The sequence below is a fragment of the Tachyglossus aculeatus genome, chromosome 5 (assembly GCF_015852505.1).
Source record: "Tachyglossus aculeatus isolate mTacAcu1 chromosome 5, mTacAcu1.pri, whole genome shotgun sequence".
Taxonomy (NCBI): domain Eukaryota; kingdom Metazoa; phylum Chordata; class Mammalia; order Monotremata; family Tachyglossidae; genus Tachyglossus; species Tachyglossus aculeatus.
This window is the reverse complement of record NC_052070.1, coordinates 89958439-90026727: the sequence shown is the minus strand read 5'-3', so window position 1 is coordinate 90026727 and position 68289 is coordinate 89958439. Positions and strand designations below refer to the sequence as shown.

The window sequence follows — 68289 nt, the reverse complement described above, 5'->3', positions numbered from 1 at the left end:
TAAGAACCCATCTTCCAAGAAATTTAATCAGATAGTTAATACATTGCTTTTGCAGGCCACTTTTGTTGTTCACTTTTCTTACAGCTGAGCTCAGTTGGGAGGCTTATTCAGTCAGATCCCAAGGTAAGACCACATGAGACTCAGGCCGTTTCTCATTTTTAGATTTGAGAATCATCTTGTCCGGAGCCCTTGACTCTTCTCGTAGTATTAGGCAGTCGCCTGCCCCAGCAGGAACACAACCGGAAAGTAACAGAGAGTGGCCCCGTGCAAAGTATTGCCAGTATAATCAATTTCTTCTCATGGGTTTTTGATCCTGAAGTCTTTGGGCCAAGACGCGTCTATCATTCTAGAAGGGAGACACCCATTGTCTAGTTGCTTTTTTCCTAACGTAGTTGTGTGGGTATATGAAAGAGCAGTCTACCATAGTCACTCGTATACAGTTCCTTCAGGCATAATTTTCACCCCCTCCCCACCAATTTTTGAGGAGGAATTAAAATACTTATTTTTGTAAGCAGTAATAGCACCCTGCACCCCGATTGGAGGAAATGTAGGATCCAAACGTTGGTGTCGCGGCCTTGTGCCGTGGGATTTTCTTGGTAAAATGTGCCTGCCAGCATAGGATGAAAATGCCCTAAAGGAGAACAAACTCCAGGTTTGGAAGGGAGGAAACAAAATGCACTAACACCTCAGATATGGGCTCATGGTAACGTCCCAACTACAGGGTAGGAGGAGGAGAAGGGTTGTGGGGAGTCACTGTAATTCACTGAATGCCTGTCATAAGCAGCACTTGGCAGAGTGCAATGAAAGTAAGAGATCCAGGTTCCAGAGCCCTCTTCCATTTCTCTTCCATTTCCCTTTTTTCTTTCCCTCCCGTTCCCATTTTTGCTAAACCTACTCCCTTGTGTAATAACCCCTTCCTGGTCTCCAGGCTACAACAATTATGCACAAAAGAAAAAAAGTGGAGCAATTATTTGTGCAAACACTGACAAACTAAAATTTCTACTGCATACTGTCTACCAAGCTTTTCTAATTTAAAAAGGAATAATACGAGTTTTCAGCTTTATTTTGTTCATTGGGATTACCGTACATAGAAGTAATGTTCGGTTCAATTATTGCCTCAAGAATGGGAGGTGTTTTATTTTGTCAGTTATTGTTCTTTCCCAAGTGCTTAGTATAACGTTTTGCACTTGCTAAGGCTTAAAAATCGTTGATTAATTGATTGAAATAGGTCTGGTTAAGGTCACAAATTACTCTTATGTCACTTTATTTTTTTAAAAAAAACAACAAAACCTTGGTTAGCTCTCTTAATGGATTCCATGAAAATGCTGTTGAAGAAACATTGCTAAGTGAAAAATAGTTTCATCTAGGAAATAATATAAGGTGTATTAATGCTTTCTCAAGGTCAGCATTCCTAATTTAGGTGCCACACTTAAGTTCTTTTGATGTTTGCCCATGGCAGCTTTTGATTGCAGCACACCACTTGCTTCTTAGCAGAGTGCTACTGGGTTGGATTCTTTGATTTCTTTCATTCATTCATTCAGTCATATTTATTGAGCGCTTACCCTGTGCAGAGCACTGTACTAAGTGCTTGGAAAGTACAATTCAGCAATAGAGACAATCCCTGCCCACATCGATTTCGTGAAGTACCGTGCAATACCGTATCTGAAGGGTAACTAACTTCAGTACAACATGGGAAGCAGTGTGGCCTAGTGGAAAATGCATAAACCTGGGAGTCAGAGGACCCGGCTTCTAATCCTGGCTCCACTACTTACCTGCTGTGTGATTTGGGCAAGGCACTTCACTTTCTGTGCCTCAGTTCACTCATCTGCAGAAAGGGGGTTCAGTATCTGTTCTCCCTCCTATTTAGACTGGGGGACCCGATGATTGTATATCAACCCTCTTACTATGGTAAGCACTTAACAAATGCCACTATTATTATTATTTTAATAACATTCAGCAGCTGTATGTCACCCATGCCATTATTTTGCAAAGGTTTTTTTTAATCACTAGTATTTGATCACGTGCTCTGTGCACAGTACTGTACTTAGTATTTTGGAGAGTACAATAAAGGTAGTAGACATGATCCCTGCCTTCAGAGAGTTTACAAACTGTCAGGGGAATCTGACAATAAAATAAATTACAGGTAGGGAGAAACAATAGAGTATGAAGATATGTACTTACGTGCTACAGTGGGGAAGCGGTGTGAGTAACCGTATGCTTGGATAATGTGGAAGTTCTGAAGGTGGCGTGGGGGAGTCGTGTGATGAGAAATTAATCAGGGAAGGCCTCCTGGAGATGTGATTTCTGAAGGGCCTTGAAGATGGGGAGAAGAACTCAAGCCAATAGATTTTTTTGATTCATTCCTACACTTAGATACAAAATTTCATACTCTGCCAGTTTATTGACATCTGTCCGTGTAATCTCTTTTTCTGTCTACTAGTTTTATTGTGGCTCCTCGAGGGATAAGATTGTTTTCTTCCTCTTTTATGCTCCCCCAAGCACTTAGTATAAAGCTCTGCCCCCAGTTAGCTTTTGAAAATACTCCTGATAGATTGGCAGAAGCTGCTGTTCTTTTCACTTCTATATCTACTCTTTTTACTTTTTCAGCTCACACTGCTGTTCCTAATTTCACAATTAATCAATGAATCCATCATGGGGATTTATGAAGCACATACACCTTGTTCCTATCTCTCTCCCTTCCGTTCCCTTGCTCATGCTGTTCCCCTGGCCTGGAACGCCCTCATCCTCCCCCCCCCCCCCCCCCCCCGTTTAAAAAAAATCCCCCCCACCGCAGACCTTCCCACCTTCTAAGCCCTCCTAAAATTGCATCTACTCCAGGAAGACTTCCCAGATTCATTCTCAGTACCCCAAGTTGTCTTTAGCACATATGTATGTATTCCCATTCTCAGCACTTATGCATATGTGTGTACCATACATTGTTATTTACACTTAATTATAATATTTATAATTGCCTTACTACATATTATTATTAGTGTTATCATACCTGCTTCCATTATATTGTAAGCTCCTTTCAGTCAGTCAGTCATATTTATTGAGGTCTCACTGTGTGCTGGGCACTGAACTAAGCGTTTGAGATAGTACAACACCATATAACATATTCTCTGCCCAAAACAAGTTTACAGTCCAGAGGTGGAGACAATCAATCAATCAATCAATCGTATTTATTGAGCGCTTACTGTGTGCAGAGCACTGTACTAAGCACTTGGGAAGTACAAGTTGGTGACATATAGAGACAGTCCCTGCCCAACAGTGGGCTCACAGTCTAGAGGGGGGAGACAGAGAACAAAACCAAACATATTAACAAAATAAAATAAATAGAATAGATATGTACAAGTAAAATAAATAGAGTAAAAATATGTACAAACATATATACATATATACAGGTGCTGTGGGGAAGGGAAGGAGGTAAGACGGGGGATGGAGAGGGGAACGAGGGGGAGAGGAAGGAGGGGGCTCAGTCTGGGAAGGCCTCCTGGAGGAGGTGAGCTCTCAGTAGGGCCTTGAAGGGAGGAAGAGAGCTAGCTTGGCGAATGGACAGAGGGAGGGCATTCCAGGCCAGGGGGATGACGTGGGTCAGGGGTCGACGGCGGGACAGGCGAGAACGAGGCACGGTGAGGAGATTAGCGGCAGAGGAGCAGAGGGTGTGGGCTGGGCTGTAGAAGGAGAGAAGGGAGGTGAGGTAGGAGGGGGTGAAGTGATGGAGAGCCTTGAAGCCGAGGGTGAAGAGTTTCTGCCTGATGCGCAGATTGATTGGTAACCACTGGAAATTTTTGAGGAGGGGAGTTACATGCCCAGAGCCTTTCTAGACAAAGACAATCCAGGCAGCAGCGTGAAGTATGGATTGAAGTGGGGAGAGACACGAGGATGGGAGATCAGAGAGAAGGCTGATGCAGTAGTCCAGACGGGATAGGATGAGAGCTTGAACGAGCAGGGTAGCGGTTTGGATGGAGAGGAAAGGGCGGATCTTGGCAATGATGCGGAGCTGAGACAGGCAGGTTTTGGTGACGGCTTGGGTGTGAGGGGTGAATGAGAGAGCGGAGTCGAGGATGACACCAAGGTTACGTGCTTGTGAGACGGGAAGGATGGTAGTGCCGTCAACAGTGATGGGAAAGTCAGGGAGAGGGCAGGGTTTGGGAGGGAAGACAAATAAATTATGTATTTATTGAATTATATTTACTGAGCACTTACTGTGTGCAGAGTGCTGTACTAAGAGCTTGGAAAGCACATGTACATAAGTTCTGTGGGGTGGTGGGGGTGTGAAAATGGGGAGCAAATCAGGGCAACGCAGAGAGGATTTAGGGAAGGTCTCTTGCAGGAGATGTGCGTTCAGTAAGGCTTTGAAGGTGTGCGGAGTGATCCTCTGTTGGGTATTCATTCATTCATTCAATCGTATTTATTGAGCACTTACTGTGTGCAGAACACTGTACTAAGCACTTGGGAAGTACAAGTTGGCAACATATAGAGACGGTCCCTACCCAACAGTGGGCTCACAGTCTAGAAGGAGACAGAGAACAAAACATATTAACAAAATAAAATAAACAGAATAAATATGTACAAGTAAAATAAATAGAGTAATAAATATGTACAAACATATATACATATATACAGGTGCTGTGGGGAAGGGAAGGAGGTAAGGCCGGGGGGATGGAGAGGAATAGGAGGGGGTATGAAAAGGGAGGGTGTTCCAGGCCAGTGGCAGGATGTGGGCGAGAGATTGGGAGCGAAATAGATAAGATCGAGGTACAGTGAGTAGGTTGGTATTAGAGGAGCGAAGTATGAGGACTGGGTTATAGTAGAAGAGGAGTGAGGTGTGGTAGGAGGGAGCAAAGCGATTGAGAACTTTAAAGCCAATGGTAAGAAGTTTCTGTTTGATGTGGAGGTGGATGGGGACCCACTAGAGGTTCTTGAGGAATGGGGAAACACGGACTGAACGTTTTTGTAGGAAAATGATCCTGGCAGCAGGGAGGGGCAGGGGGCAAGGGAGGTCAGCAAGGAGGCTGATACAATAATTAAGGCTGGATAGCATAGATAAGTGCTTGGATTAATGTGGTAGTTTAGATGAGGAAAGGGTGGATTTTAGCGGTGTTGTGAAGGTTGAACCAGCAGTATTTAAGGACAGATTGAATATGTGGGTTGAATGAGAGAGATGAATCAAGGATAACACCAAGGTTACAGGCTTGTGAGACAGGAAGGATGGTGATGTTGTCTATGGTGATTGGGAAAGTCAAAGGGGAGGGCAGGGTTTGTGTGGGAAGATGAGGAGTTCTGTTTGGACATGTTAAAGTTGAGATGACAGGAGGCCATCCAAGTACAGATGTCTTGAAGGAAGGAGGAAATGTGAGACTTCAGAGAGGGAGAGAGATCAGGCCTGGAGATGTAGATTTGTTAGTCATCTGTGTAGAGGTGGTAGCTGAGGACATGGGAGCAAGTGAATTCTCCAAGGGAGTGGGTGTAGATGGAGAAAAGAAAGGGACCCAGAACTGAACTTTCAGGGATGCCCACAGTCATCATCATCAATCGTATTTATTGAGCGCTTACTATGTGCAGAGCACTGTACTAAGCGCTTGGGAAGTACAAATTCAGGGGGTGGGAGGCGGAGGAGGAGTCCATGAAAGAGACTGAGAATGAGCGGCCAGAGAGATAGGAGGAGAATCAGGAGAGGACAGTGTCAATGAAGTCAAGATTGGATAATGTTACCAGGAGAAGCGGGTGTTCGGCAGCATCGAAGACATTTGATCGGTTGAGGAGGATTAGGATGCAAAAAGCAGCTTGGTGTAGTGGATAGAGCACAGGCCTGGGAGCTAGAAGGTTATGGGTTCTAATCTCAGCTCCACCACTTGTCTTCTGAGTGGCCTTGGGCAAGTCACTTCACTTCTGTGTGCCTCAGTTACCTCATCTGTAGAATGGGGAAGGAAATGTGGGACAGGGACTGTTCAACCCAATTTGCTTGTATCCACCCCAGTACTTAGTACAGTGCCTGGCACATAGTAAGTTCTTAACAGATGCCACAATTATTATTATTATGGAGTAGAGGCCGATGGATTTGACAAGAAGGGAATCATTTGTGACTTTTGAGAGGGCAGGTTCTGTGGAGTGAAGGGGACAGAAGCCCGTTTGGAGGGAGTCGGGGAGAGAATTGGAGGAGAGGAACTTGACAGTGAGTGTAGTCAACTTGCTCAAGGAGTTTGGAGAGGAATGATAGGAGGGAAGTGGAGAGATAGCTGGAGGGAGCCATTGTGTCTAGGGAGGGTGTTTTTAGAGTAGGGGAGACATGAGCATGTTTGAAAGCCATGGGGAAGAAGCCTTTGGAGAGTGAACAGTTGAAGGAGATGGTGAAGGACGGAAGGGAGGGTACAAGTGTTTTGATAAGGTGTGAAGGGATAGGGTTGGATGCTCAGGTGGAGGGGGGTGGATTTTGAGAGAAGGCAGGAGACCTCTCCTAGTGATACTGCTGGGAAGGATATGAAATTTGAAGAAGGACTGGAGAGGAGCAGAGGAGATTTTAGGGAGAATCACGCCTGATAGCTTCAATTTTTTCAATGAAGTAGGTAGCCAGGTCATAAGGGGCAAGCGATGGGGGAGGTTGGGGGTGGGGGCGTTAAGGAGGGAGTTAAATATCTGGAACAACTTAATGAGTGCAGTGGGCGTGGGTGTTAAGGATGGAGAAATAATTTTGCCGGGCAGAGGAGAGGGCAAAGCTAAAGCACACAAGAGTGAACTTGAAGGAAGGGAGTGCATGTTTTGCTTCTGCTGTACTTTCCCAAGTGTTTAGCACAGTTCTTTAAACTCAGTAAGCACTCAATAAATATCACTCATTGTTTCAGTTGCCAGTTACCAAAATCATCATACTCTAGCAAGTGCCTAATTGTTTCCTGTGCCCACATCCATAAATCGAACTCTACACATTTCATGTTAGGGTTTAATTTTGTGGCGGTAACTTTCTTCTTTTATATTAGGGTAAGTCTTGAGGCCATCATCTGCTGAGGTAAATGTAATGGTACAGTGAAAACATTTTACTAAATCCTTTGTTTTTAACAGCCCTAATTACCTAGTCTTCTTATGTTAAAACAATTTGTAAGTGAAACTTTTGATGCAGGTCACCCAGTAGGATCTAAAGTAGCAGGATAATCTGGTAGAGGCAGAAGATTTGTTTCCCAAGAGACTGAATTTATTTTGACTGGCCTCACCTCAAGGTAGCTACTGCCTGAGGGTGTTGGTGCTCTTGGTTACCTGCCTTATCCAGCAGTCAGTCTGCCTGGATTCTGGGAATTGCCTTGAGGTCTCCAGTGATGACATAGGAGTGGGTGGATAGTCAGTGTCCAGAGAATTATCTGTCCATTAGGTAGATGTGCAGGCTGTTGGGGTTTTTGACCCAGATATGGTGGTATATTTACCATCATCTACCATGTGGGCAGGAAATGTATGTTATATTGTTCTGTTGTGCTCTTCCAAGCACTTAGTACAGTGCTCTGCACACAGTAAGTGCTCAATAAATACTATTGATTAATTGATATGTGGCTCTAAAATCTGTAGAAATGAATTGATTTGTTTCCTAAAGCTTGGCTCTTTTTTTCCCCAATGGAAAAATTATAAAAATGTATCTCTTCTCTGCAGACATTACCATGCATGTGGGCCCAAAGCCCATGCTTTGGTTGGTTCTGTACATTCTGTAGTCTCTCAGAAAAACTTGGGCAGTTTCACCATCATCCGTTGAATTTATTGAGCTCTGATGTGTGCAGAGCTCTGTCCCAGCAGATTGGGAACGTTCTTGAAAAATAAAGGACATGATCTCTGCTTTTGTCACACTTGGCAGTTTACTTTTTAAACTCAAAAATCGGCAAAAACAGATGGGCTTTTGTACACATCCCCCATACTTTTCGTGGAATCAGTAGTTTTATGCTGCTGATTTTGCTAATAACCAGCTTTGTTAATATAGCTAAGGGTATTCAAGATTATACCTTTCACGTACCCTGATGCACTTTGAGGACTCAAAGTTTAAAAACATAATTTTATTTTGAACAGACCCTACTAGTGTGGGATGAATTTTGTTTCCTTACCTAATCTATTCCAGTGAGCATCTAGCCACTTGTACACTTTTGTGAAGGAGCAAGTGACCAAACCTATTAAAAATATGGCCTACTTCAGGGAAAGCTGAAAATTATCCCACAGTGTCCACTCAGATCCATTTCCTAGAAGAAGTTCAATTATTCCTTTTCAAAAAAAGCTCATTTCCACGGTGGGAGGAGGGTGGGGGAATGAAGGATACAATCAGCAAACTAAATCTTTGAGATTCAAGTTCATAGTAGGAAGATTTATCATAAGAAATGACATGCTCCTCTCTTCTTCTATGTGTAAAAAGAATAGTGACACTCTGCTCAAAAAAAGTAGACTTTCCTTGCATATGAGAGCCTTTCAGTGAATTTTATACAGGAGAAATTTTCATATGGTGATTCTTATTTCTTTAAGGTGAAGCCATTTGTTGCTATGTGGTCTGAACACACAGATGTTAACAGGACTCACCAAATTATTTATGCCTTGCCAGCAGAATGATCAATGGGGAACACACCAGGAAAAGTGAAATTCTCCTATAAGGTAACCTATTGGAGATGGATTTAGTTCATCTGTGCAGTAACTGGGGAGGGAGCCATATCGTCAGTTTTCAGCTTTTTAGTGTAAAACTTAGTAAATGAGACTCTTCAGCCCGGTTATAATGTTTTATTTGGTTTTCTTGCATGAAAGAACTCACAAGTCCAATCATAATATGCTTTGTATTCTCTGAAGATAAGAATTGTGAATTCAGTCTGTGAACTGTGCATACTGCTTGCCAAACAATCTATTGCTTCCATTAACACTAATCGGTATGTAGTACTTTTTTTAAAATTTGGATTTGAAAAAGCACTTAGCGTTTAAAAACTACTTGGTTCCACGAGTATGGTTAAATTTGCAGTGTGCTGCCCACCTCTCCTTCCTCCTTTCCGTCCCCCTTCCTCCCCTGAAGTTATCTCTTTTTTAAAATGACCAAGGTTTAATACAGTCACATATCAATTTACTTTGTCAGAATAAATACCCAGAACTTTTTTCTCTAGGAGAAGTGGGTTCATGGTTCCTCTATTAATAAAAGAAGTTGAAAATAACCCAGTAGATGGTCAGTAAATGTCAACAGCACTGCGGGAGCGAACACTAGGAAAATGTAAGTGGAAGAAGGAGGGTCTTTTTTTTAAGTTGCCCTTTATCTTATACAAACAGCTATAGAGACCTTCCCTCTGCTCTCTTCCCTTTTCCACCATGTCCCAACTAAGCTCAGATATGGAAATTGATAATTACGAGGGGTTTGGTGTTTTCGGGGTGGTAACAAGTGTTATAAAAATAGTTTTTTTAAAGGTACTTAAGTGCTCACTATGTGCCAGGCACTCTTCTAAGCCCTGGGGTAGACACAAGATAATCAGGTTACAGATTCATTCAGTCATATTTATTGAGTGCTTACTGTGTGCAGAGCACTGTACTAAGCGCTGAGGTCCAGAGGAGTGAAGTTACTTGCCCAGGGTCTCACAGTAGCACAAGTCGCAGAGCTGGGATTAGAACCCACGTCCTCTGACTCCCAATCCTACACTTTTTCCAATAGGACACGCTGCTTCTCTCTTTTGGCCATATTTTGTTAATCATAGTGTATCCCCTGAAACCAGAATAGATATAGTATTTAAATTAAAATTGTAGACAACCCCACCCTCATGCCAGATTTTTAGCAATGTAAAAAATAATTTTTAATCCGTACATACCTTTCTGAAATATTTTGAAATAATACTATTGAACCATTTTGATCTGTGTGTTACGTCTTTCTTCCATCACCCTTTCCTTAACCAAATCTTTTTCTGTTAAGTTTAAACTTCCAATGCCTTGATGGATTATTGCTTTGTAGTACCTCAATGTGATTTTACCCAATACCACAAAAGGCAGGGATTTTTAAATAGTTCTAAGAATATGAAAGTTGTGAAAAAAATAATGATGAAAGAAAATATGACAAGGGAAGAGGCAGAGGATTATGAAATAGTGACTTGGGTGGCTGAGTTAACCATAACAAACAGTAACAATGAAAGCATGATGATGTCAGTGATTTCCGTTTTCCTGAAAACTATTGGTAGGTTTTCTAAAGAGTTTCTTTGTCATGTTAAGTACCATTTTTAATACCTTAATCTTTGAGTTTTACCATCATCTATGTTGTCCACTCCACTTTTGCCTATTTGTATTCATTTGGAAAGTGGGCTCTATTGTATTATTGGTATTCAGTCAAAATTCTTCACTCAGGAATGGACCCTCAAGTCAGTCCTAGATACATTTCTTGCAAGATCCCCATCTTCTGTGGTAGCATATATTGTTTCAGTATCCCAACCAAAAGTCAAAGCTATTTCAGCATCCAAATATAGTGATATAAAAATGCTTTTATTGACATACCCGCAGTGCCAGGAGAATATAAATCTGATCATGAATTCCCAGACTTCCCACCAACTCTCCTTTAACATACCTGCTTAGTACGGTGCTCTGCACACAGTAAACACTCAATAAATACGACTGATTGCTTTCTCTATTATTCCCCAGCTTGTGCTTCTCTTATTGTGTTGCCTCCATCACTGTGCTCACATCTTTCCCCTGCTTAGAACTCCTCCTGCTTCAAATCTTCTAGACCACAGGCTTCTCTGCCTTCAAAGCTTTCCTGAAAACCCTCTTCTTCCAGGAGGCTCTCTTCAACTAACTTCCACTACCAAGTGATGTCAGCTCGTCTCTAGACTGTAAGCTCATTGTGAGCAGGGAACGTGTCTGTTTATTGTTACATTGTACTCTCCCAAGCGCTTAGTACAGTGCTTTGCACAAAATAAGCACTAAATAAATACAACGATTGAATGAATGAATCCTAGTAGCCACCTTAGCATTAATTCCCTTCTGTAATATTATTCTACTTCTCAGCGCTTAGTACAGTAAGTGCTTAATAAATATGATCAATTGATTCTCATAATTATGACCGACTCTTCCACTCTTTATCAACATGATTATTATCATTGTATTAAAATGCTTACTATGTATCAAGTGCTGTTTTAAGTGCTGTGGTAGACTCCAGTTAATCAGGTTGTACATGGGGCTCATAGTCAAATGTCTTATTAAATGCTGTGGCTGTGAGTTGTTTCCAAAATATTTCTTTTTCTGTTCCTAATTCTTGGCTTGCATCCTTGGTCAACATCGTTTTTTTTGGTTTGAGAAAGGTGTTTCCACGTAGCATCAGCGATAGATCTGTTGAACAGCACTTCCTATACTGTACGAAGTCTTCTGCCTTTTAGGTCCCTGGAGACATTTTCTTTTCAAACCAGAGTGTTGATGGTAATAGTCGTTTATCATGTGAAGTGTCTATATTTCATGAGAGTGCACATTCCCCGCTCTAACCATTAGATTCTGCTTTTAGGAGAACTGGTTCTCTTGTTGATGTGTTATAATTGCTGGACATCTCTTTCTGAATGCTTATAGGTGGCTTATCACTTCTTAGCATTATGAACGCAAATGATGCTGTAGCATTCATGGATGGAAACCCACCGCATTTTCATTTTCTATGCACTTCATTTAAAGGTGAGTCCATATGACCTCATGAATCTCTTGTAACAAGTGGACTCAGCTAGGATGTTACACCATCACTGTCGGAGGAACCCTGAACTACAGGAGGAACTCCAGATCCAGGCCGCCGTGGCTGCTGGGGATGTTCACACGGTGCGCAAGATGCTAGAGCAAGGCTATTCTCCAAATGGCCGAGATGCAAATGGATGGACTCTGCTTCATTTCTCGGCAGCAAGAGGCAAAGAGCGATGTGTCCGTGTATTTCTGGAACATGGCGGTGAGTTTCCCAAAACCTGGAGTTAAGTCTTCGATTTTTAGTTTGAAATGTGGCTTTCAGGACCAGTGTATCAAGTTCCTCTGACTCAGAAATCCAGTAAAAAGTCTGAAAACTCCTGTGCTTCCTCCAATTTTGTGGATGTATTTCATTTATCCTCCATTAGTTCTTTTTGAGGCAACGTGCCTTATAAAGATGTTTGTAATTTGGAGAACGCAGTTTCCCTTGCCTAATTTAGGTACGGCCAGACCTTGGCTCTCCCATAATATCTTTTCAATCAATTACTTTGCTGCTTTTGAAAGATAAGGCCCATAGTTCCCATAATTAATCATTTTCTTTTTGTTTTTTTTATTTTCCCCAGCTATGTTCATTTATGTTTTTCTTCAGTTGATTCACTTTTTGTTTCATCATCTTCTCAAAGACAGACATGTTCTATCTACTGTAAACTGTGCAGTAGAACAGTTTAAGTGTTTTGGTTTAAATTATATGTCGGTTGCATGGAACAGTCAACATACAGCAGCCCGATAATCCAATTTTATTTTTAGGCCACATAAATTACTGTTGGGGACATGTGAAAGTTTGGGGGTTTTTTCTCCTTTTTTTTGTGGAATTTAAGTGTTCTCTTTGTGCCAGGCATTGTACTAAGTGCTGGGGTAGATGCAAGATAACGAAGTTGGACACAGTCCTTGTCCCACATAGGGCTCATGGTCTTAATTCTCATTTTATCGATGAGTTAACTGAGGCCCAGAGAAGTTACTTGATTTGCCTAAGTTCACACCGAAGACAGGTGGCAGAGCTGGAATTAGAACCCAGGTCCTCAAACTCCCAAGCCCATGCTCTGTCCACTGGGCTCTGCTGCTTCTCTGCAGCATGAATGTAAGTGAATGTGAAGCAAGTAGTGGACTTGGGGCTATAGAGGAAATGAGAAAAACCATCCCAGTATTTAATGATCTCCTGAAGCATAAATGAGTTAGTAACATCCCTCTACAAATTAAAATTATAATTTCTAAATGTAAACAGTGTCCATATCCTTAATTCCAATTTCCCCAAATTAAAACTTTATAGCAGCATCAAGCATTTTGATTAATAGCGGGTATGTGCCTGACAGGAAATGATGTCTCACCTAATATATGACTAAATATTAGCTTTCACAAAAGTCATGTAAAAGAGTAACCTGTATTCCAGGCCTGCACATTACACACTCAGTCCTGTATTTCAGGGGTTGCTAACTTTCCTGACAAATTGCTTTCCATCTGCATGCACATGCAGAGTATAAACCCAGCTCTGCCACTTGCCTGCTGTGTGATTTTGGGCAACTCACTTTACTTCTCTGTGCTTCATCTGTAAAATGGGGATTTAATACCTATTCTATCTCCTATTTAAATTGTGAGCCCCATAAGGGACAGGAACTGTGTCTGACCTGTCTATCTCTTAAGTACCCCAGCATCTGATACAATGCTTGGCACAGAGTCAACATTTAGCATATGCTAGAATTATTATTGAGGTGCTTTTTCCCATTTTCTTACATGTTATAAATTAGGCTCCATCCCCAAATCCATGGATAAATAGTATGAAATTCCTTTATGGGCTAGATATTATAATGATAAACATCCCTGAAGTATTATTTAGCGCTTGTCAAAGTAATATAATAATAATGATAACTGTGGTATTTGTTAAGCACTTCATATATGCCAAACACTGTACTGAGCACTGGTAGAGATACAAGATAATAAACTAGAAAATAAATAAAATAGAATAGAAAATAATAAAATAGAAAATAAAATTTTCTGTCGCAAACTCTGAAAAAGAAATCCTTTAAAAAATATTAAAATGCAGAGTGTCTAACAAGAGATTCAGTATTCCACCCCTAAGGTGTGGTACTGATCTAACAGATCATTGTTCTTCTGGCTGGTGTCTAGCAAATCGCTGCTCACCCTATGCTTCCAGATTAAGTGTTGGGTACCACATCCACCCTCCCCTATTCTCAGCCGTTTTTCTCACTCACCATCATGTCCCCTTTGTGCTAGACTATGCTGAGTGGAAAAGGGTTTTTTTGCTTTTTTATTTCACTTTAAAGTCTAATCTTAATGTCAACTGCTGCCACCATTTCCACCTACTAGCCGGGGCCGCAGGGATGTATGCAGCAGTGGATTGGGGATTGGACCAGAATGAAGAAATCCCTGTCCCCTACCTTGCAGCCTTTCCCTCCATTCCATCAATCAGTCAATCGTATTTGAGTGCTTACTGTGTGCAGAGCATGGTACTCAGTGCTTGAGAGAGTACAGGGTAACAGAGTTGGTAGACATGTACCCTGCCCACAATGAGTTTACAGTCCAGAGCGGAGACAGACATTAATATAAAGAAATAAATTATGGATATGTACATAAGTGCTGTGGTGCTGAAGGAGAGGTGAATGAAAGGTGCAAATTCACATGCAAGGGTGATGCAGAAGGGAGTGGGAGAAGAGGAAATGGGGGTTTAGTTGCTCCCATGGCTTCAATGCAGGTGATACCCCAATCTACATCTCCAGCCCTGATCTCTCTCTCTGTGTCTCTGCAGTCTTACATTTCCTCTTGCCTTCAAGACATCTCTACTTGGATGTCTTCCCGTCACCTCAAGCTCAATGTGTCCAAAACTGAACTCCTTATCTTCCTATCCAAACACTGTCCTCCCCCTGACTTTCCCATCACTGTTGATGGCACCACCATCCTTCCTGTCTCATAAGCCTGTAGCTTTGATGTTGTTTTTGACTCATCTCTCTCATTCAACCCACATATTCAATCCATCACTAAATCCTGTCAGTCCCACCTTCACAACATCGCTAAAATCCTCCCTTTCCTCTCTATCCAAACTGCTGCCACATTAATACAATCACTCACCGTATCCCACCTGCATTACTGTATCAGCCTCTTTGCTGACCACCCTGTCTCCTGTCTCTCCCCACTCCAGTCCATACTTCAAATATGTTCTGAACATTTTTGTACAAAAATAATCTGGAAGTGTCACCCCACTCCTCAGAAAACTCCAGTGGTTGCCCATCGATGTTGTGTTGTCTGTCTCCCCCTTCTAGACTCTGAGCCCGTTGTTGGGTAGGGACTGTCTCTATATGTTGCTGACTTGTACTTCCCAAGCACTTAGTACAGTGCTTTGCACACAGTAAGCGCTCAATAAATATGATTGAATGAATTGAATGAATTAATGAAAAAACTCCTCACCATTGGCTTTTAAAGCACTCTATCACCTCACTCCCTTTTACCTCACCTTGCTACTCTCCTACTACAACCCAGCCCACACACTTCACTCCTCTAATGCTAACCTTCTCACTATGCCGAGATCTTGCCTATCTCGCCGCTGACCCCTCACCCACATCCTGCCTCTGGCCTGGAATGCCCTTCCTTCCCAAATCCAACAGACAATTACTCTCCCCCGCTTCAAAACCTTATTGAAGGCGCATCTCTTCCAAGAGATCTTCTCTGACTAAGCTCCCACCTTTCCTCTTCTTTCAGTCCCTTCTGCGTCACCCTGATTAGCTACCTTTATTCATCCCCCATCCCAGCTCCACAGCACGTATGTACATATCTGTAATTCATTTATTTATTTTTCATTCATTCATTCAATCATATTTATTGAGCGCTTCCGTGTGCAGAGTACTGTACTAAGTGCTTGGAAAGTACAGTTCAGCAACAGGACAATCCTTACCCTCTCCCCCGTCTAGACTATAAGCTCATTGTGGGCAGTAATGTGTCTGTGTATTGTTGTTTTGTACTCTCCCAAGTGCGTAGTAAAGTGCTCTGCACAAAGTAGGTGCTCAGTAAATACGATTGAATGAATGAATAATAATAATAATGGTATTTATTAAGTGCTTACTATGTGCAAAGCACTGTTCTAAGCACTGGGGAGGTTACAAGGTGATCAGGTTGTCCCATGGGGGGCTCACATTCTTCATTCCCATTTTACAGATGAGGTAACTGAAGCCCGCAGAAGTTGTGACTTGCCCAAAGTCACACAGCTGACAATTGGCAGAGCCTGGATTTGAACCCGTAACTACTTACTCCAAAGCCTGTGCTCTTTCCATTGAGCCACGCTGCTTTGAGTGAATGAAAGAAAGGCCACTTGGAGGAGGTGTACTTTCAATAATGTTTTGTGGAGGGGGAAAGTGGTCGTCTTTTGGATGTGAAAAGGAAGGGCGTTTCAGGCCAGAGGCAGGACGTGGGCAAGAGGTTGATGGTGAGGTAGACAAGATCGAGGTAAAGTGAGTAGGTTGGCATTAGAAGAGCAAAGCGTGTACATTTGAGTGTCATAAGAAAGCAACAAGTTAAGATAGGAGGGGGCAAGTAAACTGAGTGGTTTAAATCCAATGGTAAGGAGTTTCTCTTTGATGCAGAAGTAGATAGGCAACCCCTGGAGGTTCTTGAGGAGTGGGGAAATCTATACTGAACGGTTTTGTAGAGAAATGATTGGAGTGGATTGGGGAGAGACAGGAGGCAGGGAGGTCAGCAAGGAAATTGATGTAGTAATCAAGGCAGGATAGGATAAGTGCTCTGATTAACATGGTAGCAGTTTGGATGGAAATGTAAGGCAGATTTTAGTGGTACTGCGAGGGTTTAACTGACAGGATTTGGTGACAGACGAGAAAGATGAGTCGAGGACAACACAAAGGTTACGGGCTTGTTAGACGGGGAGGAGGTGGTGCTGTCTGCAGTGATGGGAAAATCACGGGGAGGAAGGGTTTCGGTGGGAAGATGAGTTCTGTTTCGGACATCCTAAGTTTGAGATGTTGGCAGGACATTCAAGTGGAGATATCCTGAAGGTGGGCCTGATCCATCACCGACTCTGTCCACATGGCTATTGGTGAGATGGGGAAACAAGACTGCAGTCTGTCAATCAGTGATATTTATTGAGTGTTCATTGTGAACAGAGCCCTGTGCTGAGCACTTGACTACAAGCCAGTGGATGGTAAGCCATGAGGGTCGGAGATAGGAAAGGTGGTGGTTGCCAGCACTGCCACTGAGATTAGAATGTAAAATTCAGAGAAATTAAAAACTGTACCATACAGCAGAGTGAGGGTGGGCTGGGAAGGGGTGAGAATTGACTTATTGCGTTGCTTGGCCATAACTTTAGGGATGGAGGTCATGTATTCAGCAAATACTCCCCAGTTTTATGTATTGCAACAGGCTCGGCCCTTGAGTATGCCTGTATTTTGAATTTCTGTGATAGAGGTTATATGTGTTAAAACAGTAGAATAAGTAGAGCTTCATAAATGCTGCCATTTGTACTTCAGAAAAACTCAGAGGCATAAAGCTCTATTTACAGTTTTCTCAAAGTGAGATTGTTCTTTGTATTTTTTGGTTGAATTTTAACTTGAAAATGACAAAACCTTTTGTTTTTTCTAAACCACGTTAGGTGCATTTAGACATGAATGGGAAGTCCCTCAAATTTCCACTGTGTTTTTAATCAGGTTAAGATGCTATACCAAGAGTGTCTGAGTGATCAAAAAAAATCATATTCTAAGTTTTTTGGTTTTTTTCTTGGCATCTTCCATGTTTCCATTTTAAAATTTGCTTAAAATCAGTTGAACATTTGCACTTCTTAATGGAATGAATTGTTGTAGGGAGTGTGTTTTGAATCACTGTGGTGTTTAATTTTCATGATGATACTTTTATAACTGCTGCATTTCCTCGTGGAGCTGAAATAGATGCTCCTTTCATTAAGTAAAAAACGTTTAACCACTTGTTGGCAAGTCAATAATTGGTGTTGGGAAAAAATACCTCTTAGCTCATTTGGGTATTGATAATTACATTGTTGTGTGCCGAAGCACTATGCTGTTGGCTGGGGTAGATATGAAATAATCAGATTAGGCACAGTCTCTGTCCTTTATGAAGCTAATGATCTAAGAAGTAGGGAAAGCATTGGATGAGGTTATCGAAACACATAGAGTTGGTGTCCTGTTCAAGATCACAAAGGTAGCCAGTAACAGACTCCCACACTTATGCTCATTCTAGTGGCCCATGCCACCTCCTCCTAATGTAGATAATTGAACTGTGTGGCCTAGTAGGGAGAACAAAGGATTGACCGTCAAGAGACCTATGTCCTAGCCACCCCTCCAATTCCTGCCTCCCATGCAACCTGGGACAAATCACTTAACCTCTCTGCACCTCAGTTTCCTCGTCTGTAATGGGGAAGTAAAATTCCCATCTCAACATCCCTTTCAGTATGTTGGTCCTGGGTGGGACAGAGACTGGGTCCAATCAGATTATCTTGTAGCCGGGCTTAGCCCAGTGTTTGGTACATTGTAAGCTCTTAATAAATACCATCATTATTATGTCTGATTGACAACCTCTTTCTCTCCATGAGGATGGGTAAAGATGATATTTATATTTTCCCTTCTGAAATCCCAGAAGGGATTGAGGCCTTCTCTGATTAATCTCTCATCTTCACATCCAGTTTCCTCCTACACTGCCATTTCAGCACTTGGGCATTCCTTGAGCACTTGGATTCTCACCCCTTTCCCAGTAGCACTTAGGTATATATCTTTAAACCCTGTTCTTTCCCCTGCCTGTAATTTACTTTAGTGTATGTTTCCCCCAGTAGATTGTAATCTCTTAGGGATCATTTCTACTAATGCTGTACTCTCCTAAGTCCTTAGTACAGTGCTTTTCACAGAGTAAGCGCTCACTGAATGCTATTAGGTAAAAAAGTTGGAAATTTAGGCTAATGGAACATATGGGAGTTCCTGATTTTGTAGATTGGCAATCAGTGGTATTCATTGAGTGTTTACTATGTGCAGAGCACTGTACTAAGTGTTGGGAGAGAATGGTGCAATAGAGTCAACAGGCATGTTCCCTTCCCACAATAAGCTTTTCTCGCACAGTATTCTCCTTGGATTTTCTAAATGAAGTTACTTGGCTGTACCAGTTTATTGGTCGGTCAGTTTAGATTATGCCACATTGCCAATGATGAATCCATCAATCATATTTATTGAGCATTTACTGTGTGCAGAGCACTTTGCTAAACACTTGCAAGAGTATCATATAACAAAGTTGGTTGACGTGTTCTTTGCCCATAATGAGTTTACAGTCTACAGGAGGATACAGACATTAATATAAATAAATTACATATATGTGCATAAGTGCTGGGGGAAGTGACATTATATGAAAGATTTTATGGAGAGAATACCGAACGGTGTATTTTGTTTACAGAGAACAGACCAGAAGAAATAAATATTGGGAAAGCAGACAACATTTCAGTTGATCCTAAGGAAGAAATACTTGTCTATCAGGGTGAAAAGACCCTGGAAGCAGGATATTAAGTGGTGTTATGGAATCTCTCTCCTTTGACGTATCTTGGGTGGTTTAGTCATTCATTTCCTAGAAGCAAGGGATTAGACCAGATGGGCTCTTGAGAGCCCTCCCCAATATTAGGAGTCTGTGATTATTCAATCCTCCCACTACAGTACTAACACTTTGGGTGCACAAGTTATTGACCACCAGCTCTACCTTTATTTCTCTTTTTGCTTCCCTTGTCTTTTTCTTTCCTTTTATGCCTCCCCCCTTCTTCTGTTTTTCTTCTGATTTTTACCTTACTTCCCGATCTCTTTCCCTAGCCCCGCAAGTGAACAGCGAATAACTTGATGGTGGTACTTACTAGTAAAGAGCTTTAGGATTCATCGCATGTAAATAGAACTATTTCAGTTTGATACCAGTGGATGACCTTTGTCTCTGTTACCAGCTGCTGGTGTTGGACTGAATAATGGATCACAAGATAACTACTTTCCCAAGTAAAGACATATAATAGAAATGTAGACATATCATTTAGCGTTACAGATGCATCCTAGTTCACGTTCCTCAAAAATGTGGCTGTGTCATGGGGTGCTTTTCCTCAACATGGTGGGGAAGTAAAGGTAAGTAAAAATTACATGGTTAATCCCTTCATGCCCTTCGCCAAGCCCCAGAATCAGCTTCTCCAGGCCTGAACCTTGTGCTGTGATTTTTTTTGTGGGTGTTTCGTAATTTGAACAAAGATGTTGCCCCTCCCTCCCCTTTTGTATCTTTACTCTTACTAATTTATAACCCCTGCACCCAAGCCCCAGCTTCTGATAAGCCAGGCATGGGAAGGAGAAGGGGAGGGTTAACAGCCTGTCCCCGTCCCCCTTCCTGCTGCTGACACTGGAGTGGGCCAGGGAGGTGGAACTAGAAGTGAGGACTGACAGTGGCCACCAGGGTTATTTAATAGTAGTAGTAGTATTTGTTAGGCACTTATTGTGTCCCAACCACTGTTCCAAATGCTGGGAAAGAATGCAAAGTACATCCCTAAAAGAAAAAGTATACTGGAGCTCAGTCAGGAGCCGGGGTGGGTTGGCGGTTGGTCATGGAGGGAAGGGAGGAGGGAAAGGGATGAGTCTGGATGGAGTGGGGGCGGTTCAGCAAATTGCCAGGAACAGAGAGTGGATTTGGGAAAGAGAAGTGGGAAAAGGGAGAGAACTGAATTACCTGCAGTGATTAGATGACACTTTGTAGTGGAGCTTATGGAGGCTGGAGTAAATCAGCAAATAGTGCCAGGCATGTATCGTGGGGTGGCCATAAACCCGGAGCCAACCATAGTGAATTTTGAACCCTGGAGGTGATAAGAACCGGGAGCCAAATGCTGTCAGTTTTCCGATAATGCAAGAATTCCATTCTTGTTGAATCTCATCTTAATGAAAACTCACGTCTCCCCAACTTTAGCTATGCAGCATGCATGCAGTCAACTATTTCTCCCAAAATAATAATAATTAATAGTTATGGTATTTGTTAAGCGCTTACTATGTGTGAGGCAGTGTATTGCAATCCTTCCAGAAGGGCAAGGATTAAAGGGAGAACATTCACTAATTCCCCAACAGGTTCCATCCAAAACACGTGATGAAAACATGGAAGAACTGTCATGTTTTATCTACATATGGGTGTTACCCTACTAAACCTGTATAAAAGGCCTAGTATTGCAGAGGGCCATCATTTTTGGATTTGGCAGTTAACTCATTCATCAGGAAATTCAACTTCCAAATTACAGACCTCTTGCCTTAGTGACAATTTAGTGACAACTTAAAAGCCGCCTCCTCCAGAAAAGCCATCCCAAGTAATACAAAACTGGTTACTGGCCCTCAAGCAGAATTTTTCCCCATAGTGCACTGATTTATTTCTGCGCATTTGCTATTTGATGCCATGTAGTAATACTATTTATTGAGTGCCCCCTGGGTTCAATGCACTTGGAAAGTACAAAACAAAGAAGTTACACATTCTCAGCCCAAAATGACTTAGCCGTGGACTTGCTTATCTTCTTAAGTAAATTGTATTAAATTGTAAACTCCTTGAAAGAAATTACCATGTCTAATCTACTTTACCCTGTCACTCTATAGTGGCTTGTATCATGCCATGCATCCAGTGGGTGCTTACAGAATAATACTTGATGCTAGCTAAGGCAGCCCATTGTGAATTTAACTAAATGGTGTATTTCTTTGATGCAATTGCAACCAGCATTCTCACCGCTCAAAGCCAAATGTGAGTAGCATGTCAATACCGAAGAGATGATAAAACACATTAGCATTAGTTCATTCCTAGTTAAGTTTGTCCAGCAGGTGGAGGCAGAGTTCTTGCATAAAAACGTCGAGGAGGAATAGCTCTTAATTGCGGAGCAAATAAGACCCTTTGCGTTCACTCATTTAGTCGTATTCATTAAGCGCTTTCCGTGTGCGGAGCACTGCACCAAGCGCTTGGAAGAGTACCATATAACAATAAACAAACACGTTTGCTGCCCACAACCAGCTTACAGTCTATAGACTTCAAGTTTTTCCGTTCGAAGAAACTCTGAAAGGCTTCCTAGCATATTGTGGATAGGAGTGACATCACCATGTGGTTTCAGCATTATGCCTTTCATATTTTCATAAATTGGACTTACATGGCTTACTTGGACGGTGAGTCTTTTACATGCCGATTAGCTGAAATTCTTTCCCCCTTTTCAAATATTGTTAATGTCTTAATATTATTTCCTAACTAAACCACTTCAGTTAATTCCAGCTCTGATGAGATTTCCTTAAGATTAGCCATGCAAAATACTCTTCTAGGTTGTTAAAGCAGTCTATTTCTAATTACACAACTTTCGAAGCTGTCTCCAAACTTTTCCGTTCAATGCCAGTACAGACTGAAATCATGAATAATCTTCTCTAAGAACAAAATAAGTTTTAATGGACAAGCAGTTTTACCTCTTGCTTCCAAGAGCTAGCCTGGTAGAAGTTTCAGCGCAGTGCAAAGTGACCTACATATCTAATAGGAGAATGGAGACTTTTGCCCCTCTTTTGCCAGCTGGCTGGGGAAACTGATGGGATCAAAGACACAAACAGCTGCTTGTCTTGTCTCTTGGCTGAAATAAAGGTGCTAATTGCAGGTTATGAAAAACTGTGATTAGGGGAGGAAGAAAAGGATGAGCCGCATGTTTTATCGTCACAATTATTTTGCTCTTGAACTGAAGTTCGGAAAGTTTTTGGTACCATTTTGGAAGATAAAAATATTTACATACTACTGATGTTTCTGTCCATTTTTCACACGCCAAGCTGCTTACATTCCTGTAAATTCCAGAGTTCTTGTAAAACTATTAATTCAGAACAGACTTTTCTTCTTATGAAAACATGCTTTATCAAGATCATTTAAATAACATATATCTTACATGCTTTGGAAGCCCTTCAGACCACAGAGAATCTTTTACCTAATACACCCTAAAAACAACACAAACTTGCCAGACCACAATACATCCGCAATTTGGAGCAGCAGATGTTGCTCCACATGCTTCTTTTTAAGATTAAAAAGCATCACAAGGGAAAATAAAACAAAAAGTTTGAAACAGAGATGGAAGAAACATGAAACGATAAAGAAAAGGGGGTTACAGGGTAGCCAAAGAAGACTTGTAAGCAGTTTCATTTAAAATAATCAAGAGACAGAATACTGACCTCAGAAAGCTATGCAGTGTTTGTGTATGTGTGTCTTTCTAAACAGTATGTGTCCATCTGATTTGTTTTGTCAACTTAGGCATGATCATTTTTCACCAGAATATCACTTATTTTTCATCACAGTGGACTTGACCCATCTATCCTCCTCAGCAGCATAAATGTTTTCCACCGTATTATTTCCTGAACCCTTTTCTTCAGCAGCGATACGGTGGGTTTTCTCTTTTAGAACTGATCTAATACTTTTGTTTCGGTTTAACTTTAGCTGATCCCACAGTTAAGGACTTAATTGGAGGCTTCACCGCTCTTCATTACGCAGCCATGCATGGCCGAGCCCGGATTGCACGCTTGATGTTAGAATCCGAATATAGAAGTGACATTATCAATGCCAAAAGTAACGATGGTTGGACTCCCCTCCACGTAGCCGCACACTATGGCAGGGACTCATTTGTCAGACTCCTGCTGGAGTTCAAGGCTGAGGTCGATCCGCTCAGTGATAAAGGTACAACACCGCTTCAGCTGGCCATTATCCGGGAGAGGTCAAGCTGTGTGAAGATCCTCCTGGATCACAACGCCAACATCGACATTCAAAATGGTTTCCTGTTACGATACGCTGTGATCAAAAGTAATCACTCCTACTGCCGAATGTTCCTTCAGAGAGGAGCGGACACAAATTTGGGTCGCTTAGAAGATGGACAGACCCCTTTGCATCTATCTGCCCTTAGAGATGATGTGCTTTGTGCACGGATGCTGTATAATTATGGAGCGGACACTAACACAAGGAACTATGAAGGACAGACGCCGTTGGCCGTGTCAATAAGTATTTCTGGAAGTAGTCGACCCTGTTTGGATTTCTTACAAGAAGTAACAAGTATGTTATACGATTATTCTCTTAGTTGTTGTTGACATGTGTCCTTTCCCTAGAGGTGCTTGAAGCCTTTAACGCCCTTCTAGTGCCCATAACTATTAATTCCTACTTCAGCATTAAACGGTGAGTAAACTTTCCATCACTGAAAATGAAAAGGAAGCTACATGTAAATTCAGACTCCCCGTCTCTTCCCCGAAGGTGCGTCCCCGCCAGTTGTGGTTAGTAAGTAGATGGAGAAGGAAGTGGTGGGATAGGTTTATGTTAGGAAGAGCAGAGCCTTTCCTTCATTTACGCTGTCATTCATTTTTGCCTGGCCTGACCTCAAGGAGTCGGTGTTCTGTAGCCATGTAAACAAAGAAGATGAACTGTGTCTTAAGTTGTGCCTGTAGAATCTTTAGTCCTGACAAAATGTTACCCAGATGGAACAAATGTCCCTCTTTTTCAAGTGCTCACGGATATTATTCTGCAACAAACAGTGCATACGCATTTAAATGAAATTCTTACATTTTATGGGTTTCAGGAAGAGTCACGCCTTAGAAATTACAGCCAGAAAAGATTTGCTTCCAATAGGAAAGCAGTTGGGTTGGGTTCTTGAAATGTGCTTCTAGTGCTCTATCCAGCTTCGTGTTTTAGAGTTTCAAGACGTGTATCTTCTACCACTTATTCGGGGAAAAAAATAGATGGTATTGTTGAACTAAATCCCGTGAAAATGAACCAACTTAATTTCGTCCTGTTTCCCCTGATGACAGCTCCCTATAAGAGCACTTTTTCTTTTTCCCTCCGGTCTTTTTATAATTTAGATATCTTTGATAGTAGTCATGGTTTCCTAACACTGTCAGCCAATCGTATTTATTAAGCGCTTACGGTGAGCAGAGCACTGCACTAAGTGCTTGGGAGAATACAATATAACAATAAACAGACATTCCCTGCCCACGAATTTACCGTCCAGAGGACGCTCTTTTTAGGCTGCCCACTTTCCAGTTTCATTTGGAAGTATTGGGCTCTTCATAGGAAGGACTTTCAAGGAACCAAATAAATCTAAAAGTTGTTTTGCTCTGTGTATCTCTGTTTCCCACCCTGTAAAAGTAGTTTTTGGGTTTTTTTTTTTTTTTAACAAAAATCTGAACTTGAAAACTGAGGTTTTATCCTCACTCTCTCTATGGATGATAGGTTATTTTTGTGCTTCCTGATATTACATCTCCATTAAAAAGTTGATTGCTGTGATCAAGATGTTGAAGATGTCTTTTGCGAGCAAGCATTGTACTCTATTTTGCCTTCAAGTCTTTGACGTCAATTAGTTTGAACAGTGTATTCTTGTACTCGTAACATTCCTCCAGTTAACACTGCAAGAAATATTGTTCTAAATGATTTCCTGTAGCTTTTGGATGTTAGGCAAGATAGATTCCTAACCTCGAGAAGATTGGAGTTTGTTTTTGTTTTTCCAGAAATAAAATTAAATTTTCATTTTGTTCTGTACCCACAGAACGCGAATAAATCTCTTTTATCAGATGAGCTTTATGGAGAGATAGTACAAGATAAAAACGTTCGCAGTAAAGCCATAAAAACTATTTCAGAATGAGGGTGAAGTAATTGGAAATTACCATTGTCTGCCTCCCTGAAAATAATGATTCTGAGCTAGAAACCATAATATTAAGGTGGTTCACCTACATTGCAAGAGATCTTAAGGGCCGTCTCAGTGGAAATCATTCAGAGAAGGTGATTTGAATCCAGTAGAACTGTACGCTAATGTGGCTGTGCGGTGGTGTCCAGTTACTCACTATCTAATGTGTTGCTTTGTGGGTTTTTTCAAGTAAAGGTATAGAGTGAAATTTCAAACCAGGTGCATCTCGGCAGATTTGCTGGCACCATCCTTTTCTTGCTCTGATTGTAATATAATTATCCCAAAATTCATGTTTAGAAGTCTGTGGTAAAGTACTTCTGTGAATATTTTTCCATTTTTTTATTGGCATTTTGGCTGTATCTGTTTTGTCCTTTTTTAACTTTTCCTCCACTTCGGAGTTAGATTCACCTTTTAGGGTCCATTTTGCTCTGGAAGTCCAGAGGAGTTCAATAAGTACAACATTTACAATGTGAAGGGCTGCTTGCCTGTCATTTAATAATAATAATAGTAATAATAATAATAATGGTATTTAAGTACTTACTATGTGCAAAGCACTGTTCTAAGCGCTGGGGGTGATACAGGGTGATCAGGTTGTCCCACGTGGGGCTCACAGTCTTAATCCCCACTTTACAGATGAGGTAACTGAGGCACCGAGGAGTTAAGTGACTTGCCCAAAGTCACAGAGCTGACAAGTGGTGGAGCCGGGATTAAAACCCATGACCTCTGCCTCCCAAACCCATGCTCTTTCCACTGAGCCATGCTGCTTCTCTACTCTCCTGACCCTCAACAGATGCCTATCTTATTCTGAAGTTTGCTGCTGTCTCACTTATCCAGTATATGGCTCTGTTGAATTTGTTCAGTGAGGGTTCCCTTGGTATCTGGAAACCCACGGGATGGAGTTTTCTTGGATTCCCTTCTTAGAGTACTAGAATGGGAAATTATAGCAAAACAAGAGCCTGCCTCCTAGCTCTTCAGAATATATGGGGTTCTAGCGCTGGCCTGGAAAATCAGTCAAATCACTGTGACTATATCACTGACCCTCTCTGGACTCACAGTTTGTACTCAAAAGCAGCAGTTGGTTGAGATTGTCAGTAAGAGCTCTTTTTATACAAAAAATTTAAGATTTGATAAATGATATGTGGTTCCATGTAATGATTGAATATGAAATTTCAGGTTTAAATTTTTTTTTTTACAAAATGAAAAGCTGGAAGTAGGAATTTCAAACGTATGTTTTGTATCATTGTAGAAGGTTGCCTCAAATGTCACTATATTAAGTGAATATCTGTTTCCCACCTGCTGCTCTGCAGTTTGTAATGAGTAGCAAGAGAAGCACTATAATTATGCTTTTGTTTCACCACTATGATTATTTGAGATTTTGTACAGCTTCATGTAATCACCTGTACTTGAAATGTGAGAAACATTTTGAAAATAGTTACGTTACTTTGAGATGGCCAGTCTTACATTAATCTCTTTTGAAATTAATACGTTTATTGGCAATAAACGTAAATATGCAGTAGTCATTCAATCGTATTTACTGAGCGCTTACTGTATGCAGAGCACTGTACTAAGAGCTTGGAAAGTACAATACAACAAGAGACAACCGGGGGCCGTACCCTTTGCTTTTCTTAGAGTTAACTATTATTGAAGCAGTGAGTCGACAGTATTTCCTCAGAAGCTACTGCTCCAAGATTCATACCATCTTTAACAATTTTTTGCAACATTTGGACATAAATAGAATTGTACTGGCCTTTTAAAAGGAATCAATCAATCCTACAAACATCTAAAGAAATCGGGGAGGGAACTAAATCACTGTCCAGTGGAGTTTTATGTGAGACTTTTCCAAACTCAAGAGGCTCTCATGGTTTCAGTTCCACTCAAACTTGGCAAGCGAGACTGTCAGGAACCCTTATTGTTCATTTTGCTTTGTACAGTGCCTTGCATAGTACAGGTGAATATTAAAAGCAAACTTATTGGTGACCCTTTTCCTCCTCATCATCATTTCTCTGAGAGTTTTAGTTCGTTCTAATCTCGATACAGTTCATTATTACATTTTCGGTTCATTTGCATTTTCAAGCTACCCTAGTTTTTTTTAAAACCTATTATAGAAATTTTTAAATTTGAAGAAAATTAAATTTGGTCCATGATTTAGAATTGGGCACAGTACTGTGCCAACTGTATTCATCAGGTGCTTTTAAATGCACTTAGCTTCATATGTTCATTTTCAATATTTTCTTTGATTTCTCATAAAAATATCAAAGAAGGTTATAACAGCAGGATTACATTTAGGCTGTTTTTGTGGAGACATATGCTCCATTTAAAACCATCTACTTGATCATCCATTGTGTTACAGAAAAATTCAGAGTCAAGGATATAAGGAGAAACAGTAGAAAATCAGTTTGGGGAATCTTGAAGATCACATTTAGGAGGAGGAATAAAACAATGTGATACATTGTGACAAAGTATATGAAATTAACATTCCTCCATTGTTAAACTAAGCATACTTTTATCCTATAAATTGTCTCCAATCATCTCCATTAAACTTTTATATAAATTTAATTTAGTTATTTAAAGGCTTCCTGTCATTTTGGGTGGATTAGGATTTGTTGGAGTCTTTTTTTATAAAACACCTTAAAAATAAGAGAATGCCAATTTGCTTGTGAAAATGTGATTAATAGGCAAGGGTCTCATTAAGGTAGACACTGTATACTACTGATTACAGATAAGAGTTAAATTGAAGTTAGTCTTTGATTTCAGCCAACCAATGATTTTCCAAAATAAATAGAGATAAATTCTACTTTTGTTCCACACAATATGATTTTTGTTTAGCCTGTTCCAATCTAACTGTACTTCATTTTTTTATGTTAATGTGAAATTGCAAAGTTTAAAAATAGTACTTGGGAAGGAGATTCAGAAGCATAGACAAGGGAGGAAAATATGTTTGTGGTAAAATTTTGAAATAATAATGAGAGATGAAACAGGTCCAGGAAAGCTCTTCCAAGTGTTGAGTTCCTAAAGGAGAAGCTTTCACACCAACCATACTGAGATTGAGTGGCACACCTAACAATGATTGCCAAGTCTTTTTCTGGTAAGAAAGTATATGCCAAAAAACTCACTCCTGTGTTTTACTTTCAAGTCGTTTGTTAAAATAAAAAAAGTTTTAATTTGTTTGAGTACTCAAGTAGGTTTCTCCAAACTACCAGCTTCAACAAGCTAACCATTCATAAATAGTTGCAACTTTATACAGCATTTATGATAGTTTCTAATTACAGAAATTTATGGGTAAGGGATCTTTATCTTGCATAAATGCTGAATACAAGGGATCTTATTTCTCTCGAAGTCATTCCAACCCAATTTTTTTTCATAATTTTGCAAGATGCCAAGCAAACTTTGTGTTGAATTGTTGCACTTAAATATAGTGCATTGCACTCAGGTGCTCAATAAATAATATCCCTGCTTGTTAACACAGCTTATTTTAAAGTTGTTGAAAGGATGGCTTTGGAGTTTTCTGCCAACCAAATAATTCATGGAATGTTACGCCTGTCTTAAGTTATCTCTGTTTTCCCTCTTCAGACTCCTTAATAAGCATTTTATTTCACTTTGCATCATGGAAACTGGTATGTTGTGAAAGAGTCCAGGGATTAATTTTGCAAGAAACTTCCATCCAGCACTCCTGCTTTCAAGAAAGAATCCATGTATTCTGTCCCATAACAAAGGAATTACTGTGCTTTTCTAACTTTAGTTAACCTTCCATCACTAACACAGTGTTCCTTCAAAAAGCATGCTTGGCACTGTATCGGAAAATACATAAGGAATGTATTTGTTCACAACTTTAAAAAAAAAATCATGGAAAATGTCAATTTGGATAATTGCATAATTCTCCTAAATTCCACTGCCTTTTCTATATCCCCTTATAGAGTCTACACTATTTTTGTACAAAAATAGGTAATTTTCCTTTCTTGTATGTCTTTCATTACTGCTACATCTCTCTGTATAGAAGGTTCCTCGTATTGCTGCCTAATTGATACAGTGATGCGATAAAAGAGATGTTTCAGAAAACAAAATTACGGGTAATGAATTATTTTGTCCCAGAAACTGTCAAGTGTCTTTTGAATGAATTTGGCCATAGGAGGAAAGACTGTAGAAGGAAGCTAGCATCTATAAAAAAGAATAATTGATCAGAGGGGATTCTGTAAAACCTTCATCGGATCTATGAAGTTTTGATAAACTCTTTGGACGTTTTCAATTTTGGTATTGTCATTTTGATGGCTAGGGTTGTGTTAGGGAACTCAGAGGACACAGACATTTTTGCAGTTATATTTAATTGCCAAGTCTGGCACGAGGAATGCTGAACCTCAATACGAGCTCAGTCACGATGCTCTGTATGACCTTGAGTAGGTCACTTAACCTCTTTGTGTTTCTGTTTCCTCAACTGTTAAAAATAGGTAAAATATTCAGAAGGATGTTTGGAGGATTAACTAATTAGTGTTTCAGAAGCACTTTGAAATAGCAAAGAGCTATAAAGTTGCTAGGTCTTGTTATTATTGAAGACTTGCCAGATAAAACTACACTTTCCACAGAAGTGTCCACATTCTGTAGACAAGAGAGAGGACTAGAACCTAATAAAACTGCACCCATGGTAATTAGAGAAGCAAACATCATCCATGGATATATAAAAATGGTATTGCTCGAATCTCTGTGGTTTTGTTTCTTGCTTTCATTTACAAGGATGGAAAGTAGAAAATGCAGTATGCCATTAAAAATAAAATTAAAAATAAATGCAGAAAGCAAACACAGAATAACATTCATAAATTTGATGTTTTTAGAATTCTAAAAAATAAAATTTAATAACCTGTCCAACACAGTTAAGGAAAAAGAACCCGATCCCATTAATTTGCCTCATAGCTAGATTTAGACCTGCCCCAGTAAAAGGAAGCCTGAAATTTACAGTGTGTACTAAGACCAACCATCGTGAATGTAAATTAGAAGTTAATTTGGAGCATGAAGTTAATGTGATAGTGTATACTTTTTTCTTCAGTATTGGGATAAGAATTGGTGTTATAACTGACGTATCTTCTGTGTTTAATGGCTGTTATACTGTGATTAAATCAAATCATTGGGCAGGGAATTTTTAAAGGAGTCATTTTGGAATGTCATTCCCTTTTTTCTGCCAGAATTCTGGTTTGGGGAATTTTTTCCATTTCTTTTTAAATTCCTGCAACCCTATTTTTATTAAAGGAAAAAAACCTTCAAATGTGTATCTTAAATATTCTTTCTAAAGTAAAATGCAGCTGATGATATTTAGTATTATCCAGAACGTCATTCATCATTTAGCTTATCATTTTTTGCCCGGCTAGCAATAGCATTTACGTTTCACAAATTAAGCTTCATTGCTGTTCCTTAATCCTTAATTTCCATCCCCCTTTTTCATTCAGATGCATCTGAGAATGTCTAAAGTACTGCAGACACTAAACCTAAATCACAAATAAATACATCAAGAACCCTGGAATTTGTAAGACATGACCTAAGACACTCAACAACCACTAAATAGAGAAGCAGCATGGTGTAGTAGATGGAGCATGGGCCTCAGAGTCAGAAGGTCATGCATGGGTTCTAGTCCCAGCTCTGCCACTAGTCTGCTCTGTGACCTTGGGCAAGTCACTTCACTTCTCTGGGCCTCAGTTACTGCATCTGTAAAACGGGGATTGACACTGTGAGCCCCATTTGAGACAGGGACTGTGTCCAACCCAGCCCTTAGCACAGTGCCTGGAACATAGCGTTAATAAATACCATTATTATTATTATTGTTATTATTATTATTGTTATATGTAGGAATTGGTGCTGCACCTTGTAACTGCTCAGTGTTAACACTTTCCCAGGAACTATTTTTTGGTTTATGGGGGGGAAAATGTCAAAATTTTGATAATGGTCTTTGGTAACTCCGACCCACACTTTTTCTGTCTTTTTAAAGTTGTCCGGTCCATTAATTTCAAAAAATGCAGGATACTAATATTGGATTTTGAAATGACACCTTTTTCACCTTCATTAGACATGAGTACATGCATTCATCAGAATTGCACTCATGCAATATAAATCTCCATTAGCTAGTTGAAGAAAATTCAGTACTAATATGCAGCCAAGTTTTTCATCAAAAGGATGCCAAAGAAAATCTTAGCAATAGACTTTTTAAGATGCCCACCAACCAATAAAATAAAGAATGTTTGAGCATTCAAGCTTTAACTAATTAACTCCAAAAGTGGCTAGATAAGTTTGCAGCCCCAATTTTACCTATTTTTCTTTTCACGTTAAAGCCATGAATTGTTAAAATGTGGAATTAAGGAGAGCCCAGAAGATTGATTTTTCTGCTTTGTAGCCTTCATCAACTTTGTTGCCCTAAACTTACGTGACCAGAAGTTGTACGTTAGGTGGAGTGATCATGATTTTTGGAGTTCTGTCTCACTGTCCAAAGGGCCCATGCAGGGACCAATTAGAGCTCCTCCCTCATCTGATTGAGGAATAGGGTGGTGGCAGCAAGAGAAATGAAATGAAGAAACCACCCAGGCTGCTGTTTATTCTTAGGCAAGGGCAATGGTTAGCATCTGTTGAACTTGCAAAAAGGACCAGAATGGGCAACTACTGCTGCTTAAGATTGGTAGGCTCTTTCCCCTTTCCCCTCCTTTCTTCCCTTTCTCTTGCTGTCTTCTTCCCATTTGTCTTTCCTTTACCAATCAATCAGTAGTATTCATTGAGCACTTACCATGTGCAGAGCACTGAACTCAGCACTTGGGAGAGTACAAAATAACAATATAGAAGAATTGGTAGACATTCCCTGCCCACAACGAATCTAGAGCCTAGCCACTTTCTAAAGTCCCACCACCATTGCATTTTAGGAAGCTGGAAATCTGGTGATCTTTCCTTAGTGGCAGTTTCCCTAAAGTTTGCCTTTTAAAACTTTGGTACCAGCAAAAGCTTATTTCAACAACTGTTGAAAATGACAAATGGGCATAATGTATTCTATTTATGACAAGTGATCTGTGGAATAATAGTGTAAGTGTACACTGTGACCAGGGCTCCCACATACTTCAAGGCAATTTAATCACAAGCATCTTCCTGGTGTCTTATCTGATGATTAGTTTGGAAGTATATGTTGATATTATGAATATTAAATCATGTGTAATATTTACTATGTAGTTCTATCAAATATTGATTAGGATAAAAGTAGTTGGATTTTAAAGCCAGCCATTACATTAAAAGGTCCTTGAGGGCAGGAATCATGTCTACTAGTTCTATTGTATTCGCCCAATCAATCAATCATATTTATTGAGCACTTCCTGAGCGCAGATCCCTGTACTAAATCAATCAATCAATCGTATTTATGAGCGCTTATTGTGTGCAGAGCACTGTACTAAGCGCTTGGGAAGTACAAGTTGGCAACATATAGAGACAGTCCCTACCCAACAGTGGGCTAACAGTCTAGAAGGGAGAGACAGAGAACAAAACCAAACATATTAACACAATAAAATAAATAGAATAGATACGTACAAGTAAAATAAATAGAGTAATAAATATGTACAAACATATATACATATATACAGGTGCTGTGGGGAAGGGAAGGAGGTAAGACAGTGGGGATGGAGAGGGGGAGAGGAAGGAGGTGGAGTACAGTAACTAAATGCTTGGGAGAGTATAAGAGAGTTGGTGGACATGTTCCTTCCCTAAAATGAATTTACAGCCTTTGAGGGGGGAGACAGATATTAATGTAAATAAATAAATTCCAGATATATATGTAAGTGCTGAGGGACTGAGAGTGTGGTGAATAAGGCTGCAAATCCTAGTAAAAGAGGGATGCAGAACAGAGTGGTAGAAGAGGAAATAAGGGCCTAGTCAGGGAAGGCCTCTTGGAGGAAACATGCCTTCAGTAAGGCTTGGAAGGTGAGTAGAGAGATCATCTGTCAGATGTGAAGAGGGAGAGCATTTCAGGCCAGAGGTAGGACATGGGTGAGAGTTCAGTGACTCAATAGACGAGATTGAAGTACAGTGAGTAGGTTGGCATTAGAGGAGCGAATTGTGCAGGCTGGGTTGTAGTAGAGGATCAGGGAGGTAAGGTAGGATCAGGCAAGGTGGCCAGTAAATATTGCCAGTTGGTTTCTGGAGAGGAAGTCAAGCCTGGATTGGGCTACTGGAATTTTGGGGTACTCCCAGCAGACTGAGAAGGGTCCCCTGAAGCACATCTGGCTCAGAGTGGATCCTTGCTTGCTCAGAGTCAGAGAGGTGTGGTCTGGGAGGAGGAATAATAATAGCATTTATTAAATGCTTACTGTGTGCGGTGCACTGTACTCAATCCTGGGAAAAAAGTGTACAGATGAAAGTTAAGCAGTCCCTAAATCCTAATCTAAAAATAAGGTAGGGGAAGCATTTTAGTGGGAGACACCATAGGAAAGATGAATGAATACAGAATGGAAGACCAAGTTCAAAGGCCAACAAGTCCATGATGAAGGAGATCTGTAAAGGGAATCAGGGTCCTGCCACCCAAGCCATCAAGTAGAAAACTTCCACTTCTCAAAAACTGCACATTTCCTTCCCCCATTATTGTGTTCCATCGGGGATTTCCCAGTAAGGATTCCCAAGCCCGTCTGACCCTGGGTGAAGCTGCCATTCTGAGATTTGTATATTGATGAGCTTGGTTTTCTGATTTGCAAGACCACAAAAGTGATTGATCCTTTTGGACTCTGTTACCAAGGAGATTAGTCATTCACTGCACGACTAAGAAAAATAACTTGGACTGTCAGAAGGAAAAAAAAGTTGATGCCATTCTCAGTTAGAGTGTTGTTTCACTCTCCTTGCCAGGAAGGTAAGCAGAGACTTGTGTACTTTATAGAAGCCCTCATACTACAGTCAAATGCCCTTATTGAGCATTTTGAGACTGAAGTCAGCATATGCATAAACTGTCGAAAGCATTATAACCCATTAGGCATGATGAGTGAACAGTGAATTTCAAAATGGATGGAAACTGTCATTATATTGAGATTTTTAAGATTAATATTATTCCAAGTGTGTTTTTTTCCCCTTCCTAGTCCAACTAGAAGAATAAAAGATATGAATCAAAGGGAAAAATATTTCCTAAGAATCTTGTTCCTTTTGTTTTGTAACCTCTTCTCTCTTCCTTTTTTTTTTCCTTTTTAGGGCAGCCCAGAAACTTGCAAGACCTGTGCCGAATTAAAATTCGCCATTGTATAGGCCTTCAGAACCTAAAGCTTCTTGATGAACTACCAGTTGCCAAGGTCATGAAAGACTACTTAAAACACAAATTTGATGATATCTGATATCCACAAAACTTTGTGAGCAAGATTAGGAGTTATATTTCAGATACTTAGGAGGCCTGTTGCCTTGCACAAGTATATCCTATGCAATTTCTGATTGCTGTGAAGTCAGAAGGCAGGTATACACTTTTGGGGTTTTTTGTCCATTTGTTTTCATTGTGGGGTCTTTTTAATACTTCATCCTAAAAGGTCTTAATTTTGGTTTTGGTCCAGATTTGCAAGGTCCAAACTTTCTATACAAAATTACGGTGAGAAAACTTTTTTTAAAAATGAAGCGTGCCGATTTGAAATAGAGAATCTACCCTTTTCAAAGAGTTTATGGTTTTCACTGGCACACGTGGTATAGTAAACCAGCTGAGAAGTCAAGTAAAGTGAGGTTTGGAGGCACAGTTTTAAATAGGGTGACTTGGAATATACAGAAAAATTCCATATGAAATTTTAAAAGAATTGCAGTTACCCCAATCACTTTTAATGAGTACAAATTGGCTATTTTATACTTTTCTTTTCCTAATTATTGAAGCTCAGATTTCATAAAACTAGTACCTCAGATTACTAGTACCTCAGTTTTCCTGTTAGAGTGCTTTTGTTTTTAGCTATTATTTTTAACAACGGCTACCCAGAGACATGGTGTCTCATTTTCTCTCTGTGTCTAGCTGAATCTTTAAAAAAAATGTAATGGGAAGCAAATTTACTTTTTAAAGCCAATATGTTCTGTTCCTAAAACGGTGCCTCTGGTGCAATAATCTTTTTGGTGTATTTTATCCATTGTTTTAATGTGACATTCATCATTCCAAAGCCAGCTTCAACATGTCTGTGAAAATCGAAACTGCCATGTTTTGTGTTTATGCCATGATACCATAAAAAATCAGTTGTAGCTTCCATTATAAGTGCCGTCTATCATGAATGTGTAACTTGTTATTTCACCTTTTGCAGAAATTACCACATCCATGTTGGTAGGCTTAATATGCTCTAAAGATGTCCAGAATGTGATGCCATTTTGCTCTAATGTGGCTAAATACTCTGGGATGGCTTCAGATGTTACCTTTGAGGGATAAAATTTCTTAGGGTTGTATATTTGCTAAATTTATAAATATTTTTTTCAATAAAATGTTGGGTAACAACACTTCTCAACTTAAAATTAATAGGGACTTTAACTTGAAATTGTACAAAATTTGTTGAGCTTTATTAGTCGGACAACATGATTTCTTTTTCTGATTGGTCAGGATGCATTTTTACAATGTAAGCACTTTTAAGACATGATAAAATGTCTAATTATTGGCCAGATTTCCAAGGGAATCTTTGGTCCAAGATGATGCCCCTGGAAATATGTTCTGCCTTTGCTTTGTCACCACATTAGCTTCATAAGACCTTTTTAAATGCCAGCAGTGCCTCCTTTCCCAGTGCTTGTGGAGCCTTTACCAAGTTTAACTATTGGCTATTAATTTAATAAAAGTTGAAGGACTGAAAGATTCTCTTGGCTTCCCCTGTTGTCACTTTTAAATGAACAAATGTCGGAACGGCTGGGGCTGGCTTAACAAGAGTATCATTAAATTTAGAAATTGGCTTTTCCTTCCTGGAGCCAAGAGTTGTATTTTTTTAAACCTCCCTCATTTCTGGAGGTGGTTGATCTCCCCAGGCAGTGTGTGGGCCTTCAAAACAGAAGTGTCTTCGGAGAGAGGATGGGCTTGGGGATTGGTAATAGGACCCAAGGAGCTCTTCAATTCCCTGGGCCTGAGTTCGAATTTGATCTAGCTCAGTAATGACTGTCAATTATCACTGGCACCTGATGCGAAATGAACCGGTGATTAGTTCTTTCTTCCTAGAGATTAAACGAACACCTCCCCAATACAGTCTCCATTAAGAGGCCCACAATGGGGCCGACAAGGTGGAGGCAGAACTGCCTTTCCCTCCCTCCAGCTAATTCCTAGGTCATGGTGGAGGCACCTTAATAAAGTGAGGTAGGGACTCTTGTATTTCCAAAGTCGTCATAAGTCCTCATCAGTGGGCGTGGCAGTGGACATGACAGTGCTTACTCAAGATGTTAGCGACCTAGGCACGATGAGATATGGTAATAATAAACTGGCACCCTTTCCCTCTAAATATATTTGCATTCCTGAGCAAATGTTAACAATTATTTTAATTCTTTTTTGGAATGCGATTTTTAAAATTCTCTTTAAGACTGTTTTCTTCCGTCGTGCATATGAAAATTACATCACCATCTAAGATGATTTAGCCACTGGATTTTAGTAAGGGAGTTCCAAATAAACAGATCAGATTAAGGCAGATTAATTGTTTTGTATTGCTGCTGTGACTTCAGAAAAATTATGAGATCTTCCTGGTAATTAAATTTATATTTAATGAAGTAATGTATAATTCCAGTATTTATTGTTTGAGGCTTGATTATTTTGGTAATTTAAAAGAACGCTATTTTATTTTTGTTAATAAAATCCCAATTTCATACCGCCCCTTAACAGTGTCTAAAATTTGTAGAGGTGAATAGTTGGTGAAAGTATACTGATTTAAAATTCAACCCTGAATTTAGATTTGATTAACGTAGAGTTATTCTGTTGTCACATATAATGGGTACAAAGAACAAGTATTTTCATAAACCGGACTGATTTGGTTGTTCGAGAATCTCAACTAAGTTGAGAAACATATCAAAATTGTAACTGATCTTCATATTTTCTTTTGAATTTGTTGTTGAACTTTATATTAAACCTTTTAAATATATATTTGGCAAATACACCAAAGAAACAGGGAAGTAAGATTATGATCGTCAATGAACTGCAACCTCATCCTTTGAAAACAAAGCAGAAGAGTTTTTTGTAAATATTTGTGTTATAAATGTACAGCAGAATAAAAGTGTTTTTTTAGATTATTTAATTTCCATATTTCTAAAGTATTTACTACATTATAGACCATACTTGTTAGTTTGAAAGGCTTTTGACTGTTTTGGTTTCTAATTTGTTATCATTCATGCTTGAAACAGCGCTCTAGCTAGAGAGTTTAATGTTCTGGCTTGAGTTGGAAGTAGCAGGGGTGCACATCTGGACAAAGATGATTAGCATGATTTATTTGTCATATACACACCCTGAAACAGAAGAGAATGTGTAGCTTGATTGTCAGAGTGGGCCATAAGGAAATTGAAATCCTAACTTTTCTGCAAAGTTGCCCAAAATGCAATTGGGATAAGAATAACTTCCAATTTGTCCACAAACTTAGCTTCCATGTAACTCCTCGTGTGTTATCAGTATCATAATGTATTTTGTTCTTCCTTTGTAATGTAAGTTTTGCTTTGGGTCAGTTTGAATTTTAAAAAAATTTAAACCTGGTTTAAAAAACACTGAAGCTTTGTTCTATTTATTTCTTGTTTGGATTAACATGTCAGTGTCTTTGTATTATCTCCTCTCCCCCGTCTCCCTCCCCCTACAAAAAAAACACCCCAGAACTTGGTTATTTATATCCAAGAAACAAACTGGCATTTAGACACCAATATCTTGGCTAAATTGAAATTGAGACTGACAAGTGGCACAGGAACTATCTATTACTAATCTGTCGATAGTCATGATGTAATGAGACCCAAGACAGTAAATTGCTTTTGTCAAACCCCATTCCCTCTAAATGAAAAATGCAATCGCCAAACAACAAAACACCTTAAAATTCTTGCAACTGTCGAAAAGCTGACTTGGCGTTAAACTGTCTGGGCCAAATTCATCCATCTATTTCATACATGCCACACCCAGAATGAGGGCACAGTTTGGCCCACACATTGCTTACCACAGAGAAAGATGTCTTAAGCCAAGTTAATTAGTTTGAGGTAGTTTATTAGGCCTGGAGGAGATAGAGGCAAAATAACAACTCCTTGACCTCACCCAACCTCCTTATGCTACAAACACAACTTGATTTTGACAGCTAGAATACATGACTTTGAACCAATTCATTTCGTATTTGCTGAAGACTGGTGCTGAAGCTGTGGGATTTTGCATACCATTTTAGCATCTGTAAAAAGGAGAACACACACACACACACACACACACACACACACACACACACACCCACACCCACACACACACACCCCCACACCCCCCCCCCCAAAACCCATAATAAAACATTTTGCATTAAATGAATACAGTGCCAAGCTCACCATAATCCAAGAATGGGACAAATTAAAAATTCTAAGTGATTAACAAGAGCATTTTATTGGGAAACCAATGAAATTATTTGGAAATTTGACTGAACCCTTTAAAGTTCAGTGATTATCATTATTATGGTACTTGTTAAGCGCTATGTGCCAAGCACTGTACCGAGCACTGGAGTAGATAATCAGGTTGAGCACAGTCCCTGTCAACACATGAAGCTAATTATCTAAATGATGCTCACACTAGGTTGATAATTTACAAAATGAATAGACCAGTTTTTGCTGTTTCCACTCTGTTATATTACAAAGATGTGATTTAACATAAGTATAACAGCATTTTTTATTTTCTCTTAAGTTTTGAACTGTAGGCAGAAATCAGCCATCAGAGAAGTAGCGTGGCTTAGTGGATAGAGTCCGGACCTGGGAGTCAGAAGGACCTGGGGTCTAATCCCAGATTCACTACTTGTCTGCTGTGTGACCTTGGAGAAGACACTTCACTTCTCTGTGCCTCAGTTACCTCATATGTAAAAGGGAGGATTAAGACCATGAGCCCCTTGAGGGACAGGGACTGTGTCCAACCTGAAAAGCTTGCATCAACCCAGCGCCTAGTACAGTACCTAGAACATAGTGAGCATTTAACACATTATAAAAAAGTTCTCTCCTTGAATTTTCTAGTCTGCTAGTCATAATTTCAATATGTTAAATCCACAGATTTTGGAATTACAAACCAATCTATTCAGTGAATCAAGCTATCAGTTATAGTAGATCCTCGACCTGGGAGAGACTCCAAGGGGTCATTAGGTGCAGTCCCCTGTCTTTGGGCAAATGATTATTTAAACCAGTCTTTTTATAACCCTGTGCTTGCTAGCTTGAAGCATCCCCTTAGGTGACCCTATGGTGAGAGAAAGAAGGAATAGCTGATGACCCCATAGAAGGAAATTCCAACAACTCTTAACACAAAGCAAACTAACAAGAATAAATCTCTTTAAATCACAAGCATATGGTTTCCTTTATCCTTCCTTGATGAAGGTGTTTGGGGTACTGTGAAGTACCACTGGTTTAATTTCACTAATTGAAAAGCAGAAGCCCAATATATCCACAACAAACAGGGCTGATGATTTTTTGTTGTTAAAAACCACCAGGGGTAGCCCCAGTACTGAGCCCAATGCTGGACACATTTTAAGCATTTAGTACCATCATTATTATTAGGGATTCCCTTGATGACCGTAAAGTGTTTTATCACTTTGATAGTCTATGACTGTATGGTCAGAGGTAATTTCCAAAAACAGATCCTACTAGGGCAAAGTATTTGTTCTGTGTTACTACTATGATTACAAAATTTTCTGAAAGAACATCTGCAATTACTTTTCTATTCAATGCAGTTTATAATGCCAAATTTTTTTGAGATTCGATTATTTTGTTAACTTGAATGTAACACTTAATGAAGTTCAACTTGACAATACCAAGTGCCTTTTTAATTTGGAAAACTGGTTTGAAGCTAGCACTAATACAACACTAATTGTGATCTGGGTTAAGCAATACCACCTACTGGATCATATTTTCGTATGAAACCATTGTTTTGCATCAGCAAATTCTGTTGACAGCAGAGTTTAGACAATGCCAATCATTTGAAATTGTGAAATACTGAATTATACACTAAACATACACACTATGGGACTAACCTGAAAGGAACAATTCAGCTGTTGGCATTTCCTATTTTTTCTGGCAAATGGTTTTAGTTCTTTTCTGCAGCTGCTAGTTGTTTGGTGGCTGGCTGCTTTTCTACCTCACTGATAGTTTTGAGTCAATGTTCAGCATTTTCTTACAAATATAAAAAGCTAAAGTTCTTTCACATAGTTACTGGAATAGACCATTTGGCTTTATTAGGAATGCAGATTTTTCTCACCCCTTCTACTCCCTATTTTTGCTGCTCACAATTGCGCATTAATCACATCTAAATCTTTACTACCATTCAAATCCTACCGGTTGAGTTTGATCCCAGAATCCAGTGGTGTGGGATTTTGCTTAGGCTAATGCCTTTAGCCACCTTGAGACTCAAGGCTACTTATGTCTACTTTAAGTTTCCAGGAGACGCATTTTGGGATCTGCCTCGACTTGAGAAAGACTTCATTTTGTGAAGAGCAGGGAGTGGTATGTTGAGTTAATGGGTATTTCTCTGGTTCTTTAGTTAGGAGGGCTGTTAGCGAACAAGGCCACCAACTGAGGAGAGTGCTTTGAAATCCTAAGGAGGTCTTACAGGGAAGAAAGCTTGGACAAACAAACCCCAAGAGGCAAGAGGGTGCTGGTTTCACCTGCTCTTCCCAGAAGCTATTGGGACCTTCTGAAAGGAAATTGTTTCCTCCACCAGTAGTGGGAAAACCCCAACAATCCTGGTAGGTGAGGCTGAGTTCCTTGGCATGAGCCAGGAGAGGGAGCTAGGAAAAGACAGCTCGTTTCTGCCATGCTGCTGAGACCCAGCCAGAAGCGATCTTCGGGCTGTAAAGTATGCCTGTCTCTCAATCTAAGCTTTATCTAGGGTAAAATGGAAAGTAGGGCAAATTAACTTGGAGGTTATTGTAGCCCTTAATGGCCCTTAATCCAGCCATTTTCCAAAACAAGCTCTCAGTCTGCTTCATGGCCAGTACATGAGGTGTCTGGCTTCTGGTAATCAACTTTTCTCATGGTCTTGGCATTCTGGAACCTCAGTGACTTTAAGTGTTACCGTGAAAACCTCAAATTTAGTTTGATTTCTCTGTTGTAATCCTTTCCAATATGTGGTACTAATTAAATCCCTGCTTCGATTATTATCTTCTTTGGGACTTTGGTTCAGCCATGGTTGCTGGGACCTCCACCAAATCCTGGCTGTAGTTTTTCATCCCATGTTTGCCTTGGCTCATTACAGACATTGCATAGCTAGTAATTTTTGACCTAATTCAGTGTTTTATGGTGGCCCCAACTTCACTCTCCTGAGGAACAATCCTTGTTTGAATCTAGACTGTGAGCCCGTTGTTGGGCAGGGACCATCTCTATATGTTGCAAACTTGTTTGTACTTCCCAAGCGCTTAGTACAGTGCTCTACACACAGTAAGCGCTCAATAAATACAGTTGAATGAATGAACGAATAATAGCAACTTCAGTCCATTCGGTGTGATTGCTGGAACTCTGCAGGGTTTCTTTGTACCTAGACATACATATTTCCCACAGTAGCTAATGTAAACCTAATACCACATTGTTCTATCTGCTCAAACTCAAACCTTTTCCATGTACACTCAGTTCTGTCACTGCATTTTTTTCGATACAAGCTTTGGCTAGAAATGATTAGGGAAGACTCTTCCGGCAACACTTGAGCTTGGAGTGCTGCGTTATCGAAGAAACTACGCGTGTGCTCTCATACTGAATTGGAACAGGTGAGTACTACAGTGCGAGTTTCAGTAAGGTGGGGTTTTGCAAAAATGCCACCCTTATGTCTTTGGAGAACTGGGTGCATTTCAGTCCAGGATTCAAAAATTGTGAGCCGCAGCCTTAAACCCGCCTAGAAAGGGCTTTTTGTTTAGGCTTTCTTCTAAATCGCTTCCTGATATCATTGAATATTCTTCACCTTTTAAGAAGCAGCCTTTTCATTTGCTTCTTGCAGCAAATTATATTTTTTGGAAACTGGCCGTACAGGTTTTCAGTTTAACAACAGGCCACAGTTCCTATATTAACAATATTGTCACGCTCATGTTATTGAACGAATCTACGAAATTCTTTATCTTCTCTGTAAAACTTTTTCTGGCCTTACAAAGAAAAGTATCCAAGAATGTTCAAGTATTACTTATTGCTACTTTCTTATTATTCAAGTATGTTGTATTAACAGATTTACTTGATGACCACAAACCTACACACACGTTGACTGTCTGCTTATCCAGATTCCAAAGCAGAAGAAAAATTGAAAATGTTCCATCCTTTGAATCAAGCAATATAAGGCTTTGGGGTTTTGTGGATTTTAATGAAGAGCAGGGTGGCCTGCAGGAAAGAGCACAGACTGGTAATTAGAAGACCTGGCTTCTAACCTTGGCTTCCTTGAGCCTGCTGTGTGACCTTGGGGAAGTCACTTAACTTCTCTGTGCCTCAGTTACCTCATCTGTAAAATGGGGATTCAATAGCTTTTATAATAATAATGATGGCATTTGTTAAGTGCTTACTATGTGCAAAGCACTGTTCTAAGCATTGGGGAGGTTACAAGTGATCAGGTTTCCCACGTGTGGCTCACAGTCTTAATCCCCATTTTACAGATGAGGTGACTGAGGCACAAAGAAGTTAATTGACTTGCTCAAAGTCACACAGCTGACAAATGGCAGAACCTGGATTGAACCCATGCCCTCTGACTCCCAAGCCCATGACTCTTTCCACAGAGCCACCTTTTCTCCCTCCTACTTTGACTGTGAACCCTGTGTGGGACAGGGAGCTGATTATCTTGTATGTTCCCTAGGGCTTTGATCAGTGCTTGACACATAGTAAGTGCTTAACAAATAATAATGTTATTATTATTGTTGTTGGTATTTATGGGCCACAGGTAATAGCTTAAGCATATATAGTTACTATAGTTACCACTCATTCAATTGTATTTATTGAACACTTCCTAGGTGCAGAGCACTGTACCAAGCACTTGAGGGGTACAATATAACAATAAACAGACACGGTTTATTCTCTGCCCACAATGAGCTTACAGCCTCAAGGGAGAGAAAAGTCAGAGATAAGCAGGCCCCAGCAGAATTTAACCCTGCCACCCCTGTTTTACAAGAGCAGTGTTCTAACCCCTGAGTTATGGAGCCAGGTTTTATTTAAAAGAATTAAAAATGCTATTCCTAAGCTTAATGTGATATGTTAACAATATATGCATGTGCATGCAGTACTGTACTCAGGGACCCAAGTTAAAAATAATGTGATTACACCTTAGAAGTGACTGACTTTTGTATGTCTATTCTTATTCTTCTGTTTTGTTAGATTGTGCAACACAGCCACAATTACGAAGAACATAATGCAGTTGTTCCTTGACACAGCCCTACTGTATAACCGGGTTATGTCGCTTTAAAGATATGGATGAATCTTGAGGTGTGTTTTTTCCAGAAATTTACATGCAGTCCTTTCCAGAACCAGTCCTGACAGGATGACTGGGCCCTATGGGTAAGTAAAAATTAGATAGTAAATCCCTCTTTCCCATTCCCCCTTGGTTCATCCCTTCTCCCTTGTTTCTGGCAGCGTCCCAACACCTCCTTCACCCCAAACCCTGCCTTGCCCTTCCCTGGATCCCCAATCCACTCCCTCCTCTCCCTCCCAGCCCTCCTTGCCAGTGACTTATTTATTTTTATCTAGAACCTTTGAGTAATTGCTGTTGCTGTTGGTGCGGCTCTCTCTAACGCATTGCATTTACCCCTCACCCCTTTCTTTTTCCATTCCCCAGTTTGTAGCCCCAGCCCTACGTTTTGATAGCCAACATGTAAGGGAAAGGAGTGGGATGATGTTAAATTGTTGCCTCCTCCTTCCCCAATCTGTTCCGGCCCCTGTACCTAGAGTTGGGGCCAGAGTGGAGACGTGGGACTACAAGCAAAAGTGGAGGATGGCCAGTGTTGAGTGCAAGGTGAATTTAAGGAGATAATAATAATAATAATGGCATTTATTAAGACCTTCCTATGTGCAAAGCACTGTTCTAAGTGCTGGGGAGGTTACAAGGTGGTAAGGTTGTCCCATAGTGGGCTCACAGTCTTAATCCCCATTTTACAGGTGAGGGAACTGAGGCACAGAGACGTTAAGTGACTTGCCCAAAGTCACACATCTGACAGTTGGCAGAGCCAGGATTCGAACCCCTGACCTCTGACTCCAAAGCCCGTGCTCTTTCCACTGAGCCACGCTGCTTCTCTATAGGTCAGAGATCAGGTCAGCACTAGGATCTTTCTCAATGTGGGGACTGAGGAAGGGAAGGGAAACAGAATGTTTCTCTGAGTTGCACATACTGTGCGGTAACCACAACTCTGGCTATGCATGTAATCAAAATTTCAAACTACATTGTTGAAGGAAATAGTTGGTTTATTTATCATTTTTAACGTATACTCCATTTTACCATAACACAGGTTTTCACTACGCATGTTGGCTAGAAAACGGTTAGAGAATTAGGGAATGTTCATCTAACAACACAAACCTATTTGGGCACAGTCCAAAGGGGAGTCAAAAGAAATGGTTTGTACACATGCTGGCGTGTTCACAGCATTGGATGTGGTGACTGCTATAATGCAATTTTTCCATAATGTACAGTTTTGCAAGACTGCAGCCCCTAGATTATAGGAAAATTAATTGTACTTGTTTTTCTGTCCATTGTTTCAACACTTTATATACTTCATTCCATATAATTAAGGGGAAAAGCTCAGATATTTGAGACATGGTGTTTGATGAAAAATAACAAACATAGAGAGGGGGGTTTACACGGCTTGTTTCCCTCTGACTGGCACATCCGACATTTCAGCAACACCAAATGTCCTGCAGATCACCTGCCCCAACATCTGTGGGGGGAGGGAGAAGGAATGGTTCCCTGAAGGCATCATGACCCTCTCAACCCCTCTGTCCCTGTTTCTTTCTCTTATCCTGTTCCTCCACCACACTTCTACACGATTTATACTCCTGCCCTCTATTGAGCAAGAAACCGAAGGTGCCAAGCTGCAGGTCAACAGGGGGGTATTTGGGAATGGACAGGGATTTCCCAGAGGAAGGAAGAGTAGACACTGTGCCACAGTCAGATGGGAAAGGTCCAGGTATAGACCAGTGGTCTGCTGACTGCATTTTGAAAAAACACTGTTTAACATATGATGGCTTATTAATAATAATAATAATAGTATTTGATAAGTGCTTACTATGTTCCAGCCACTGTTCTAAGCACTGGGGTGGATACAAGCAAATTGGGTTGGATACTGTCACTGGCCTACATGGGGCTCACAGTCTCAATCCCCATTCTACAATGACGTAACTGAGGCACAGAGAAGTGAAGTGACTTCCCAAGGTCATACAGCAGACAAGTGGCAGAGCCGGGATTAGGACCCATGACCATCTGACTCCCAGGCCCATATTCTATCCACTACACCGTGCTGTTTCTCATTATTCTGAATTGCCTGTGAGAGGAAGATTTCAACAAGTGGATCGGTTCCACTAGTCAGTTTCTTACAAATATTAGCTCTCTCATGTAGTAATTAGAAAAAGGAGTACACAAAATTAATGTCAGTTTACTGCTAATTTAGGGATAATTGTGAATGAACCACTATCGCAATGTTTTAATTTTTCCATTCGAAATTGGGGTTGATGATGCATCTCTTCCAAGAAGATGGTGGGAAAACTATTGTGGATTGAGCACCTAGATGAAAGGCACTCTAGAAGTTTATATTAAGACAGTGGTCTAGTTAATGCAGAATTTACAAAGAAACCACTGATGAATCTGGTTTAAGGCCGTGGCTTCAAAAAACCGGAGTTCAGTGGGCGAATGTGTGAAGGCAGTGAGCCTGAGGTGTGAAAAGGACTCTGAAACCAGGTCTGCAATTGGCCTAGTGATAATTAAACCTTAACTTCCTTTTAGTGTATTTTAGTTTGGAGTACCTTAAAAATAATAATAATAATTATGGTATTTGTTAAACGTTTACTATGTTCCAGGCACCGTACTAAGCACTGGGGTGGAGACAAGTAAATTGGTGTGGAGAGTGTCCCTGTCCCATATGGGGCTCACAGTCTCAATCTCCATTTTATAGATAAGGTAATTGAGGCACAGAGAAGTGAAATGACTTGCCCAAGGGCACACAGCAGACAAGTAGTGGAGCAGGGATTAGAGCCTGTGATCTTCTGACTCCCAGGCCTGTGCTCTAAAAAGAAAACAGAAAGCTAGAATTATTTTTCCTCATTATCATCTTGTTAATCTGCTGATCTAAATGTCAGATTCGTATCTTAATAAATTGAAAGCGAAGAAAAAATTATTAACCACTAAGATCTAGCCTGTTTTGTTTTGGCAAAGAGGTCCAGGTTTTTAACTTCTACCTTTGCCATAGTTTTTTTGTTTTGTTTTGGTTGGTTTTGTTTTACATTTAGAGTGCATAGTGGAGAGAGCACAGGCTTGGGAGTCAGAGGACCTGGATTCTAATCCCAGCTCCGCCACTTGTCTGTTGTGTGACCTTGGGTAAATCATGTCATTTCTCTGTGCCTCAGTTACCTCATCTGGAAAATGGGGATTGAGACTGGGAGCCCCACGTGGGACAGGGACTGTGTCCAGCCCTATCTGCTTGTATCTACCCCAGCATTTAGAACAGTGCCTAGCACATAGGCGCTTAACAAATACCATAATTATTATTAATTATTATTATTAAAGGTATTTAACATTTTTTTCCTCTTTCACCCTTGGTAGAATACATTCCTAATAACACATATTATATCCATTAGTGCACAATGAGTACCAGTGTGTTAGCTGTTAAAATCTGAAATAGTAAATGACTCATGTAAAATTCCATAATCAGTAAGTGGCAGAATTCACAGTCCCTGTCTAACATGGGGCTCACAATCTAAGTAGGAAGGAGAACAGGTATATAGTCCCCATTTTGTAGATGAAAAAACTGAGTCCCAAGCCTTTAGGGTCAAGAGCTCATTAGACCTTCAGGCCGTTTCTTCTACTGAACCATATTCTCTCCTAAATCTCTTAATCTGGATTGCATATATTTTCTCTTTCCGAAAATTTTAAACTAATTAACTGTGTGTAACATACTTCCACCTTCTGTTGTTAAAGGATCCTGTCTCCCTTCCTTGTGACCATACCCTTTTGATACTTCAGTAAGAAACCATTTGTCCAGCAACTGTAATCTAGCAGTGAAAATACTTGATCTTTAGGAACTTAATAGGGTCTTCAGAAACTAGTACCAGCCAACACCACTCCCACTTATAGCCCCTAAAAGAAGAAGCTATCAACCAAATGAAAATTTATGATCACAGATACAGTATCAATTTAGGATTCCTTTTTTTAAATTGGTAGTCTATGAAAGTGCCTCCCAAAATCTTGAGCAAAGACAGCCAAGTGGTAGATTAATGGTACAGCCATTAGAGTCCCCTCCTCTCACATTGGCTCAGTCTGCACAAGATAAAACCACTTATAGGAAAAATGTCCAAATGTTCCTAGGTTCGTTCTCGTTCCCTCAGAGTGAGAGTTTTGACAGCGGTTTCTGTTTTATAGTAGATGGCTGATATCCATCTTATTTCCCATCCTGGCATGGTTGCCTGGGAAGCTGCACAATCTGTTGCTTCATTCTCCCTCTGGCAGTTCAGGGATCACTCCAATCCTTTCCCTAGCCAAAATAAACCATGGAATCATGTGTTAGGGCTCATGCCTGGAGAAATCCCCAGTGTTTTAGGTCCTAGCACCCTCAATTTACTCATGCTGAGAGGAGAGAAGATTCCCTAGAGAATTCCACAGAGTATCATCCTGTGTCATTCACAACCAACATCATTGTCATTCTAAATGATATCCCCATGTAAGCAGGGAATGTGTCTGTTGATTATTGTATGTACCTTCCCAAGTGCTTAGTACAGTGCTTTGCACACAGCAAGTGCTCAGTAAATATGATTGAATGAACTGAATGTATGAATGCAGAAAGGGAATCAGCTGGGATCTAGCTAGTCAGGCCTGTTTCCAGAGTGTTGTATTCTCTGGGTGCTTAGTACAGTGTTCTGCACATAATGAACACTGAATAAATGCCAGTGATTAATTGACTGACTGCTGGGAACTTGGAAAAGTTTCTCTTTCCCATCCCCTCCTCTTTCCTGCATAAAGTGCCCCAACTCACACTCTGCTCACGCTGGTTCTAGTGGTGCTCTGAGCTGGTTTTTAGTTAATTACATGTTAACAGTATAACCCCAAGGGAGGCGGTTAAGGTTCAGCAAAAAATATAAATATGACCCAAAAGCCCTTTGGCTTCAGCATAGAAATGATCGAAAACCACGTTAATATTTGAGCAACAGCACTTAAAAGAAAACTTGTAACCAATTTTTTACCTCTTAGGTGATAGATATTTATCCCACACCTCAGAACCCTTTTATTTCCCTGAAATGATCTTGGAGATTTTTCCTGATCTGCCAACATCCCAATCCATTTTCCTCCTCTGTGCTTATCCCAGCCCTTTCCTGGGAGACCCCTCAGCTGACTCTGCAGATGGGACCTGGGTCTCTGGATCTAGCCCATTGGTCCCCAAATGGAGAATGTCTCTCCTCATGGCTCAAAGGAGTCTTCCCCCTACCTAGCCCCCTCCTCCTTTTCCCTAATGTTCCCCTGTGATTGGCTTTGATGCAGATGATGCTGTCAGTTAAATGATTGACATTTTATTTTAATGATTTTTTTCCTCTGAGAGGAACAGCCAAAAGTCTCCCTGTCTTCCCTTCTCCATGAGCAGTTTGGGTGTAGATTGACCATCACGCTCACACTTCAGGAAATGTAGAAACATTTGAAGCACATTCCTCTTGTTCTTTTTGCATTCACAATAAATGCAAAAACACATCACATTCCGAGCAGGCCTGTCAGATCCGTTCCCCACTGCCAAGTTAGTAAAGCAGGGATGTAAAGTTGGCCCAGTCCTGTTCAATTTATTCTATGCAGCCAGGCTGGAAGATGTTACAGCTGTAACACTTTTGCACCTTTAGAAAACTCTTCCAACATAACAGACTTGAACATCATCCAAAGTCCTAGGGATAGTCATTCAAGAATTGCTATATGCAGATGTCTGTGCCCTAGAGGCATACATCCAAGAAGACGTGCATAACTGTAAACCAATTTACTGAATCTGCCAGAAGACTAAAGAAGACTGAGGTGATCCAGCAGCCTGCATTATGGAATAATAATAATAGTAATAATAATAATAATGGTATTTGTTAAGTGGTTACTATGTATTGAGCACTGTACTAAGTGCTGGAGCCATGCACACATCCGAAAATGTATATTAGCAATACAGAGCTAAACGCTGTCACAGATTTCTGTTACCTAAGTAGCATATTGACCAACAAAGCAATGATAGAAAATCCCGGCTCCACCACATGTCAACCATATGACCTTGGACAAGTCACTTCACTTCTCTGTGCCTCACTTACCTCATCTGTAAAATGGGGATTAAGACTGTGAGCCCCATGTGGGACAGGGACTGTGTCCAACGTGATTAACTTGTCATTTCCAATTCATAGCGACTTTATGGTTCTCTTTCCATAGAGTTTTCTTGCTAAAAAAATTTGGAAATGTTTTACTATTGCTGCCTTCTGTGCAGTAAAAACCTAAGTCTCTGCCATTGTCTTTGATCAACATTTCGATCACTTGATCATCCACCTGGGACTCTTTCTCGTACTGTTGCTGCCCAGAACAGGTAAATCAACTCTGACGTTTCAGCTTAGACCTTTCCCTTATGGGTAAACGTAACGAGAGAGTATCTGTCAATAGCATAGCTCTAAGTTTCATTAGCTTATGCAAACTCTGCTACCATGGTAAGGCATTGAGTCATTATTATTATTATTTTCTGGCAAGAGGGTGTCCTATTAAAAGTCTTTACCATGATGGAATCCACAAGCGGGAGATGGTCAGCTTTCCTCTGCTATGGTGACCAATGGCTGATAAGACAGGACTTCGTGTTTGTTGTGTTTTCAGTAAGTACTCCTGGGGACTTCCTGCTGGCAACCCTGAAATCCCCACCACCTCTGAATCGTTAACAAGGCAGATGCTTCTGCTGGGCTTTATAAGACCCCTTTGCTCTAAATTCTGTTGGTGCATCCATAAAGCCGTTTCCCATACAGTATTATGTAATGAGCAGCAGGGAGTGCCCAACTGGGAAGCATGGAGTAGTGGCCTGGGACTCAGAAGGTCATGGGTTCTAATCCTGCTCCACCACTTGCCTGCTATGTGACCTTGGGCAAGTCACTTCAATTCTCTGTGCCTAGATTACCTCATCTATAAAATGGAGGTTGAGACTGTGAGTCCCACGTGGGACAGGGATTGTGTTCAACCCGATTTGCTTGTATTTGCCATGACGCTTAGAACAGTGCATGGCACATAGTAAGTGCTTAACAAATACCATAATAATCATTATTAATAACTGGGTGGTTTTGATCTAGGAAAATCCACACTAGAGCATCAGAATCTTACTCTCATCCCCAGAAATGCATCCTGAGGCAAACATTTTAAAAGGAACAACTGATGTGTGAAATGGCTTGCAATCATTGGTCCTCTGCCCAACTGTGTCTGTTCCTCGGGACTAGAGCATAATTTCTTCCAGGCCTCCCTGGGATTCAGCCTACATTTATTACAGACCTGATGGTGGAGGAGTCCTGATGCCTGTGGGACAAGGTCCTGGCTCTTCTTTGGACACAGGTCATGGCAGACTGACCGGGTCAGCTCTGATGAATCCCAAGAAAGGATGCACAGAATATGGGTTCTTTGAGCAGAGTGGAGCTGAAGGCATAGTGGAATTCCTACACTTGAAACCCCCATTTGGCTTCAAGGAGATGTTTTAGTGACTGGTATGCTGGTAACAGCGCGCAGCACTCTGCCATCTCTCCTTGTACAAATTAAGCACTGCTGAAACTCACGTTCTAATGGACCAAGAGCTAGAGGTTCAAGTCAGGACTACAGTATCAACATAACTCGAGTGAAGCCAGCAGCTGCTCAAAATCAGTTTGACCTTCCCCAAATGATTAGGAATGGACTGTCTAAGGATACAAATGTCCCAGCTCGTTGTGGGCAGGGAATGTATCTCTTATATTGTTATACTCTCCAGGGGCTTAATTCAGAGCTCTGCACACAGTAAGTGCTCAATAAATATGATTGATAGATGATTCTGATGACCCCCTTATCTATACAGCTCAGCTATAAAATCAGAGAAAAACAGTCCTGTAAGTGACTGCCGGGCCACTGAGGGTTCAGTATAAGTTAATCAGGTTGAACCACAGAAAAGTTAAGTGGTTTGCCCAAGGTCATACAGCAGACAAGTGGAATGGAAGTGCCAGAATAAGAACTCAAGTCCTTCTGACTCCAAAGCCCATGCTCTATCAGAATATGTTGTTTCACAATTCTTCCCCCTCCAGTCCATCCTTTACTCTGCTGCCTGAATCACTTTTCTAAAAAGAAGTGTTCAGTTCACACCTCCCCATTCCTCAAGAACCTCCAGGGGTTGCCCATCCACCACCACATCAAGCGTGGCTCAGTGGAAAGAGCATGGGCTTTGGAGTCAGTGGTCATGGGTTCAAATCCTGGCTCCACCAGTTGTCAGCTGTTTGACTTTGGGAAAGTCACTTAACTTCTCTGTGCCTCAGTTGCCTCATCTGTAAAATGGGGGATTGACTGTGAGTCCTCCTTGGGACAACCTGATCACCTTGTAGCCTACCCAGCACTTAGAACAGTGCTTTGCACATAGCACTTAATAAATGCCATCATTATTATTATTATTAGAAACTCTTTACTATCAGCTTTATAGCACTTAATCAGCTGGCTCCTTCCTATCTTACCTGACTGATTTCACACTGCAATACAGTCTGCACATTTTGCTCCTCTACCACCAATTTACTCATTGTACCTCAATTTCATTTATCTCACTGCCGATCACTTGCCCACAGCCTCTGGGCTGGAACTCCCTCCCACTTCATGCATGAAACTCAACAAATCTCCCCACCTTCAAAGCCTTTTTAAAATCACATCTCCCCCAAGAGGCCTTTCCCGACTAAGCCCTCATTTCCCCTGGAGTGGAGTTGGAAAGGGGACCTCAGGCACCTAGAACATCGGAAGTCTAGAACCTCAGGAGTCTAGACCCTCAATGATCTAGAACCTCAGGAGGCAGTAACACCCAAGAAACCAGAAACTTGGGAGCCAGGGACCTCAGGTACCTAGAACCTCAACGATCTAAAACCTCAGTGATCTAGAACCTTGATGATATAGAACCTAAGGAATCTACAGCCTCCGGGCACTAGAGCCACTTCAGGAACCTAGAGCATCTGGGAGCTGGAGTCCAGAACCTCAGGTACCTAGAACCTCGATGTTCTAGAACTTTGGTGCCCTAGAACCTCAGTGATGTAGAACCAAACGAGTCTAGAACCTTGGTGATCTAGGCGCTAAGACTGGGCATGGGAGGAGCCTAGAGCCTTGGGGCATCAGAGCCACCTTGGGAACCTAGAGCCTCGGGGCACTGGAGTCTAGAACCTCAGGTACCTAGAACCACGATGTCCTAGAACCTCAGTGACCTAGAACCTAAATGATCTAGAACTTCCTGAGTCTAGAACCTCAGTGAACTAGAACCACACAAGTCTAGAACCTCGATGATCTAGGCACTAAGACTGGGCATGGTAGGAACCTAGAGCCTTGGGGCGCCTCGGCAATCTGGAACTTCGGCGACCTAGAACCTCAATGATCTAGAACCTTTGGTGGTCTAGAACCTCGGCGATCGAGAACCTCCCAAGTCTAGAACCTCGGTGACCTAGAACCTCCCCAAGTCTAGACTATTGGTGATCTAGAACCTCACCAGCCTAGAACCTTGATGATCTAGAACCTCCCAAGTCTAGAACTTTGATGGTCTATAACGTCGCAATTCTGGAACCTCAGTGATATAGAACTTCATGAGTCTAGAACCTCGGTGATCTAGGTGCTAAGACGGGGCACGGGAGGAGCCTAGAGTATTGGGGCACCAGAGCCCCCAGGTACCGGAGTTGCCTTGGGAACCCAGAGTCTCTGGGCGCCTCAGCCGCCTTGGGAAAACTAGAGCCTCTGGGCACTGGAGCCGCCTCGGGAATCTAGAGTCTTGGGAACTTAGAGCCTCCAGGAGCTGGAGTGGGGACCTCAGGGACCAAGAATCTTGGGAGTCTAGACTGTGAGCCTGTTGTTGTGTAGGGATTGTCTCTACCTGTTGCCAAATTGTACTTTCCAAGCTCTTGCTCTGCACACAGTAAGGGCTCAATTAAAATGATTGAATAAATGAATGAACTTGTATCTACCCCAGTGCTTAGAAGAGTGCCTGGCACATAGTAAGTGCTTAACAAATACCACAGTTTTTATTACCCCCTCTAGACTGTAAGCTCTTTGTGGGCAGGGAATGTGTCTGTTTATTGTACTGTACTCTCCCAAGTGTTAGTGCAGTACTATGTACACAGTAACCACTCAATAAATACGATTAAATGAATGAATAGATGCAGTAGAAAACTGAATCAAGAAGGCCAACATTTCCTTGGGGAAGACTGTCAGTGTGGAGGAAGCATCGTTTCAGGCTCCAGACAAACAATCAATCAAAAATATTTATTGAGTGCTTACTGTGTGCAGAGCACTGTACTAAGTGCTTGGGAGAGTATAACAGCATTGGTACATCTGTTCCCTGCCTACACTACAAAGCTGTCATGCCGTCGAGGCTGCTGTATTACTGTGAGACCTAGACCCCCACATAGGAGCCATTTCTGGCTACTTGAGCAGTTCCAACAGCTTCATTTACGGGCCACACTCTATCTGATAAGATCACATCACATAACAGTAGTGTTGTAGAATGCAGTCAGTCTTCCAACACTGAAGCTATGTGTACCTCAACATGGGTATGCTGGGTGGGATACATGACGAAAATGAATGACAGGGAAGCTCAATTTAAGAAACCCAAAGCAAGAAGTGCAGAAAAAATGTTTCGAGGATGCAGTAAAGCAGTGCCTTAGGCAATACTGCTATCCCAACTGAAAACTGGGAGTTAACTGCAGAAATAGAACACCAAGAGGTACTACTATCACGAAAAGACCAGCTCTTTCTGAACAAAAGCTTCACAAGCAATGCAAAGAGAAAACGGGCACTATGAACTTCAAACATGACAACACAAGGGACAGTCTTTTTGTTTGTATAGTGTGTGTGCCTGTAGATCTTACATTTGCCTATTCAGCCATGCATGTGCTTGTAAGTGATTTTTCTCTGTAAGTTGCATCTTTGAGCACAAATGACTTATACAAATATAGAGTATATATTATATACATATCTATATATATTCAATTGCCAGGCACTTGAACTAAAGATCCCAGGAACCAAACTGATTTAGTATCAGAGATGTGCATTCTTCTCATTCTTTTTAATGGGGTTATTAATTTTAGAAAATAATTATACCCTCAAAATGTCTTTCCTATTCCCAATCGGTGAGTTATATTGGGAGAGCTCGGGTTGACTGCAGTGAAAGCCGCCATGTATGTCAGGACAAAAACTTTTTATTATAACTCAATAAATCACACTTTCTTACCTTAGCTCACCCTAAATTCTATTCGACCCACCCTGTTTTTAAAATAATAATAATAATGATGGTATTTATTAAGCACTTACCATGTGCCAAGCACTCTTCTAAGCGCTGGGGTAGATACGAGTTAATCAGGTTGGACACAGTACCTGTCCCACATGGGGCTCACAGTTTTAATCCCCATTTTACAGATGTGGTAACTGAAGCAGAGAGATGAAATGACTTGCTCAAGGTCACACAGCAGACAAGTGGTGGAGTCAGGATCAGAACCCAGGTCCTTCTGACTCCACTAGGTCATGCTGCTTCTCTCCCCACTCCTATATCTTTCCCCCTTTCCTGTGCACTGAAAAAGGAAGGAAAAGATCCATGAAATAAAAGTTTCTCACCCAAACCCATGAAATTAGACACATATGAAATCTAAAGGCAAGGAATTCCTGAGGCAAGTTTTAGCTCCTTGCGGGCAGGGAACACATCTACCAACTCTTGTATGACTACCAATTCTGTTGTATTGTGCTCTCCCAAGCTCTTAGTTCAGTGCTGTGCATACAGTAAGTGTTCAATTAATGCCATTGATTGATTGAACTAGAGCTTAAGTATGTGTCCAGAAATGTTCCCCAGCATACTTCAGTTTGGATTTGTCCCTTGCAGATTTGGGGCATAAATAGAGATTTCTATGGGGTGAAAGGTAGGGAAGGAGAGAACTGCTAAAAGGAAAAAATCCAGGATTTTCTTATGTCACATAACTCAGCCATTGAAACTACTTTTCCATACCCTGTTTGCATAAGATAGCTGTGGGCAGGGAACATGTCTATTGCTATATTTCACTCCCCCAAGCACTTAGTACAGTGCTCTGCACACAGTAAGCAGTCAATAATTACGATTGAAAGAAAGAATGAATGAATATAACTCTGGCACACTCACTAAGATGTAGAGTGTAGAAGTCATCCAGTCTGATGTTACCAGGTGCACTCTAGTTTAACATGGAGGTGAACAACCTTCCCTATGCATTATTGGCTAGCCCTGGAGGAATCCTATGTCTCTGGAAAACACACACATACACACACACACAAAAACAAGGTTAATCCAGGTCTAGCTGGCAAGTTGATAGCTGGCATGGCAAACATAGTCCTATTACATCCTATTAAGTGATTAGTTCAGCAAGGTTGCTATCCCTTGGTCAAGTTGCTTGGGAAATCTAGTTTCACTGAGTTTCTTCTTTGTTCTTTTTAGAGTAAAAGGCAGTTCATGGCCAATACTCTCAGAGCAAGTGAACAGACCCTCTCAACAGCTTGGCTCTGAAGTGAAAATAAAACCAATGTCGCTCAAAAAGTTTCCAGTGACCCAGACCAGAGATCCTTTATGTTTCTTTCTACTCTTCTAGCAGCCTGATCAGCACTCATGCTTTTATCGTGATCTCCTATCCTCCCTCCCCTGTCTATTATTCATTGTTCCTGCTTTTCTCAGCAAATTTCAACTTGGAGCCAGGTGATGTCTAATTAAAATCTTGAGGTTCTATCAGAAATATGTTGGAAAAGGACCTGGTCCAATTCAGGCTCTGTTTTTTTTTTTTAACCTCCCTGGATGGGAGGGGTCAGTCTTCAAAACCAGAATCTAGTTCCGTTTTTCATCAGCAGGTATTCCTGCCAATGCTCTGCCTGTTCAGGTGCAAAGAAGGAATTTAAAGTTTCACTTATTGTTGCATGCCAGAGAGACTCTCTCCAGCCTGAGAGATAGTGTGTTATTCTCCAGACAGCATGATGGTGAGCTGGACAGATCTTTCAGAGAGTATGAACAGTCTCTGACCAAAAGCTTTTATGTCTTCAATTATCTGCTGCATCTACTTAATCTAAGCCAAACAAGGACAAAACCAGGAGTCTGCTGTTCTGTTCCCCTGCTGCCCTGGTTATTTTGAAAGTTTTAGCAGCCCATAAATGAATCTGCCTGTTAACCATTGCTAATGACAGCTCCAGTTTACTTACGGATGGCAGGCAGATGATTTTGTTCCCCGAAAGCAGTATGTGTTTGAGCTGTCTAATGCAAATCTTGCCACAGGGGCCTAAGTAGAAGGCACTGAGCCATGCTGCAGTGAGAGTAAGGACAGATATAATACACTGTGGTCATGCAAGTGAGTTTAGAGCTTTTTCATGATAATATAGTGGCCCAAAGAAGATCAGGTTTGTAAAGGCTGAAAGCACACTAGAAACCAGACAGACATGACAGTAATTGCCAACTCTAGATAGAATTCCCAGTTGTTGGTTAGAAAAGCTGGTTGCATTGCATAGTTTGTCACTCCCACCATTAAATAATATCATTATACCATGAAATACCATTTTTTTAAACACTCCAGGAAATAGCTCATCTAGGAATGTAGCATGTCTTTTTTTTTTTTTTTTGAGAAGCAGCAGGGTGTAATGGATAGAGCATGGGCCTGGGAGTCAGGAAGTCATGTGTTCTAATCCCAACTCCACCACTTGTGTACTGTGTGACCTTGGGCCAGTCACTTCACTTCTCTGTGCCTCAGTTTCCCCATCTGCAAAATGGGGATTGAGATTGGGAGCCCCACCATTTGGGACAGGGACTGTGTACATCCCAATTTGCTTGTATCCACCCCAGTGCTTAGTACAGTGCCTGACACATAATAAGTACTTTAGGAATACCATAAGTATTATAGATTTAGTCTCATCAGGTTGAACACAGTTGATGTTCCATATGGGCTCACAGTCTTAATTCCCATTTTGCAATTGTGGTAACTGAGGCCCAGAGAGGTTAAGTGGCTTGCCCAAGGTCACACAGCAGGCAAGTGGCAGAGCTGGGATTCTAACTCAGGTCCTTTGACTCTCAGGCCCATGCTCTCTCCACTAGGCCACACTGTTGTCATACCAAGTTTCATTTGCATATTTTTAGGAAGGTTTCTGTTTCTCTATTAAAGCTTTTTACCTCACCTTAAATGTGCTTCAGCCCCAATATGAGCATTTTTCTTTGTACGGTGATCACTTTTGGATGGGGCGGTGGCAAAGGAAGGAGAATGAAGACTCAAGTTGCAAGAGCCAGTTGCTGGGTAACAGTAATAATAATGATAATAATGGTACTTGTTACGTGCCTGCTATCTGCCAAGCACTGTACTAACTGCTGGGGTAGATACAAGTTAATCAGGTTGGACACAGTCACTGTTCCACCTCGAACTCACAGTCTAAGTAGAAATGAGAACAGGTTTTGAATCCCCATTTTACAGTTGAGGAAACTAAGGCATGGCAAAGTTAAGCGGTTTGCCCAGGTCACACAGCAGATAATGGGAAGAGCTGGGATTAGAACCCAGGTGTTCTGGCTCCCAGACCTGTACTCTCTCCACTAGGTCATGCTGCCTAGATATCAAAATAGCTTATACTGAAAGACTACCCAGCAAAATGGGAACTGTTCTTAGTGATTAATACTAAAGTTTAATTGAATAAGAAACCAGGTAAAAGCCAGCTGGAGATATTTAATCTCATTCAAAAACTTTGGAAAAGAATGTATCTCTGCATCAATTTTATTTTCCATATAAATCATGCAAACTCTGTCCATATGACTTCTGATGTCACATAAGCCCTCAATTATTTTTTAATTGGCATGTGGATTAAGAGCCCCATTTCACTAGTAAAAGGCTTTCTGTAATATTGTTTGAGATTAGTTGCCTGTTTTAAAAGGTTTTCAGTAGCAGTTTAGTATAATAGCATCTACACATAGAAATACTTTTTTCTGAAGATCTCCAAGCGCTGTCTAACAAGTGGTATGAACTCTATTTTCAAGAGCAATAACCCGGGCTTCTAGTTTATCTAAGATCACATAGCAGGTTACTGACAGAATGCAGAGGTTATTCTTAACTCTTAGCTATTTAGTACTTGGATTTTACCATTGTTTTCAGACAAGCTGGTGGATTTGAAGGTGATAAGTGGGAAATGTTTAGGCCATAATGCTTAGAGTAATAGTAGTAATTTTACTTCATGGAGCACTCTACTAAGGGCTTAGGAAAGTACAATAAAAGCAAAAGATGTGATTCCTGTCCTCAAGGAGTCTACAATCCAATGGGAGAGATGGGTTCCAGTTATTTACCAGCAGTGGAATGATAAAGATACAACTGGTATATCTATAAATTATATACTATAAATTGCCTTAATGTCTGTATCCCCCTATAAGCTCGCTGTGGGCAGGGAATGTGCCTACCAACTCTGTTGTACTGTACTCTCCCAAGTGCTTAGTACAGTGCTTTGTACACGGTAAGTGCTCAAAAAATACCTTGATGATGATATACTAGTAAGATGCACTAGTAAAATGAGTACGGAAAGATGAATAGATGAATAAGTGAAAAAATCACTTTATAAATTGACATACATGCAAAAGCGTTAAGAGGTGTAGTGTGAGCATAAGTGCTAAATTTCAGCTTGTTGATATGACTGGGGTGTTGGAACTTAATAAGGGAAGGCTTCTTGAAGGATGTAGGGTTTCAGAAGGATTTTGAAGATCAGGAGAGCTGTAGTCTGCTAGATTTGTAAGGGTGGGGCAGGGAGTTCCAGGTAGAGGGAAAGGACTGAGGAAAGGATTGGAGGTGGGAGAGTCAAGAATGGGGCGTAGTAAAAAGTTGAGTTTGGGAGGATCAAAGAGTACGATCTAAGTTGAATACATACACAATGACCGGCTTACCATTGAGCAGTATCACCAGAATGATTTTGCTTATAACAAAATTAGATGTCAAACCACTTTCCTGTTGTTACTGTGAAGGACAGCAGAGGAAGCTGAGCCACAGAATCAGGGCCTAAATAATAATAAAAAATGGTATTTACATACCTAGTTGGTACCAAGCACTGGGCTAAACATTGGTGTAGATGCAAGACAATCAGACTGAACACAGTCATCCTTAAACATTCATTCATTCATTCAGTCGTGTTTATTGAGCTCTTACTGTGTGCAGAGCACTGTACTTCACAGTCTAAGAGCAGGTGTTCTTCCCATTTTACAGATGAGGAAACTGAGGCCCAGAGATGTTAAATGACCTGCTTATTCAAGGCCACACAGCAAGCAGCATGCCCTAGTGGATAGAGTACAGACCTGGGAGTTAGAAGAACATGGGTTCTAATCCCAACTCCACCACTTGTCTGTTTTCTGACCTTGGGCAAGTCACTTCACTTCTCTGTGCCTCAGTTACCTCATCTGTAAAATGAGGATGAATACTGTGAGCCCCATGTAAAACAGGAACTATGCTCAACCTGATTACCTTGTATTTCCCCCAGCATTTAGCACAGTGCTTGGCACATAGTAAGTACTTAACAAATACCCCAATTATAATTATTAAGCTGGTGGAAGAGCTCACACTAGAACCCAGGTCTTCTGATTTCCAGTCTCCCGATCTTATCACTAAATCATGCTGTCTAAAGTTCAATTCAATTCTACTCGCAAATTTTCTGGGATGGCCACCATGTTTCCTGGATCCCCTCTATGATGATATTTAAGTGATTTAGGATCAATTGACATTTTAGAAGGGATTTGAAAACCATGGATAAAATGGGAATGTGAATCTGGGTTTAAAGCCCAGTATGTTTTGCAGACTTGGGCATGAGTAAGGATTGTTTATTGTTTTTGATGTTTATAAAACTTGCCTGGAACACTTCAAAGAATATAAACCCTAATGTGGGCTGTTGATTTAGAGCTACAATGACTTTGTCATGTTCTCCGATAATGAAATCCTCGAACATTCTGTCTTCTGGTCATGCGGTCCCTTGGGTGCATAGGATTGTGGCCAATAGTAACTTGGTTGCTTTGAGTTAAAGTTGTTATTGGAGGGGGGAGTTTATTCCTGCCAAAGGAATTTCCTGGTAGGTTTTCTTAATCCCTTTGAGTTCCGGTGGGAATACTTCCTTATGTCCAACCAGATTTTGAAGATTTGCACTGGAACTCCTTTGTAAGAGAAAATGCCCTGCTATGAATTCTAGAAAGAAAGTCTTCTATCCATAAATATTTACATTCATAAATTATATTTGCTCTTCATTTAGAGTATGTCACTCCTAATGTTTTATTATCTATGTATTGTGAGTGAGGCTTCAAAGGCCAATGAGGGATCATCAGATATTTCTATGTTAGCAAACTTGGGAGTTAAGTGATATATTTATCTGCCATAAGTTTTTTGGGTTTTTTTTTTCATGAAGAATGAAAGTCTTTTTCCAACATTAGCCCCCTAAAATCTATTGAACTCCTAATAAGTAACTAGTTTCTTTGTCTCTTCTACTTGGGTCTGTAAACTCTCTAAAATGAGTGGCACTGATTTTTTATACACTGTTTCTAACACTCTATGTTTTGGGTACTTAAGGTTTATCCAACAGTAAATAATAGATCAAACCCTTTCAGGTGAGTTAGTTACTTTATGATGGTAAACCTGATAAATTCAGAAGTGCATCTGTGCATCACCATCAATGTCTGGAAATTTATCTTTCCTTCTTTTGTGCTTTCTGACAGAGTTGTAATTGAAAGAGTTAATACCTTTACCAATGCTGAGGAAGTAGCTTAGTCATCTTGCAAGACTTGCTACCATATTCATTCATTCAATCGTATTTATTGAGCACTTACTGTGTGCAGAGCACTGTACTAAGTGCTTGGGAAGTACAAGTTGGCAACATATAGAGACGGTCCCTACCCAACAGCGGGCTCACATTCTACCATATGTAGCATTATCACCATTTTGACCTAGAGAATATAATGCCAAGAAAATTGTTTGGTTTACTCAAGGACACAAAGTGAGCTCATGACAGAGCTGGAATGAAATGTACAACTCCTGATATCCACTCAGTTTACAATAACCACTCACTCTGATTCCATTTTCCTTTTGATGAGCTTACTAAGGAATAAATTAGAAGCAGGAGCTGGGAAAAATCCCACAATTCTTGTTGTTTTGGAATTTGGGGAGGTTTAAAGGGACATTGGTATCCAAAGCCACTAAATGCAGCTGCTCCGTTATTCCTTTGCAACCATTCGGAAGAGCCGATTGCTAAAGCTATTACAGTCCAGAATAATGTATTGATACCATGACCTTCACTTCTTTTGTGGGAGTTTATGGACATAAAAATCACTTTGTTGAAGTGCAGCAACTGTAACAAATCAGCTTAACTAAGCCATCACTTTTTCACTTTTACTGATTGCACTGTGCTGCTTTATGACAGGGGTTAATAAAAGAATGAGGCTTTGGTGACATTGCTTAAACTTCCTTATCCTTGTCTAATTAAATGGAATTCTTTAAAGGTGATTCATGGGGCTCAACACCTTTCTATTTAAATGCCAGTTGTTCTTTTAGTCAACTAGATTGGCAAATCAATGTTCCTGTTAGTTAAATGAAGTTTACTCTTCCCTGTGGCAGAACTCTCTAGTTTTCTGCTTCCAAATGTTCATACATCTGAGAGACTCAATCCTGCTAACCCACAGGGAGTTTGTAGAGCTGTGAATGATTAATTCCACCTCTGGCCTGATGGAGCTTTTATGTTGTTTGATTTAAATAGAACAGTGTCCCTCCCTGAACTCTGAGGAGAGATTCACTCTTTCTCTTCTGTTGGTGTCTGGACAAAGGAAACAGTGCATTTAATTTCTATTTTTCAACCTCTTGTCAGAAAATGAGCTCTCTCCCAGGTGCGGTAATAATTTACAAGTCCAGGAGATGCTCAGAGTTGGTAACAGCGGAGTGTGCCGGAGGACAGAAGAACTAGCTACGTTTGTCTGGCAGACACATCACTTTAGCAGGGTTGACTTCAAATTTAAAACACAGAAGGATGGGTGGGGGGGGTTACAATTCTGTCAACTCAAGCCTTCATATTTCTCATCTAATAATGATATAATGGTAATAATTCTGATATTTGCCATTTCACATTAAACCCAGGCCCCACTCTATGCTGTTAAACCTGCTGGAAAGCTAGGAGTAAGGAACGGAGCAATATTCAGTCCAGTTTCTTTCTTGGTGAGGTGAAAAAGTCCATTTCTGTCTGAATCATTTCAGTTGGAACCAGCCTGGAACAGGAAATGGACTCCTGGAGAGATCAGAGCAATTAGTCTCTTCCCCTAAGGAGATCCAAGACACAGTTTTGCATCAATAAAGCAATGGTGTTTATTGAGTTCTTGCTGTGGTCAGAGCACTGAAATAAGTGCTTGGGAGAGTACAATACAACAGAGTTGGTAGACAAACTCCCTGCTCACAAGAAGTGTACAGTCTAGAAGAGTAGACAGACCGTAATACAAATAAATAAATTACAAGTATGTACATAAGCGCTGAGGGGCTGAGTGGGATGACAATCAAGTGCATAAAGGGTACAGATCTAAGTACATAGATGACACAGACAGGAGAAGGAGTAGGAGGAAAGAGGGCTTTTGGGGGGAAGACCTCTTGGAGGAGATGTGATTTTAATAAGGCTTTAAAGGTGGGAAAAGTGATCCATAGTATATGGAGAGTGAGGGGCTTCTAGGCCAGAAGGTAAAAAGATGAGACTGAGGCACAGTGAATAAACTGGTGCTAAAGGAGCAATGTGTGTGGACTGGATTGTAATAGGAAATCAGTGAGGTAAAATGGAAGGGGAAATCTGATTGAGTGCTTTAAAGCCAGTGGTAAGGAGAGTTTCTGTTTGATGCAGAGATGAATGGACAACTGTTGGAGGTTCTTGATGAGTGGTGATACATAAACTGAACTTTTTTTTAATTTAGAAAAATGATCTGGGCAGCAGAGTGAAGTACGGGCTGGAGTGGGGAAAGACAGGATGTCCAGAGTGGCCCAGTGGACCCCTGGATTAACTGGACCCCTAACCCATGGAATCACAACTTGGATCCCCAGTGGGAAACCCAAACAATCAAGGTCCTTTTGGAGATTCTCACAGAATCCCATTCATTCATTCCTTTGATTGTATTTATTGAGCACTTAACTATGTACAAAGCACTGTACTAAGTGCTTGGGAGAGTACAATACAATAATAAAGGGACATATTCCCTGCCCATAATGAGTTTATAGTCTAGAGGGGGAGACAGGCATTAATATAAATAAATAAAATTACAGATTTGTACATAAGTGCTGTGGGCTGGGAGGCAGGGGGAATGAATAAAGGGAGCAAGTCAGGGTGATGCAGAAGCGAGTGGAAAATGAGGAAATGTGGGGCTTAGTCTGGGAAGGCCTCTTGGAGGATGTGTGCCTTCAATAAGGCTTTGAACATGGGGAGAGTAATTGTCTGCAGGAATTGAGGGAGGGCATTCCAGGGTTGGTGGCGAAACAGGCGAGATCAAGGCGCAGCAAGAAGGTTAGCATTGGAAGAGCAAAGTGGGCAGGCTGGGTTATAGTAGGAGAGTAGTGAGGTGAGGTAGGAGGGGGCAAGGTGATGGAGTGCTTTAAAGCCAATGGTGAAGAGTTTTGGTTTGATGTGGAGGCGGATGGGCAATTACTGCAGTTTCTTGAGGAGTGGGGAAACATAATCTGAATGTTTTTGTAGGAAAATATTCCAGCAGCAGAGTGAAGTATGGACTGGAGTGAGGAGGGGCAGGGAGGCAGGGAGGTCAGCAGGGAGGATGATAGAGTCAGTAATCAAGGAGGGATAGAATAAGTGCTTGGATTAACGTGGTAGCAGTTTGGATGGAGAGGAAAGGGCGGATATTAGCAATGTTGTGGAGGTGGAACCGAGAGGATTTAATGATGGATTGAATATGTGGGTTGAATGACAGAGAGGAATCAAGGGTAAGGCCAAGGTTACGGGCTTGTGAGACAGGAAGGATGATGGTGCCGTCTACAATAATGGGAAAGTGAGGGGGAAGACAGAGTTTGGGTGGGAAGATAAGAAGTTCGGTTTGAGACATATTAAGTTTGAGGCGACGGGAGGACATCCAAATTGAGATGTCTTGAAGGCAGGAGGAAATGCCTCATAATCCCAAATTACAATCCAGCGTGTGGGAACAAGCGAGCCACCAGTTTGGCTGTCCAGTTAAGTCTCCCTGTGATGTAACCATTTTTAAGGCAGTAAAATGTAAACTTGTGTTTTGAAAACATTTTTCTATTTACTCTAATGCTTTCTTTCATTTTTCAAAAATGTCCCATAAAAAGCCTCTCGGCTTGCAAGTAAGTCTATTTTGAATTGCTTTTTTTTTGCCGCAGTGGCATAGTGACCACCTGGTAGAAATCTCCAGCATTTACAAACATGTCCCTTCACCCGCAAAAATTAGAATTATTTCTATTGTATTTGTTGGAGAAGAAAACAGTTGCATACTTTTTTTAAAGAAAAAAATTGTCACTTATGTAAAGGGAACCCACAACAGGAATCCTGTCATCCTACCAGGAACTATTACTAATCTGGAGCAATATAACTAAGTAGGGATAATTTCTGCATTAATAAAGGCTTAATGGGAAAGACATCTGGTCACAAGAAGAGGGTTGGGAAATAGTGTGGAGATGTGCAGCACTTCATTCTATTTGCATTTTTATCCCTTACATGTTTACTTTAATCAAAGTGAAGCAACAGGCCTACAAGAAGAAAAATAAGGCCTGACTGGACCTGTTTGAGTTTGTTTTTGTTAGGTTGGGAATTTTGTTCCTCATTTTGTTATGCCGTGTGTGTGTTTAAGATTTCAAATTTCATCTCTGCATGTTATTTGATCAACTGTATAATGAGATAAAGCATAGAAGTTAGTTGGTCAAACTGATGTAGATCTGAAAGGACACAATGGAAAATTTTCCAGCTTGGATATCTAGCTCTGTCATTTTGTCTTGTTTATTATTTTTTGTCTTATGAGAGAGATTTTAAATAAAAACATACCCACAAAAAAACAAAAAAAACCATGGAACTATGGACAGAAAAAGATGTGGGTGGGATAGAGTTGTGTGGGTTATGTCCCCAGATTCTGACATAATAGAATGGGCCATTAAGAAATTTCACTTCAATTAAAGACCCTTAAATATTAAAAAACATTATCATGGCACCACTATCAATTACTTTTGGTCTGAGAGGAAGAGGCAGTTTAACATATGGAATTTGAAGGCTGTAATAAGAGAATGTCCTGGGAAAGTTTTGAGCCCCAAAGAAAGAGCATCATAGCCATTAAGTGCAAAGTATTATTAAGATGGAGATGATAAATCTGTGATATTCCTACTTGTAATTATCTAATGATGCATATAGAAATGTTCTTAGAACATAGTCTATCATACCCATGGCTCAGAGTTTATATGAGAGCATGTAGAAAGGTTGCAGCTTAACCAAAAGTCCACTCATCTTACTCTTCTCCCCTTGTTTATTCAGCATAGAGCAAGGATTATTTTTCTAACTCTCCAACAGTGTCTCTTCCACCCACAGGGAACAAAATAAGTTATATGTAAGTTCATTGTGGACAGGGAACATGTCTGCCAATTCTGTTGTATTGTACTCTCCCAAGTGCTTTGTACAGTGGAGAAGCAGTATGACATAGTGGATAGAGCATGGGCCTGGGAGTTGGAAGGTCATGGATTCTAATCCTGATTCTGCCACTTGTCTGCTGTGTGACCTTGGGCAAGTCACATCACTTCTCTGTGCCTCAGTTACCTCATCTGCAAAATGGGGATTGAGACTGTGAACCCCTTGAGAGACAGAGACTGTGTCCAACCTGATTTACTTGTATACACCCCAGCCATTAGTACAGTGACTGGCATATAGTAAGTGCTTAACAAATAATAATAGTAATAATAGTGCTGTGCACATAGTAAATTCTCAAAAAATACAATTGATTGATATTTGGGGGGCAGGGTTTGCCGGGGGGGGTGGGGGAGAGGGGGTCTGTGTGCATGTGCCAATGCTATATATACCACCCATATGGAGTTTGAAGGGGGACAACTTCCACTGCTGCTTCTCTTGCCTCCCCTCCCATGGCATTCTCCTCACACATCTCTCCTGAACACCTTGCCAATATTATCCTCCTCACTAGGTGTGGGAAAGGGAGAAAGGGAATTTCAGCCCAATGCTTCAGTGAAGGTAGGAGGCAACGAGGAAGCACACCTGGAAGCTGTACTCAAGCTTCCTCTGTGGAGCTTGCTTCCCCACAGGGTAGGCCCCTGACAAGAAATCTGCCCGTAGGGGCAGGGCTCCAGTCAGGTCCCAGGACAACTGATTTGCTCGCCCCTAATAATAATAATTATGGTACTTATTAAGTGCTACCTATCCATCAAACAATTGTATTTACTGAGTGTTTACTGTGTTCAGAGCACTGTAGTGAGCACTTGGGACACTATAATCTAGTAGAGTTGGTAGACATGTTCCTTACCCACAATGAGCCTACAGGTTAGAGAAGGAGACAGATATTAATATTAAGAAATAAATTACAGATATGTACATAAAAGTGCTGTGGGGCTGAGGGTGGGATAAACAAGGGGTGCAAATCCAAGTACAAGAGCTACAGAAGTGAGTGGGAAAAGAGGAAATGAGGGCTTAGTTGGGGAAAACATGCACATACGTAGTTCATTAATATGTTTTGTTTTGTTCTCTGTCTCCCCCTTCTAGACTGTGAGCCCACTGTTGGGTAGGGACCATCTCTATGTGTTGCCAACTTGTACTTCCCAAGCGCTTAGTACAGTGCTCTGCACACAGTAAGTGCTCAATACATATGAGTGATTGATTGATTGATTAAAGTGATTATCACTAACATTATGAAGTAATTCAATATGCAAAGCATTGCACTAACCCCTGGTGTGTTTATATGACACTCAGTGGAGAGGTCTGTAGATTTGAGAAGATCTTTAGGTCTGAGAAGCAGCTCAGCGTACTGGACAGAGCATTGGCCTGGGAGTCAGAAGGTCAGGGGTTCTAATCCTGGCTCCACCACTTATCTGCTGTGTGACCCTAGGGAAGTCACTTAACTTCTCTGTGCCTCGGTTACCTCATCTGTAAAAAAAAAAATGGGTATTAAGAGTGTGAGCCCATTGTGGGATGGAAACTGTGTCCAACTTGATTAACTTGTATCTACCCCAGTGCTTAGAACAGTGCTTGGCACATATTAAGAACTTAACAAGTACCATAATTTATTCTTTTTTTAATTTTACCTCAGGGGGTTCCCAAGTATAAACTGATCCCGATAAGATCAGAGAAGCAGCATGTCTCAATGGAAAGAGCATAGGCTTGGGAATCACAGGTCATGGGTTCAAATCCTGGCTCTGCCAATTGTCAGCTGTGTGACTTTGGACAAGTCACTTCACTTCTCTGTGCCTCAGTTCCCTCA

At 40.8% G+C, this 68289-nt stretch overlaps 1 protein-coding gene across 3 annotated transcripts; it reads left to right on the top strand.

Moving 5' to 3' along the window:
- Positions 1–8490: 8490 nt before the first annotated feature.
- Positions 8491–38011, top strand: ASB7 (ankyrin repeat and SOCS box containing 7). Of its 3 annotated transcripts, none has more exons than XM_038746811.1 (5): positions 8491–8613; positions 9108–9211; positions 11632–11893; positions 23128–23733; positions 34532–38011. In XM_038746811.1, the coding sequence occupies exons 3-5, from the start codon at positions 11683–11685 to the stop codon at positions 34669–34671; spliced, it is 957 nt and encodes a 318-aa protein (XP_038602739.1). In that variant the 5' UTR covers positions 8491–8613; positions 9108–9211; positions 11632–11682; the 3' UTR covers positions 34672–38011. The 3 variants fall into 3 exon arrangements, with proteins under 3 accessions (XP_038602739.1, XP_038602738.1, XP_038602737.1); XM_038746810.1 differs by lacking the exon at positions 9108–9211 and adding an exon at positions 8761–8879; XM_038746809.1 differs by lacking the exon at positions 9108–9211.
- Positions 38012–68289: the final 30278 nt, after the last annotated feature.

Bases quoted from the DNA above. Each gene is read 5' to 3' on its own strand.
- ASB7 (XM_038746809.1), top strand. From the start codon at position 11,683: ATGTTACACCATCACTGTCGGAGGAACCCTGAACTACAGGAGGAACTC. The intron at 11,894-23,127 runs GTGAGTTTCCCA...GTTTAACTTTAG, and splicing joins TGTATTTCTGGAACATGGCG to CTGATCCCACAGTTAAGGAC. The intron at 23,734-34,531 runs GTATGTTATACG...TTTCCTTTTTAG, and splicing joins TTTCTTACAAGAAGTAACAA to GGCAGCCCAGAAACTTGCAA.